The sequence below is a fragment of the Xenopus laevis genome, chromosome 5L, assembly GCF_017654675.1.
Source record: "Xenopus laevis strain J_2021 chromosome 5L, Xenopus_laevis_v10.1, whole genome shotgun sequence".
Lineage (NCBI taxonomy): Eukaryota > Metazoa > Chordata > Amphibia > Anura > Pipidae > Xenopus > Xenopus laevis.
The window spans coordinates 139,534,251-139,606,339 of record NC_054379.1 but is presented as its reverse complement, the minus strand read 5'-3'; the positions used below and the strand labels follow the sequence as shown (position 1 = coordinate 139,606,339).

The following is a 72,089-nucleotide window of genomic DNA, read 5'->3' as shown; positions in this document are numbered from 1 at the left end:
GACCCACACATCACTAGCAGAAGCCCTCTCCTGTTCCTCTACTCTTCTGGCTAGGCTTATACTACATTTTAGAACATTGTTGGTGGAATTTATTTCCATTCAGCTGCATTAGTGCATCAGCAAGAGCATTAGTGAGGCTGGGCACTGATGTTGGGGATCCAGAGTAATACTGTATGGTGGTGACATTACTCCAGCCAACACTGGCACTGGAGGTGGTAATGCCATAAGGTAAGGCATTCACAAGGTGACAAAGGTCTGAAAAGAGACCAATTTCCTGCAGCTACTATGTTATTTATATATATATATATATATATATATATATATATATATGTATTTTGTGGTCACAGCCTCATTGCACCCCCGCCTAATGGTTTTAAAAATTAGTGGTGAGCACAACTTTCCCTTGTTTGTTATATATATATATATATATATATATATATATATATATATATATATATATATATATATATATATATATATATATATATATATATATATATATATATATATATATATTATAGTACAAACACCTGCACTCTGTCCTCTTTTTTCTCCAAGCCGGGTGCTCGGTCAAAGTGTTTATATACGCATAGAATGGACCAGCACACCGTTTTCTTCAATCAAACGTGTTTATTCAATACACACTGTGCATCCAACGATAAAGGCCCGGATGCGGGCCGAAACGTTGGATGCACAGTGTGTATTGAATAAACACGTTTGATTGAAGAAAACGGTGTGCTGGTCCATTCTATGGCGTATATATATATATATATATATATATATACACACACATACACACCTATAGACCTATCTATACACTCACAAATATAAACTAATTACCAACACTTAGAGGCCCATTTACTATTGGTCGGCTCGATATTCGGCCGAAGTAAAATCCTTCGACTTCGAATATTGAAGGATTTACCACATATCCTTCGTTCGATCGTAGGAAAAATCCTATGTGGACCTTCCCCATAGGCTAACATTGGTGCTTGGTAGGTTTTAGGTGGCCAAGTAGGTGGTCGAAGTTTTTTTTTTAAAGAGACAGTACTTTGACTATCGAATGGTCGAATAGTCTAACGATTTTTAGTTTGAATCGTTCAATTCGAAGTCGTAGTCGAAGTAGCCAATTCGATGGTCGAAGGAGCCAAAAAAATACGAACAGTTTTTCCTTCTAATCCTTCACTAGAGCTAAGTAAATGTGCCCCTTACTGTACTAAGCTTGGGCTGTATGCACAAGATAAAGAGATCAGCCCTCTTGAATTAACTCTTTGATCCAGCATTTCAGGAAAACGGGTTCATAAAATGATTTTAGGGCAATCTTTTTTATGTAAGGTTTGTTTTCCTTTAGATAATTACATTGGATATCTTGCTTGTTCAAGAAATTATCCAAGCCCCTCTTAAAGGAGAAGGAAAGCTACTGAAGCAGTTTACTGCCAATATGTTAGCCACAACAGTGCAAACTATAATACTATATTCTACAGAATTCTTTACCGTGCTTTACAGCTCTAGAAGCTCTCTCTCTGTTTGTTTAGAATAGCAGCTGCCATATTAGCTTGGTGTGACATCACTTCCTGCCCAAGTCTCTCCCTGCTCACTCATAGCTCTGGGCTCAGATTACAGCAGGGAGGGGAGGAGGCGGGGGGGGGGGAAGGGAGAGAGAAGCAAACTGAGCATGCTCAAGTCCAAGCCCTGGAGGTTTAAGCTAAAAGAAGGAAGTCGGATACAGAAGCCCATGTGTACACAATAGAAGGAAAGAAATGCTGTGTTTCTATTGACAGAGGACTCAGAGCAGCATTACATTGAAGCTTTACTGGTGTATTTATATAGACCTTTCTATATAAGCTTACTTAGTTTTAACCTTTCCTTCTCCTTTAAAGGCATTTATAGAATCAGTTATCACAATATCATGCAGCAGGGCATTCCCCAACCTCACTGTAAAGAAAAACCAACAGTGCTTCAAATAAAAGATCAGGTCATCAAGTCTAAAGAAGTGGGCTTTAATTCTTTTCAATGGGAAAAAAGGTCCCCTACTATATGGCTAGAATGTACCCCAAACATGACAGTCTTTCCTCATAGTTTAGTTTTTCCATTCATGTCCCATAGTATACTGCATTAGGAGACCTAACATTTGAGCTGGTTTGGTTAAACTTTAGACCATTGTATAAACACAGAACTTAGTTTAGTTATTTTATTTATTTTTTCAATAAAACCTCCCTTATTCACTGGAACGTTCGCAGAAAAATTATCCAAACTCAATTTCCTCTTCTCTATTTGGCCTGTAATAACAGTTGTTGTTGGTTGATGACTAACATTTGTGGTTTAGCATTTGGTTTTGGAATGCTATCAGAACCCTTCCACATGAATGACCCATCAAAAGTGGGTAGATATCGCTCCATGACTACAGGCCTTTACTCCTAATAGGCTATAGGCACATGGGCTGAAGGCTCCACTGCTCTCAGTCTGTGTACTTTTGCAGGCTGTAGAGAAGCCGATCCGCTCCATGCCTTCGTTGATTTGCTTTCACTTTTGTGCATTCACATACAGCGGAGTTGAGCGGAGACCTGCCTGAAAACATCTGCCTTCACGCAGTTGGGCTGACCTCCGCTGCATTGCGAGTGCACAGAAGTGGAAGCAATAAAAATCAACAAAGATGGAGCACAGAGCAGATCTGCTTCTCCCAGCCTCCAAAAATTCGCAGTCCGAGAGAAGTGGAGCCTTCAATCTGTGTGCCCATAGCCTTAGGGTTTAGATTGCAAGTGGCTCTTTGTCCTTACTGCAGGGGTGTAACTACTAGGGATGCACCGAATCCAAGATTCGGTTCAGAATTTGGCCTTTTTCCGAAGGATTAGAAAAAAAATCTAATTTGCATAGAGTAGTACATTTAGTAGTACAAGGTAGTACATTTTCCCCCCACTTTTTCCTTTCCTGCCCCTAATTTGCATATGCATATCTGGCTCCGGATTCAGTTCGGTATTCGGCCAAATCTTTCACGAAGGATTTGTGGTCGGCCGAATCCCAAATAGTGGATTCAGTGCATTCCTAGTAACTACAGAAGAAGACCCTGTGGTTGCAGGTTGTATATTGTTTGGAGTATAGAGAAATCTATAAATATCAGAGGAAAATAAGAACATTTAAACCATAGCAAAAGGACAGAGGTACCTTAGTGCTCCATGCTCCCCGAGTTCCTCTCTTCTGGGTGTTTCATCATAGGAGGAGTGGTATCTCAGAGATTTTCCCTTTTTGTACTCACAAAAGCATTCAAATACTATATACAAATAATACATATTTTAATGACACATAAAATAGCAAAACCTTGCAACACAATCACCACATATGTGTATAGTAATGAAAAGTACAAAGTACTGTACAAAAGATGTATTTGAAAAAATAAATGAAAGTTTGGTGCAACTGCACCTGTATTTGCAACTTCAATCTGCCCGTGTAAAGCCACCTTAAGGGATTTTAATCATTTAAGGTAATGCCAAACGGGGCTGATCTCATCCAGTGTAAAAGTACAGGCCAAGAATTAGCCCCAACGCAGCCATTAGCTTTCTTCTTTACCTCCAGCCGGAACCATTGCATTGACCCAGGTTTAGGTACACCCACCCACATGGTTGGTTTTGGCACAGAAATACTCAAGTATGCGTTTTCATGCTAAAATCCACCAAGTGTGCCTGTACCTGGGCAAACAGACAATACCCCAGTATGTTGGTGAAAAAGGAGAAAGGGTTGTATACTGGCAATCTGATCACCTAACTGGCAAGATATAGATGTTCTGACAACCCAAATAAAATATTTGCCAATTAGAGGGCGTATGCACAAAAGTTGTGTGTAAAAGTTGCACCAGCAATCATCTATGGGAAGGTATCAGTCAGTTGCACCGACATTGCCGAGACGCTTTGTTTTATATACTGAATTTTGGAACAAGGCAATGGCAATTCAGCTTTAACGGAAGAAATGATATACCTACTACAGCTATGGGATATGTTATCAAGAAACCCGGTATCCAGAATGCTCCTAATTATGGAAAGACTGTCTCCCATAGACTCCTTTTTAATCAAATAATTCTGATTAATCAAAATGATTTCATTTTTCACTGTTTTAATACTTGACATTATACTTTACCCCAAATAAGATACAATTAATCCTTATTGGAAGCAAAACAAAAAAGCAAGCAAAAAATCCCACTGAGTTTATTTAATGTATAAATGATTTTTACTAGACTTAAGGAATAGAGATCCAAATTCCTTATCCGGAAAACTCCAGGTCCCGAGCGTTGTGGATAATAGGTCCTATACCTGTATGTGTTCCAGCTACAATGGGATGAAAATAATCGTCACAAATAAACGGCCACTACAACAGGTATAATGAAAAGGTTTTTGTTTTTATTGTGGTAGATCCAAATATTACAATTGACATTTTTACAAGATTTTATAAAAACCCAGCAGCTGTATTGAGGGGGGGGAAAAGGCAAGTTATATTCAGGTTTTGGTGCCTGTGTAGGTACAAAGAAATCCCCAAGAGGAGGGCTCTTCCACACCTAAACCAGGACAGAGCTAGCGGAAACAAAAGGGTTGTAGACATAATTCGGTGTCATACACAGCATAAGAATCAGATTCAAAGTATTATTTGTATAGATCTGTTTTCTTTTGCCTGATGCACTTGTCAGATGATTCTCAACCATAAAATCAACACCACATTGTGTTCAGGCAAGGATTGGCGTTTCTTTCAGAGGACTTTGAAGTGCTGAACACCTTATTTGTGAAGTCTAAAGGTGGACATAGATGTAGAGATCCGCTCCTCTGGAGATGTCACCAATCGAGCGGATCTCTCCCCGATATGCCCACATTGAAGTGGGCGATATCGGGTTGATTCGACCGTGGGCCCAACGATCGGATCAGAACAGTCGATTGGGTTTATTTAATGTTTTCATGATTTTCTAGTAGACAAGGTGTGAAGATCCAAATAACAGAAAGATCCGTTATCTGTAAAACCCGAGCATTCTGTATAACAGGTCCCATACCTGCATTACTATTGTTAAGCCAGTAAAATGCACTATAGATTCCACTTATTTTCTTGTATTCTATGTCAATAGCATCCTACTGGGTTGCACTCATATTTCCTTATGCTATTGGCTATTACGTGGATCTGATTTTCATGCCAAGGGTATCAGTCTAACTGGTCCGTACCATATTATAACTGCTGCATGACATGCACAACTTTCTAACAGCTCAGCATACGGACTTCCTTATTGAAGAAATAAGCCTAAAGGTGGAATGTAAAAAAGTATCATTGAAAAATGTCTTTCCTAGTTATTTAATGAATGTTGGATAAGGTGCAAAGGTAGATAGTTCAGTATTGTGTATTATTCAGTTGTACCATTCACTGCACCAGGAGACTGTAGAGATGGCTCCACTAGGGGGACATAAAGAAGTGCATGAGGAGCCAGACTAAACTACTAGGTAGGGGGTTTGTGTTTTTTTAATTTCTCTTGAAAAAGGCAATTAAATGGTTCCAAATGAAATCCGTGTTACAAATGCTTGTACAAGCACCTTGAGGCAACTGAAAGGAAATTGCGGCCCTGCCTTATTAAAATTTGTATAAAATATAGCATAGTCACTGTTACACCGACATTTGTCATCTATCTGTCATTCTGTTACAAGCCACGGGGGAAGTCGGGTTACCAAGGACTTCCAACATTTCTGCTTTATATGCTGAGAATAGAATTGATAAGAGAATTTTACACCCAAGTTTTTCCAAGCACTTCTGCATCCCCTTGTGCACCTACAAGACTGAACTAGCCTCAGAAGTGACAAAATTATGAGCATTTCTGAGACAAGAGCAGCCTTAAAATGTAAAGGCAAAGCAAAGTAAACTAAATAATCCTCACTGATGCTATAACAATGCTATTGGGATTATTTTTCAATTAAAGGAGAATTTAACCTGTAATAATAAACCCCCTCCCTACCCTGGGTAGACCCACCTCCTAGCCTACCTGCCCCCCCCTCCGCCCCCCGGGTAAATGCCCCTAATTTTTTACTCTCCCCACCGTGCAGATTGTGGCCTATGAGTTCACGGCAGCCATCTTCTTCGTGTATTGACAGCATTTTTCGGCGCATGCGCAGTTGGAGTAAATTTCTGGTCCCAAACCACTGCATATGCGCCATAAGTCATGAAAATTTCTGAAAAATGTTTGGAAATTTTCATGTCTTTCTACGCATGCACAGTGGTTCTGGTCCTGAAATTTAGTATAACTGTTTATGCGCAAAAACTTCCGATAAATACAGGAGAAAGAAGATGGAGGAGGGGTGAGTAAAAAATTAGGGGCATTTGCCCGGGGGGGGGGGTTGTATGCCTGTATAGCCATAACCCAGTTTTCTAGTTTCAGTTTCCACAAGCATTTAACAGGAGCCTATAGCAGTCATTATTTGGCAAATCGAATACAAAAAAAAAAGAAAAACAATAGTGCAGAGACCAAGCAAAGTATAAAAGTAACAGTGAAGTATTGTACAAGTTGAGCAGGCAACACACACTCCATATGGAATATCTCAACAACTGTCCTGATGAATGAGTGGTCACATATTCCCCACATACCATGGAGCAGACAAAACAAATCAGGGGCTAGGACTACACAACACTGCATGTGTTTCATGGGCTCCTCTAAGAAACCACAGCTGCAGCAAAGGGAGCTATAAGAAGGATGAGTTCCTTATTGCGGAGGGCTTGTGTATGCTTCAGTATTTGATCAGAGAGCCTCTTTAAATTAGAAGGAAAGCCATTTTATACTTGGGGGTGCCAAATGTATTTACTTACCCGACACCTTGGGCCGATGCTCCTATCAGGATAAAACTGCACCAGTCCTGGGTTATAACAGTGAGCACCATGGAGTGATCCTCTTCCTGCTTCTTCTTTCTTCTCGAGGCTGCGCATGTGCATATGAGTGAAAAACTGAACTCAAAGTCGCTTATTTCATACTACTGTGCATGCCCTGGGAAATTTGAAAAGAAGCAGGAAGACTGCTCCGTGGTGCTCGCTGGAATAACCCCAGGTCAGTGCAGTTTTCTGCTGATAGCAGCACCGGCCCGGGGTTTCAAGTAAGTAAATACAATCTTAACATTTGGCACCCCAAGTATAAAATGACTTTTAACCCTCATGATTTTCATGCCTTGTGAAACATAATCTTTGGATTCAGCTAAATACAAAATCCTCCACATACAATTTGGCTGAACCCAAGCCCTGATTTGCATATTCTGATTTGAAGAAGATTTGAAAAATGCCATTAATTTTTATGAAAAATATGTTGCAATCCAGAGTCACGCGACAAAGGGGTTCCGCTTTGGCTCAGCTGAAGATTTGGCCTTTTTGGATCTGAATCCCGCAAAAAAAGATCTAATTCCGAACCAAATCCTGCATTTATTACATTCTTACTTTCTGTATCGGCCAAAGAGAGCAAAAGTTATGTTCCAAAGACTATCTGGGCAACTCATGGAATCCAGTGAATGAACGAAAACTATTTTTTCTTCAGTCTATTAATTTTGCACATGTAAATGACTGATCTGCACCTAAACACACATGTCCAATCCAAAGCCTTGTACTGCAGCTTTTCACACTATCCTTTTCATAGAGACTTTAACAGCTAATGTTAAGCTGTGGGTTTTTGCAAAAAAATCTCCCTGGGAGAAGTCATTAGCACTCTGATTAACAGGTAAGCAGCCCAATGAAGTACTATTGACTGACCAAAATCTCTTGACGTACCTTGTAAAAAAATGAACAGGTAAATCCATTCCAGTGTGTCCAGGCTTTGCTATTTCCAGGGGATACAATATGCAGCATTTTAGTGAACCCCCAAACAAACTCACACATTGAATGGATAAAGAATTTTGTTGTTTAAGAACATTAAACAGCGCTTGCATTGAATTTGTGTTCTGCCATTATTCAGTCTTATATTCTATAGTTGCAACCTCTTCACCTGCAAATCAGTGAAAGGACAGATGATGAGCCCTCGAGGAATTGTGTGTGCCATTAGCTTTAAAGGAGATAAATCCCACTCCATGTATTTTTAGCCCACCACCCAGCCTCTTTCCAAATTGCAATAAAGGCACTTCAGAAAACAGTCCTGCTGCCCGGTGTATCTGATCTCCAAATGCAAACCTGCACAGTAGGGTTATAACATGGTGGTTGTGTTGCCTCCAGACCCGGAATTCCTGGCAGCGACCTCCATTTAGACATCAGCTATTATGGAGCAAGATATTTCCAGGAGTGACTTTGGTTTGGTTCAGGAGGGTGCCAGGGGGATCCATGGATAAATAAAATGGATGGGGTAGGTTAGTTTTCCCATAATGGGGCATTATACACATCTTTATTTCAATTAAAGGGGAACTATAACGAAAATTTAATATAAGCTTCATCATACTGAAATAAGGAACTTACTAAATACAGTACAATATTCTGCATCATTTCCGAAATAATCAAGTTTATCTTCACTATCCCTCTCTCAGCATCTGTTTCTCTTCATTCTGTCTTGCTATTCATTGGCAGTTACATCCAATATATCTTATAGGGGGCTTCCATTCCTAGCAGATGTATTAGAGCTCACTCAACTTGATTCCAGTACAAACAAAATAACTGCCTTTTGCACAAATCCTGCATGTAGAGAGACACAATGTCTGGTGATGTTAAGGAGCTCCAATACATCTTCTAGGCAAACAAAGCCCCGTATAAGATATATTGGATCTAACTGTCAATGATTATCTGACACCTTCATGAAGAGAGAATGAAGAGAAACATATGCTGAGAGAGGGAGTGAAGATAAACGTATTTATTTTAGAAACAGTGCATAATTCTTAATTGATTGTATTTAGAAAGTTTATTATTTCAGTATGCTGAAGCTTATATTAAATTTTCACGATAGATCCCCTTTAAGTTCAATAAATTGTGTTTTGCTTAACTGGGAACATGCCCCTATATAGTAGTAGAGATGTTTATTAATTTATAAGGGGCTTATAGTCATCATGAATCCACTCCGTCAGAAGTAACTATGTATGTGGGAAGGTGCCTGACTTGTCAAATCATTTCTCCATGCACAGAGGGAGGAATCAGGTATGCCCTATAAGTTTCTCATTCTATGCCCACGATAATGAATCCTTTAAAGGAACAGTAACACCAAAAAATGGAAGTGTTTAAATGAAAATATCATGTACTGTTGCCCTGTACCAAACTGATCTATTTGCTTCTGAACACCACTATAGTTCATATAAACAAGTTGCTGTGTAGCAATGGCGGAAATTCAAAAAAGTCTATATGGCACAGGTTAAATAGTGGATAACAGATAACATTATGGTCTACAGAGCTTATCTGCTACGTAACATGAGCCTTTTCTCCTTTGTATGGCTGCCCCAATTGCTACACAGCAACTTATTTATATAAACAATAGTAGTGTTTCTGAAGCAAACGCAGCAGTTTTACCAGTGCAGGGCAACACGTTGTTATATTTTTATTTCTTTAAAACATCAATTTTTTTGACGCTATTGTTCCTATAAGGTGACACAATGTATCTTTATGCAGAGCAATGTACCATATCTTTCACAGTTAAAGGGGAAGGAAACCTAGTTGTCGCAAAAACCCTCCCGTGTGTTGACCACTGTACCTCCTCCCCCCTGGCCTACCCGTCCCGCTGGGCAAATGCCCCTAACTTGTTACTTACCCTTCTGCGCAGGTCCAGTCCAGGGAGTTCACAGACGACATCTTCTTCCACACGATCTTCTTCCTGCTTTGAACGGCGTTTTGGTGCATGCGCAGTAGGAGCATTTCGCCGGTACGGATCTACTGCGCATGCGCCAAAAGTCACGAAGTTTTCCGATTTCATAACTTTTGGCTCATGCGCAGTAGATAGTACCGGTGAAATGCTCCTACTGCGCATGCGCCGGTCAAAGCAGGAAGAAGATCGCGTGGAAGAAGATGTCGTCTGTGAACTCCCTGGGCTGGACCTGCGCAGAAGGGTAAGTAACAAGTTAGGGGCATTTGCCCAGCGGGACGGGTAGGCCAGGGGGGAGGAGGGAGGGTGGGCAAGACACGGGAGGGGGGGGAGGGTTTTTGCGCCGACTAGGTTTCCTTCCCTTTAAAGAACATGTAGCAAAGAGGCAAAATGTAACTATTGTTCACTTGTACTGATTGAAGCAAAAACTAAAAATAAAGGATTTATAAAAGGGGCACACTTCTCCCTTACAGTACTTCAGATTGGGGAAGTCAACAGGCAGGGGACTGTCTGGGGTCATGGTCACTTGTAGAGTTCAAATGAACACAGGCATACTGGGGCCTGCACATATCACTGGGCCCTTGTGGTAAAGCATGTGTCATATGGCAAAACATGTCTATCTCTCATGTGTCCTGAAGCCAGATTATTGTATAGGTGTGTCCCAATGCATAAGAACACTGCAGCTGGAAATGGACCCAGGCAAAAACCTACCTGGTGGTGCCATTGCCAATGTTATATTAGACAGCAGGCTGTGTCAGCTAACAGCTCTGAGGTGGAAACAATTTGGGTGCCCTGAATATTTTAAATACATGCAGCTGCTGCATTTTTTTAACATATAAGTATATTGCCCTCTCAGTTGCGTCCTTGAGAGAAACTAGTGAACTTTCAGAGGAAACAATGATAGAATAATTACCATGCACATCAACATTCAGTCTTAGCATATTAATAATCTGGAAATTAACTGTTAATCACAGCACTAGGAGCGCATTTTTCAAAGGTCGAATTTCGAATTCATGTGAGTTTTTAAAAACTCCCCTAAACTCCCAAAAATTCGACCAAATCGAAATTTATTAATAGAATCAAATTTTTGTAAACTCGGATGAATTAAATAGACATGAAAACTCGAATCAAATGCGATTTGAACTTTAAAAAACTTGATTCAAGTTTTTTCCCCCAGAAAAAAACTCTGTCAGTATGGAGGGGTGTGTGTATAGTAAGGAGGGGTGTGTGTATGGGTACTGGGTTTTCATTTGGGAGGGGTTAACTTGATGGACTTTGTCTTTTTTCAACCCAATTTAACTATGTAACTAACTATGTAACTGTCAGAAAAGACTGCTAACGACTCCAAATTGGTCCCTGGACCTCTACCGTAGTCAAATTTGAGTTCTTAAAAGGCCAGAGTATAATAAATCTAATTCAAATTTTTTTTAAAAAAAAACTTGAATGGAATTTGAATAACTCCCTAGTCGAATTTGACAGTTTTGACCATTAAAAAATTAGAAAATTCTAATTCTCAATTCAACCCTTGATAAATCCGCCCCTTAGTGTTGATGCTTGAAACTTGATACTTAGACCAATTCACAGATTGTGTGAGAGTGCTCATACTAAATGGAGAAAGGATAAACGTTTCATAGCAAGCTTTACTTTAAAACACAGATTTTTTTCAACCAACCTCTCAATACAGGAGAGACTAATCCCAGAATGCTTGGCTACCAAGTGTTTTAAGAATATACAAAAAAAATATATTACCATATTGGTTCCAAAATAAGGGTAATAAATAACTTATAGTCACTCACAACTGCCATTACTGTTCTTGCCTTTCCACACTCTGGATATGCCTTAAACAGATCCAAAGATTCATCTGGAGCACCCTAAAAAAAAAAAGAGGTCAGAGCCTGGGTGTTGATTGAACAAGGAATGTGCTCTGAGTCCCCCTGGACTGATGGAGGAATACATGAAATGCTTTTATCCTGAGAAGGAGTTTTTCTCCCTCACAGTGCAATGATCTTGCCTCTCCTGAGTCACAGTGTTAATTACTCCTCTTTGTTCCCATAATGAGCAAGGAAGATGGGGGGATTTGTCATACCCACGCATGAACGAATGATGAGGGGAGAAAACAGACTGAGAGGCAGAATCTTATTAGAAGAGGCAGGAGACAGCAAGTGGGGTGATGACAGGGCATAGAAGATCCTAATTCCTTTCCTGCACAAAGACAGTTTCTTGTGGACACAAACCAGCTTCTTGTAACGTAACGTCATAGTCCAAGTGTGAAAGCTTGCGCCGGGGGAAGTTTGTGAGGAGCTCAAAACGTTCGTTGGGATAGCCTTTCAGTTGTACGTGTCGCACCAGCACCTAAACAGACAGAAAGTGAGCACAAAAAAACTATAATAACCAAAGACTAGGAAACTTGAGAGAATGAACAACTGTAAAAACAGAATATTTAAAACATTATATTTGGCTTCCTTTTTTGAGTTACCGTCGGGTATCAACAAACTACATTTAGATCATAAATTGATTACTTAAAGTGATACTGACACTAAAAAAATTATTATTCAAAATATTTATTTACATCAAAAGTTACCTATAGCTCATGTTTATCATTTTTCACTCATAGGGCTGCTTTTGGAAGTAATTGTTAGTTGAAGTTCCTAGACCTGACTGTCCCTTCTCAACATGTCAAAGTATCTAATGCAGGGGTGTCCAACCTGCGGCCCAGGATGGATATGAATGCGGCCCAGCGATCAGTTCCCGAGGAAACGTCATAATAATCCGTCTATTTAATATCAAGGTGTCCCATATTCCAGTGTATAGCTCCATCTGGTTATCTAACTGGTATTGTAGTTCTTTTCTGTGTATTTTCTTAACTTTTACAAATCAAAAGTGTTTGTGTATTTCATGTGTGGCCCCAGACAATTTTTCTTTTTCAAATGTGGCCCAGGGAAGCCAAAAGGTTAGATACCCCTGATCTAATGCTAACAGACTGCTGAAGCTCAAATATGGCAGCACCCACAGAGAGAAACATGGGTGGGGGATCAGATGGGTAATGTAAACGCATCTGTAAATACTTTTATGGCAAAATTATAGATCGCATGCGAAGACAATATTATGACAGATGTAAAGAAAAGGTTTAATTTCTAGTGTCAGTATCTCTTTAAGGAAAGTCAAAAACAGTGGGAGATAACAAATATAGCTCAGCAGTGCTAAACACTACTTGACCACACAGCAAAATGGTAAACATGAACGTTTTTATAAATAACATAACAGGCTGAATGGTTTAATCTATGACAAATATCTTCCAAAGTCTATTTGAAATCCTTATTTCTCTAGGCTGTAGATCTAGCTTTGTCAAGGTCTCTCTAACTTTAGATAAATCTCTGAGCATAAATCAATGGCGCATGGGACAATGGACCCGAACTGCTGTTGGCTACCATTGCCTAAAAATACACAGTTGAAGGTACGATTTTGCTGCACCAGTTAGGCCCTCTGCTCTCCCTTCACGGGATGCAGGCATGCCTATTGATGTCGGTATAAGGCTAGGGGATGACTCCGGTGGGAGTCCCGCGAAAGAGGTGTACCCCATCGGATACAGGTAGCCCCGCTCCTGGTACCACTTCAAATGGCAGTAACCTGACAAATTTCTTTAGATGATGATAGTCCATCCTCCTAGGAATAAGGACACTTAAAAACGGAATGTTTTGGTTTTTAGTGGGGTTAAGCCACAATACTAGCAAGCTCATTATTCTAAGTGTCTTGCCTCCTAGAGGGTGGAGCTTAACCCATCTGTCCCTGTGTCCCCCTTGAGACGCAAGAGAAAATCAAAAAATTTCCCCCCCACACACAAAATGTATAGGATTCAAATCACACAGATAAACAAAGAATAATCTTGCACAATAATCAAGTACAAGAAGGCAGATGGTACTGCAATTAAAAATGGTCTATCAAAGATTTATATGTAACAAACATAATATGCACGGGAAAAACTGTTTTTACTTTGGATTCTGCTGAAAATGGCAGAATACCGCACCAAATCCTGGATTTCGTTCATCCCTAACTGATACCATAGGAAATCTACATGTGGCACATAGGGTGCACTTTGACCAGCTCTGTAATAATTATTTTTATGTACAAAGTAAATCTCCATCTCAATCAAGCCTTTAGGTATGAAATACGCAAAGATCAACTAGGGGTGTTGGCCTGAAGCCACACAATCCGTGGGTTTAAGGCCAGCCCTCACACCACTAATAAAGCTTTGTAGCCTTTTGTGATCTTCTGCTACATGCACCACCTAATGACGGAATGAAAAATGTCTTAATATTTCTAAATTACAAGGCCATTTAAAAATATAAATGAATAAAATGTTGTAATTTCCAGATAATGCCATTATACTGATGCTGCATTAATGAAACAAATGGCATTTAATAATTATACTCAAAAAATGTTTCTTCTTTAAATTCTTATTTACTTACCATCAGCTTAGCTTGTTCAGGTAAGGCAATCTGTTCCTTCTTTCCATCAGGATAACGCAGCATCAACTTTGCTTTTGGTCCTAAAAATATACATTGACAATATTACACATACTGAAGACACTGGCTCAAGATTTTAAAATCTGAACTGAGCGCAATTTCAAAATAATAATGTTGCAATACAACCAAAGCAGTCCTATTTATTTATGAGTGGGTACAAAGACAATTCATAGTTACATAGTTGAAAAAAGACAAAGTCCATCAAGTCCAACCCTCCAAATGAAAACCCGGCATCCATACATACACCCCTCCCTACTTTACTTAAATTCTATATACCCATACCTATACTAACTATAGAGTTTAGTATCACAATAGCCTTTGATATTATGTCTGTCCAAAAAATCATCCAAGCCATTCTTAAAGGTATTAACTGAATCAGCATCACAACATCACCCGGCAGTGCATTCCACAACCTCACTGTCCTCACTGTCCTCACTGTAAAGAACCACCTACGTTGCTTCAAATGAAAGTTTTTTTCTTCTAGTCTGAAGGGGTGGCCTCTGGTATGGTGATCCACTTTATAGGTAAAAAGGTCCCCTGCTATTTGTCTATAATGTCCTCTAATGTACTTGTAAAGTGTAATCATGTCCCCTCACAAGCGCCTTTTTTCCAGAGAAAACAACCCCAACCTTGACAGTCTCCCCTCATAATTTAAGTCTTCCGTCCCTCTAACCAGTTTAGTTGCACTTAGTCTCTGCACTCTCTCCAGCTCATTTATATCCCTCTTAAGGACTGAAGTAATTAAAAAAAAAAATTCAAAAATCTAAATAAATGTGGTGTGGTAATATTTTTTTGAGACTTGTGAACTTGTCATACATATGACCCAAAGTGTAACCAATATGTTGCACGGGCTGAATTGCAGCTGGCCTGAAGAGAAGAGCTTAGAGTGATAATGAAGCCAGGAAAGCAAAATACAGAAACCACTGACCTGCCTGAACATAAGCACCACCAAATTATTATTACACGGGTTTCAGTGGTTCTAAAGCTATTCATACATTAAATTACAACCAAAGGTGCTCCAGGGCTCAAATGGATACACTGCGTGTAAAACCCCCCAATAAAGCTAACACTCACCCAAGGAAGTTCTCGGCGGTACCGGGTTGCATTCAGCCACCCTTGACTGGCATAACAATGTGCCAGGCGCAAGTATAGCCGGAGATCCAGTCGGGGCCTAGTGGCGCATGTGAAGCTGCGGCCTTGGGTACCTGCTGTCCCCTTTTGAGGCGACCGGAAGTGTGGTCTCCGCAATAAACACCTGCGGAGACCACACAGGGGACCCTGCAGAAGCCACCAAACTGCATAGAGGTACAAAGGGGTAGTGTGGTGAGCAAATTGGGAGCCCTGGGGGGCCTCTCCAACAGCCTGCTGAAAAAACAAGTGCAGCAGAACCAGCACCCTGAGCTGCAGAGTATTTAAAGGGATACTGTCATGGAAAAAAATCTGCACTGAAATCCATTTCTCAGAAGAGCAAACAGATGTTTTTATATTCAATTTTGAAATCTGACATGGGGCTAGACATATTGTCAATTTCCCAGCTGCCCCAAGTCATGTGACTTGTGCTCTGATAAACTTCAATCACTCTTTACTGCAAGTTGGGGTGATATCACCCCCACCCCCTTTCCCCCCCAGCAGCCAAACAAAAGAACAATGGGAAGGTAACCAGATACCAGCTCCCTGACACAAGATAACAGTTGCCTGGTAGATCTAAGAACAACACTCAATAGTAAAAGCCAAGTCCCACTGAGACTGAGATTCAGAGAGATAACAGCCTGCCAGAAAGTAGTTCCATCCTAAAGTGCAGGCACAAGTCACATGACCAGGGGCAGCTGGGAAATTGACAAAATGTTTAGCCCCATGTCAGATTTCTAAATTGAATATAAAAAAATCTGTTTGCTCTTTTGAGAAATGGATTTCAGTGCAGAATTCTGCTGGAGTAGCACTATTAACTGATGCGTTTTGAAAAAAACACGTTTTCCAATGACATTTAAAGCTGCTGGATATTTGATTACCCTGCTATTAAGGCTGATACATTTGAGATGCAACTCGTTACATTCCCAACTACACAGATGTAACATGGTATTTATAGAAGGGGTGCTGTGCCTGTGAACTTTTACCACCTGAACTATTGCACTAGGACACGGTTGGTCCAGGGTCCAAATTTCCTAACGTTAGCCACATCGCTATTCCGATAACTGCGACATTACCACATCTCACCCCCATTGAGCATCAATATGAAGAAGAACGCACATAAGCTCAAGGCAGACACCCGTAAAAATAGCCAAGAGACTTCTGGCTCTTCTTCTCCAACTCTAAATTCATCCCCTCCACTCCGGACAGGGAAGTAACCTCATGCGCTCCTAAAACTCCATCTCCTGCAGATCATATGTAAGCCATCCTGCAATGCCAATCCACGCGAACTTCAACTTTTACATCTAAGATTAAGGAATTGAAAGTGGACCTTTTTTTAATTAAAAATGACATGCAAAATATGCGGGAACGAACTAGTGCACTAGAGGAACGAGTGAGTGGGGTAGAGGACCGTACGGCTACTCTGCCACGAGACATAGGCCAAATCAACCTGCAGCTTCAAACTGTAACTGAACTTATAGATGACCTTGAAAACAGACAGCGTCGTTCAAATGTTCAAATCTTGGGTCTCCCTGAAAGAAGTGAAGGTTCCCAACCAGAAATATTCGCTGAAAAATGGCTTAAAGAGTTATTGGGTCAAGATATATTCTCCCAACAATTTGTAGTTGAACGTGCACATAGGGTGTGCCTCTGAGATCTCTCCCCCCTGGTGCACCACCACAAGCATTTCTAGTTAAACTACTTAACTATAGAGACAGGGACGCTGCCCTGAGAAAAGCCAGAAGAAAGGGTGAATTAAAGTATGAAGGCGCTCGGATCTTCCTGTACCCCGATAATTCAACTACAGTGCAAAAGAAAAGAAGCTCCTATATGGGAGTTAAATGTAAGCTTCGAGACCTCGGCTTGGAGTATGCCATGTTATACCCTGCTAAACTAAAGGTAACAGATGGCGGCAGGGCCCATTTTTTTTGACCAACCGGAGCAAGCTCTGGACTGGCTGGAACGGAGGCCGGTGGTTCCTGGGACAACGCTAACAAATAATTCCTGCAAAAGAAAAACTCGCTGAATCTGTGCAGTCATTAAAATTTTATTGACATACATTTCATGATCAGCAATCATATGCTTATAAGGCGCACATACTTCAATTTTACACTGGATTACAATAATCCAAAAAAAGTTCATCATCCTGGGTTTGGAAACTAGTCAAATTACACTCTCTTATATACCCCAGATAGGTGGTTGACCACTGGAATATGACTATGTCACTTTTAGCTCTGCAGAGAGAGGGCGGGAGAATCCTGCTCTTAGAGGATCCCTGGATGCTACTTCTTGTTCTATTTTGTGATATATCTTTTTTTTCTCCAGTTAATTTTGCAGATCCAGAGTTGGTGCAATAGACTTTGTACAGCACCCCTACATTACTGTTCTACTTTTGCTTGGTTCCCTTGCTATTCCCCTTTTGGGTTCAAATTGTTCTGGGAAAATGTGTCTCCAGATTATGTGGAGGATGCCGGGTGGGAAGGGTATTGTTGGGGTTCAACTGCCATGTGCTTTTGTATTTTCTCTTCTCCTTTCTTTCTCTGTCTCTTCTTTGGTGAGGCAAGGCCCTACGGCGCTCAGATGTTGGGTTGTTGAGATAACCCCCATGCCATATGTTGCACGGATAGGTAGGCTCAACTTGGCTTTAAATTGTTATCTTGGAATGTACGGGGAATGAATGACAAGGTCAAGAGATCTATGGTACTAGATGTTGCTAGGAAATCAGGGGCAGACCTCATTCAACTTCAGGAGACCCACTTAGTTGGGCAAAGAGTCTGGGCCCTCAAGCGTAATTGGGTAGCTTTTTCCTTCCATGCAGAATTTGCCACCTACTCCAGGGGTGTTGCTATACTAATTAGGAAATCCTTGAACTTTGAGACACTGATCACTGATAGAGGAGGGAGATATATAATTCTAAAAGGGCAAATTGCAGGTATTACCTATATTATTGTCAATGTTTACTTGCCTCCCCCTGCAAAAATTCCAATACTGAATGAGATACTACAGAAGGTTGATTTGCTATTCAGCAATGGATAGGCTGCACCCTTCCGCACATGACACTAAAATCTTCTTGAATTGGGTGGAGGCCACTGGGCTGAGATATTTGGAGGTGGAAGCACCATTTGACTAAACAATACTCTTGCTACTCTGAGGCTTCAGCCGCAATGTCACATATTGATCTGTGTCTGGGTTCAAGGGATATACTGACTCATGTGGATAACATAGAATACATCACTATTATGTGCTCGGACTATGCCCCCCTAGTACTGTCAATAGGCAATACTCCTGCAGGTCAATGGAGACTTCCTCCTAAATGGATAAATAACCCCAAAGTCGATGAGCATTTTTTCCCCAGTTAACACTATATTGGGAAATAAACCAGGGCACCTCTGATCCCTATATAGTATGGGATGCAGGAAAGGCCTGTCAGAGGTACTTATATCTCCTTAATCAAAGCAACCCTGCGGGAGAATAAGCAGGCTCTCTCTCTTTTGCACAGAATGTGCTTGCTAGGGCAGAGGCAGACCTAGTGCAAACACAATCTGATGAAACTAGGCAGGCCACGCAGATAGCACAGAGAGACATTGATTTGTTCCTAACAAAGAAATACACACAGTGTGAACTCTATAGGACGGCCGCCTGGCATGGCAAAGGGGACAAAAATGGGAAACTTTTGGCACTGCTAGCTCAGGGTGATGTGCCTAGAACTGTAATACATAGTGTTACGGATGGTAATAATTACTGACCCAACCCAGATTTTGGATCATTTTAAGCAATACTTCCAGTCGACATACCAGATACCCAAAGATGCAATGGATGGACTCACTGAGTATTTAAATAACATTGACTTTCCAGCAGTACCTCACGATTCAGCCATGTTGCTGGAAAATGATATCAGTCAACGAAGTTAAAGATGCAATTAATGCAGGTCCCCCGGGAAAAACACCCGGACCTGATGGGCTTCCCATAGAATGGTATAAGAAATATCTAGATTATTTAGCTCCTAGGTAGAGTTGTTTAATGGGTCTGGTGACATTGGTGCTTTACCTGATTCTTGCTATGATGCGTATGTTACATTGATTCTAAAAACAGGCAAGCCATCTGATCAAAGTGAGTTTTATCGTCCAATTTCCCTACTAAACTCGGATGTTAAAATCTTTGCTAAAATTCTTGCTAATAGACTTAAATTGGTGTTATCGGAGTTGATTCACCCAGACCAGACAGGCTTTATGCCCTCTAAGGCCACAGACATTAATATTAGGCGTTTATATACTAATATATCCACTCAGCATGATAACTCGGGATCTAGAATCGTGGTATCACTAGATACGGCAAAAGCTTTTGACACAGTTCAATGGCAGTGCCTTTGGGAAGTTTTAGCTCGGTATAAATTCGGCCCTAAATTTAGAAAGTGAGTACAGCTGCTTTACACTCGTCCTCGAGCTAAGATTATAGTGAATGGGAGGTTAACCGAAAGTGTATCCCTAGAGAGAGGCACGTGCCAAGGATGTCCACTTTCCCCAATGCTCTTCGCTCTGGCTATTGAACCATTGGCCATACATGTACAGGCAAATTAGGGGATACAGGGGTTGAGAATGGGGAATGTTACTGAAAAAAATATCGCTATATGTGGATGATATGCTGCTGTACTTGGCAAATCCACAACAGGCTCTGGAAAGTCTCCTTATAGCAGTGTCTGAATTTGGTCAATACTCAGTTCTTAAAATCAAACTTAAAATAAAATAATTAGGGGCTTCTTATGGGCAGGAAGCCATCCACGCTTAAAGACAAGAAAATATTACAAGCTTCTTTGTCTAATGGGGGACTAGGATTACCTAACCTCAAAGCTTTTTTTCTTGCAGCTCAACTAGTCTATGCCCATTGGTGGGTGGTCCCGGATTTGAATAATCCAGCCATTATATTAGAATCCTCCACAGTTGGCTCACTTGAAGCCCTATCCAAACTTCCATACCGAGGTGCCTCTTCTTACTGTACCACCACACCCTCTATGGTCACTGTAGTACATGCTTTTCAGAAAGCCCTGAAGGTGGTACAGGGCCCATCTGAAGTTTGGCCTCCTAGGACCCCAATATGGGCAATAATCATCTCCCTCACTTTCACGAGCTACAAGACATCAGGTCTCAGTTGGGAGTAAAAACCTTAAGAGACATTGTCAATGGTGGTGAATGTAAAACTTATGACTTACTGAGACAAGAGATATGTTTTTCAGGTATCTGCGGTTGCGTCATGCTTTTACCATGCAATTTCCTGCTAGACCCATAAGGGTAGCCGAAACCACCCTGGAGACCTCCATAGACAAGACCTGACTAAATCACTGTCTTGGTTCTATACTATTTTGTCGACTGCAGGCCCTTCACCCCTGGAAAAATCTAAGGCCAAATGGCAGAGAGACATTCCTGAGTTGGACGATGAGAAGAGGTCTGATGCTCTCAAAATGGTTCCAATTATTTCCATCTCAATGAGAGATACATTTTTAAACATGGCTCCGTACCGATTAGCAATATTGGCAAAAGTTGGTAAATGACACTCTTCCAAGTCAGAAATTGACATACTTAGCCAGAGGGTGCACAGAGAAATTTGATGCCATATGGGGTACCTGGTTGAATCTATAGTAGTCTGTGAAAATGATTGAAATCCTGTATAGCCGTAACGACTGCCCCTGCCTCCAGTCTTTTCTATCTATGCTTATTGTTGTTAAAACTGCAAAATAAAAACTTTAAAAAAATATTTGTTTAAGACCTTGGTTCTAGTTCTGGAGTTCACTAGTGCTAGACCTCCACTGGTTTACTGTCAGTGACTGAATGTTTCATAACAAAGTGCAAAATAAACTAATAAATAATCAAGGGCCTCTCAAAGATCTAAAGACACTGCTGTTACCCCACATTTGTGTGTTTGCTTGTAATATTCGCTTAAATAATATAATTTGTCTGCTGTGCAAGTCTACTATAATATGTAGGATTCACTTTGCAAAGCTTGTCTGCCTTCTGAAGGAGTTCAGATACAAAAGGCCAGAGAAAAGTCAGTTTGACTATATAAGGCAAGGACTGTTCGATGCAATTCAGTGAAGAGGAAGAGAAACACGCATTTGGTAAACAGTGTATGAAAACTAAAATCTATGGCATCCGCTGAAGGAGGTATGGTCAAAAACAGTCCAAAAACACATATCTAAGCACAAAGGAAAAGGATGCCATATACTTTAATCCATAAATCTGCACCTAAACTTCCCAGAGTTACTCATAAGTTATAATTAAAGGCAGTTAAATCATATACATATTTTCAACCATATTTTGACAGCATCAATAAAGATTTGCCACTATTACATCAGATACTATCAACGATGTTTGTTTGTAAGGAAAGGGGGGGGGGCGAGGTCGGCCTGAACAGCCCGCACATCACTAATGCGCAGACATGCAGGAGGCACCTAAAAGATAGAGAAGGGGTGCTGACTAAGTGGCTGAAAATTAAGCTCCATTGAGTTACATAGTACACCAATTCCTTAACACTAAAAAAACACTAAGGGGGGAATTCACAAAAAGAAGAGATAGCCCATTTTTGGAGTAAAAGTTGTGACTCACCATTATCAGATACATCTGATGAACACTCCGAGTCCCTGTGATGTTCTTCACTAGGTGCTGTATCTGCTGGTGAGCGATGGTTCGAAGTTTCCTCTACAACTATTGGATGTGTCCTGCCCACTTCTTCTTTCCTGTGACTTAGGTCTTTCACGGTGGACTTCTTGGACTTGCCGCAGGATTCTGGTTCAGCAGATGATTCTGGAGCTGGCCTCTCCTCGTCCTCCTCATGGTCAGAGCCACAAACTGAAATGAATTCTTCACTACCAGAATAGAGTTCTGATTCGGACTCCTCCTCACATCGAGGGGTTTGTTCGTTGACTGCAGAATCAAAATGAGTCTCCTGCAATGAGGCACGAATAGCAGCTTCTAGTTGGCTGTCCTCACTTGCATCTATAAGATTTTCCTAAAGAAAGTCAGACAATTCTTGTAAAATACTGAATACTATCAGTTAGTTAAGAGCAAATAATGTTTAGAGCAAATAATGTTTATTTGTGTTACATCTATGCCCCAAGATCCGAAATGTGTTGACTCCTGATCTTACCCAACTCCACAACCTTTCCTAATGAGCATGGGCCTCTTTACCTCCTGGTTCAATTAGTACATGTAAATTTGTGTATGGATGTATACACACTTGTATTGTCCAGTGCTGCAAAATATGTTGAGGAGTGGTTATTACTAACAAGTTTTCATACTTTTTATTCTAGATTCCACTGTACGTGGTTTCACAACTTCTATAAGCCCTTCTCCCCTTACTTTTTACAGTTTTGTCACCAGGCAACTCTTTTGCATACAATGTAATACACTAATATTAAATAGCATTCAGGGCTTTACTTACAGAGCGTAACCTTTTTTTAGGGGGACTAGATGAAAGGCCATCGAGCTGTCCATGTTCCCCAAGAAATCCCGTAACTTGTTCCACAAAGGAATTTGGATCCAGTTTGTGCCATTCTACTAACTTCTGACCTGTGTATAAGAAGCAAGAGGAGAAAATGAAATAAATCCAAGAGGTATGTGAACATTAAAGGGGAACTATCGGGAAAATGAAAATTTAATATAAGCTTCCTACTGAAATAAGAAACGTACTAAATACAATCAATTAAAAATCCTGCATTGTTTCAGTCTGTCTTCAAGCAGCAGTTGAGTGTCAGATGAATTATCCAATATATCTTTTAGGGGGGCCTCCTTTCCTAGCAGATGAATTAGAGCTCACTCAAATAACCAATTCCAGTACAAACAAAATCTAACAAAATAACTGCCTTTTACAAATTCTGCATGTAGAGACAGGATTTTTGGTGATTTTAATAGAGTGAGCTCTAGGTCTTCTAGGCAAAAGGAGCCCCCTATAAGATATAGTGGATCTTCATCTCACACCCAACTCCTGCATGAAGACGGAGTGAAAAGAAACAGATGACGAGAGAGGAATAATGAATATAAACTTGATTTTTTTCTGAAACAGTACAGAATTAATTGTATTTAGAAAGTTTCTTATTTCAGTATGCTGAAGCTTATATTACATTTTCGCAAAGGTTCCCCTTTAAGTAGTTTTTTTCCACCATGCAGGTGATCCAAAAAGCACTAGTTCCTGTTCCACAAGATGCATTGTATACTAATTTTGGCAAGGCCCTCTTTATCACATGTATGTTGTTGGCTGCTTTGTATATAAATCTTTAGGTTCAATATATACAACCATTTATTCATGGGATCCCCAACCTTTTGAACCCGTGAGCAATATTCAGAAGTAAAAGAAGTTGGGGAGCAACACTAGCATGAAAATATTTTTGAAAAAAGCAGTAAGATAAATCAGGATAATAAAAATCAAAATAGCCATTAGGTCACTAGGTTTGTTCCTTATTAGCATATAATATCTATCAATTAGGAATAGGTATAGGTAGATGTTGCATCCTTAGGAATGCTGAGTTATGTACGTCATGGTATGCTAACCAAGCAGAAAGCAGGCTAGCCTTCAAAGAAAAAGACAATGAATGAATGATACCTCATTATTACCTGTACGAGGGTCAAGGATCGATACATATGGGAATTCTGGCAATTTGTAGAATTGAATATATCTTTGACCTTCTTCGCTGTCATGATAAACCTGTGATGCAATAATAGATAACAGGAAAATAATATTTTCTTTTAATGGAAACATCACTGCTTAAAGGAAAACTATACCTCCAATATGAATACTTGAGCAACGGTTTATATCAAATTAAGTGAGATATTAAAGAATCTGATCAAACTAGTACAAATATATTTAAGTAAATCTTGCCCTTACATCTCTTGCCTTGAACCACCATTTCGTGATGGTCTGTGTGTTGCCTCAGAGATCTCCTGACCAGAAATACAACTCTGACTATAACAGGAAGAAGTGTGGAAGCAACAGAACTCTGTCTGTTAATTGGCTCATGTGACCTAACGTATGGTTTGTTTGTGTGCAACGTGAATCCTAGAATCCCAGGGGGGCTGCCCTTACTTTTTTAAAATGGCAGTTTTCCATTTATGATTACCCAATGGCACATACTACTAAAAAAGTATATTATTATGAATATGGTTTATTTACACAAAGCAGGGTTTTACATACGAGCTGTTATATACACACTATCTTTTTATAGAGACCTACATTGTTTGAGGTGTATAGTTTTCCTTTAAGAGCCAATCATCTTTCACGGTCACAGTGGGGGTGAAAAAGGCACAAATTAGTCATGTTCATCCTTACACACATCACTCACCCACAGAAAATGAGGAACTAAAGTCTCCTCAAGATATACTAGGCAATACAACTACTTCACAGAGATCTGGTTAAGTATTTAGAAATTGGGAAATTGGAAATCAGGGAGAACCAGAAATCTTTTGATGCCTTTAAAGGAGAAGGAAAGTAATTTGGCACTTGGGGGTGCCAAATGTTAGGCAACACCAAATGATTGTATTTAATTACCGGACACCCCAGGCTGGTGCTCCAATCAGCAGAAAACTGCACTGGTCCAGGGTTCTACCAGTGAGCACCATGGAGCTCTCCTCTTCCTGCTTCTTTCTTCTCATGGCTGTGCATGCACAGTAGAGTGAAAAGCTGAACTTTAAAGAAAAAGCTAGTTATTTCATTCTACTGCACGTGTCTGCCTCGGGAAATTTTGAAGAGTGAAGAAGCAGGAAGAGGATTGCTCCGTGGTGCTCGCTGGAATAACCCCAGGCTGGTGTCGTTTTCTGCGAATAGGAGCCCGGAGTGCCAGGTAAGTGCCAAACGACTTTCCTTCTCCTTTAACATTCCAAAATATTTGTTGCTCTATGTAAAGCTCTAAGCAGGGCATGACATGTAAAATGAGGAATGCTGCAAGGAGAGAATCAGCCGGATACTAGGGCACAGTAACCGTGTTGACCATTTTCCACTAAAAACATTTTGATGTACAAGATGAAGAGGCAGATTATAACCTGCTACTGGCAAATGAAGTAGATGTGTAATAAGCACAAAAGCCTCCACTTCTCTAAATCAACACTTCATAAATCTAAGGGATTACAAGGATAACATTCAATGTAAAAAAGAAAAGTAAGATATTATTTTATACTACCAGCCATTACCTATTCAGGGCAATGTGTTATAATGAAGTTATAGCTTCAGTGGTAAAGAGGAGACCCTGATGCAATATGTTTACATAAACAAAACCCATACATTGTTAAAATCTGGGTACAGGTACAACGATGAGCTCATCAGTTTTTTTTATATAACTAGATCAATGGGTGTTTAAAAGGGTTAAGGATATGCATGTCCTTTTGCAGCAGGAATGTGTATCAGAATAAAGACTGATCATCAATGATATATCTTTTTATGTCTGTCACACTAACAGTGACAAATTTACAGGGAATTGTCTGGAGAAAATTTCTCAGACTGCTAATAACTGGCTTTTGACTGGCTTTTTGAGTCAGTGATCCTAGGGTGAACAAAATATGGGAACTGCATATACTGTTAGGAGTCACTGACCTTCAAAGAGCTGTTAAGTGGAAAGCCTTATATTAGCAGTATAAAACTGTTAATATCTTAGAAATCACTAAAAAATTCATGTAAACTGCAAGGGCTCAGAGGGCCACTTTGAGTATGTTTTCATCAATTCATTGTTGGGGGGGGGTTATATCCCTTTTTTATTCTAGGTGGTAGCCATATGCAATTATTTTTTTGCTTTGTTTGCGATATGTACAGGAAATTAGTTGATCAGTAAAAAGCACTGGTTTAAATCACGAGTGTATCATAAATACTGCTTTTTACCCACATGTATTCAGGTTACAAGTAAGGGAATAGTGATAAAAAATAAAAAAAGAGAAAAGGAACAGAAGCACAAACATGAGTGCTACATTTGTTCAAGGTCTTGCCTGCCAGAAGATGAAATGCTCCCGTATAAGTGTCTTTACTGTGTCATTGCTCCAAATGTCTCTGTTCAAGCACTGACATGAAAAATCTTGCACATTCTGAATGTTGATCATCAGCCACTTGTTGTGCAACTGCCCACACTGCTTGGCCTACAAAACAAAAATCCCACACGATCAAATTAAAAGGTGAGCAGCGCAGGAAAAGCAATCGATAACTTTCTTTGGTTATGAATATAGGATCTGTACTTTGACAAACATATTATAATATAATACACAAGATCAATGAATATGCTGTAAATGATATCCTTATAAATGGTGCTTAGTGATGTCATCGGTTATAATGGAAGCTTAGTGATGTAATTTCTGTCACATGTCTTACTGAAAATTGTGTATTTCAATAAATCACCTTGGAGTTCCATGGCCTGTATAAAAACACTCCTCGGTAACTTCTAATATCCTTACATTTTACAAGAGGGAGTACTTTATCCACTATATAAAGAATACTCAGGAATATGAATTTATACTGTAAGCAATACAATCCTAATGGATTTATTTCATATTTAAAGCCCTTTTAGCAGACTTAAGGTAAGGTTATTTTCCATGGCAGTAGATTATGAAGGCACAGAGAATACTCTGCTGTTAGCATGTTGAATACCCAGCCTCCATTTAGTGACACATAGACAAAACAGTGGGAGCTAAACTAGAACTTTCCTAGTGCTTAGTCATAGATACGCAACAAAGAGCCAGTAGGTTTGAAACGTGTTGTGTGGACAATAAGGGGCACATTTACAAAGCTCGAGTGAAGGATTCGAATGAAAAAAACTTCGAATTTCGAAGTGTTTTTTTGGCTACTTCGACCATCGAATGGGCTACTTCGACCACTACTTCGACTCGAACGATTCGAACTAAAAATCGTTCGACTATTCGACCATTCGATAATCGAAGTACTGTCTCTTTAAGAAAAACTTCGACCCCCTACTTCGGCAGCTAAAAGCTACCGAAGTCAATGTTAGCCTATGGGGAAGGTCCCCATAGGCTTGCCTGCGTTTTTTTGATCGAAGGATATTCCTTCGATCGTTGTATTAAAATCCTTCGAATCGTTCGATCGTAGGATTAGCGCTAAATCGTTCGATTTTAGTTCCTAGTCGAATATCAAAGGTTAATTAACCCTCGATATTCGACCCTTAGTAAATCTGCCCCTAAATTCTTAGAGAGCAGTTGTTCTGCCTCAAAGCCCAATTCATGTTACCCTATTTTTTTTCCCCATTAGTGCTCAGTCATCCCAGTGTTGGCCAAAATTTGTGTAGGCCGCTCACCTCATCGCATGGTTACAGAAAAATATAAACTTGACTGCAACTGTAACCTTGTAAGTTCCAAAGATACCCAAAACAGTAAAAATATAATTCATCCCAATCGACCTTAAAGGGGAACCATCGCGAAAATTAAAATTTAATATGAGCTTCAACATACTAAAATAAGAAACTTTCTAAATACAAAAAGAAAATGTTGTACCGTTTCTGAAATAATCAAATTTATCTTCACTATCCCTCTCTTAGCATCTGTTTCTCTTCATTCTGTCTTCATGCAGGAGTTGGGTGTCAGATAGTCATTGACAGTTAGATCCAATATTATTTAGGGGGGCTCCTTTCCTAGAAGGTGAATTAGCACACTCAAATAACAGATTCCAGTAGAAAACTATAAATTTAACAAAATAACTGCCTTTTACACAAATTCTGCATGTAGAGAGATGTCTGGTGATTTTAATAGAGTGAGCTCTATTTTTTTCTAGGCAAAAGGAGCCCCCCTATAAGATATATTGGATCGAACTGTCAAAGACTATCTGACACCCAACTCCTGCATGAAGACAGAATGAAGAGAAACAGATGCTGAGAGATGGATAGTGAAGATAAACTTGATTATTTCAGAAACAATACAGAATTATTAATTGATTGGATTTGGAAAGATTCTTATTTCAGTACACTGAAGCTTATATTAAAATGTTCATTTTTGCAATAGTTCTCCTTTAAGTACAGGCCCAAGCAAGGGTTTCTGGGTATCCTGTGGAACTCTGCCAACCATTGTGTTTACTGGCAAAATGTAGCATTGCCAAATCAAAAGCTACTTTCACTAAAAAGGGTTTAAATTAAAAGAGGGCTTGGTGACATAATGGTGCTCAATTATTTTGCTAAGGATAATTTAGTCATGAAGCAGTGCTGCCTATGGTGTAGCATGAAAGGGTGCAAAATGGTTGACCTTTACAGTTCATTCAACTCTCGAGCCCATGCCATTTGATGATGCTACTAAAAATCCAACACTAGGCACATATTTAAGAGGTGACAGGTGCAGGGAGTCCCATAAAGGGCATTAGGTGTACTCAGAGCTGGCAGGGTACTGTGCGGTCATTAAACATGGCTTTCTCCAAATGGTTTTTTTTTTTTCAACTTCAGACCTTGACACCTCTTAGTAAAAATGAAAATTGCTTCTGCCATTTGCAGTGATTTTCTGGAAATAGCTTGTGATTACAAAATACCTCTGTGCTTACTGAACATGTCAATGAATAAGCAAGCACAATTTTAGCTCTTGTTTTGGAACATCCAGAGGAAATGACCTCTTCCTCATTTGTACTTGCATAATTACTCGATTGGCAATTAAATGATCACATACGTTCCCTTTCCCCCCATTTGGTTGAGTCTTTATAAAATATTGTCAGTGATTCATTCCCCCTCCCCATAAAAAGAGCTTAGACTGGTTTGTATGATAACAAAGGTTTTAAACAAATGAAATCAATACTATTTTAAAGGATACGTAAACCTTAAAACATTTTAAAAACTGTAAAATAGCTAAGGATGCTTTTCTAAGCACTTTTGCAAGTTCCTTTTTTTTCGAGTTTCAGAGCAATTCAAGACACACAGAAAAACACAAAGTATAACAGAGCCTTGTATTTAACATCTGCACTGAACAAGAGCTAGAAATCACCTGGCGCTCCTGTTTGCACTTACCAACAGCCACCCCTATATTTATCAGTGATTACTGGGGCAGGTCTAGTTCTCTTGTATGCTTTTAAAATTTCCCAAATCAATACGCCATTTAAATTATCTAACTGTCTTCACAAAATGGAATTGAAACAGTGATCTAGAATTTTTACCAATTTTTTTTGTGAGGGGTAGAATTCATGTGCACTATTTACATTTCAGGATCTCTAGGCTATACACATTGGTACAACACGCTGCATATAAATTGTTCATAAGACAGCTAGCATTCATATTTATAAAGTTGTTTGTATGTACCTATAGATATGATTGGAAATATGATGCTATAAACTATGAATATGAAGCATGATTTTGAAACAATAACCGTTTCTGACAAAATTATGTTCAATGATAAGCTGGTATTTGCCTTTTTTTTTTTGCACCTTGTGAACTCCTATTCTAAATATTAATTGGATTCCTTCCTCTTTGAATAATGCAAACTGGTTTTTTTTGCCCTTAATAAATTATTACATTCTGAAATGGAAATAAAAAAAATTGGCAATAGTAGAAGAAATGTTTTTCTTTGTACAATTATAAGGCTTTAGGGTAAGATGCTCAACAGACTAGTCATCTTATTTTCCTTATCTTGTTTAGTAAACTTACTAGAAACTCTATAGGTTCAGAAACTCTATAACAGCAATGATCCACAGCAGCTTCCCATCTTTGATCTTGTTAGGCTACCATTTAGAGTGACCGTAGCAATGAACATGTTCTCAGTGTCCTGGGAAGCTGATGAAAAGCTAAGTTTAGGGACTACACTCGATAAATTTGGGCGATTTAAATTCCTTCCCTCAGAAAAATCGATTAATTTGAGTTTTGTGGTTGTTAACCCCCGAACTTGCTGATTCAAGTTTTCTCATTCAAATTTTCTCTTAAATTAGGAACCATTTGAGTTGTGAGCTCATTCAAGGTATAGAACACCCTAAAATTCGACCTTTGATAAATAACTCCCATAATGTAAAGTCTAACTGAGAAAAGTCCGACTCACAAGTTCAGGGTTTTCACAATACAGTTTCTTCAAGCTCATTCTGTATGTACTGCTGATCCAGACACAGGATTTAGTGGGATTTCAGGATATCTTCCTTTAGAAATAGAACTCCTTTTTAGATGCTCTGAAATTAGAGAAAAACATGGGTAATAGCAAAACTACCTATGCTATTATCCTGTTTTATTCTAATTCAGCAATCTAAAAAAGGAAAAAAGTACAAGAGCTCCCTATTTTTAATAGTATTGCTGCCTGTATGTTTAAACTCCTCTGTTTACATAAGTTATTTCTGTTTACATAAGTTATTTTCCCTAAAAAATGAAGCTATTTGGACTAAAAATGCATCAGCAAGATGAAGTGTGTGTTACAAAATAAATGCACTTAACAAAAATATAATTGATATGCCAAATACAGTAAACTCAATGAAGATGCAAACATGCAAAACAGATCCAACTTCTTTGGCCATAAAATGTAGAGAAGTATTAAATGAACCACCTGAAACTCGAAGATACTCTTAGGACTTTATGAAGATATGTGCTAACTTGCATAAGTGCAGTTGCCAATAGCAACAAACGAGGTCTAAAATTTTCTAACTTATAGTAGTCTATTCAAAACAAATGGGTGATTGGTTTCTATCGGCAACTGCAGTATTGCAAACACAGACGCTATATTGCAAATCTATCTCAGCAATTTCTCCCAAGATACAGTATATTTTTTATAAGTAATATTGTATTTTTCTGGTGATATTTTTTCAAATAAAGAATTTGCAGTAACAACAAATTATGGGGCAACACTGGGAAGCACTGCTTCACCAAAGCCCTTGGTGGTGATGTAGTTTAGTAGATGACAACTATATGAGGCCTGGTGCAGTTGAAGATCTTGGGGGTTCTATGTGCACTTTAATGCGTTAAATGTAAAATTAAAGGGGAACTATTGTGAAAATAAAAATGTAATATAATTGTCAGCATACTGAATGAAGAAACTTTCTAAATACAATCAATTAAAAATTCTGCATCCTTTCTGAAATAATCAAGTTTATGTTCACTATCCATCTCTCAGCATCTGTTTCTCTTCATTTTGTCTTCATGCAGCAGTTGGGTGTCAGATATTCATTCACAATAGATCCAATATATCTTATATGGGGGGGGGGGGCTTTCTTTCCTAGCAGAAGAATTAAAGCTCACTCAAATAACCGATTCCATTACAAACAAAATCTAATAAAATAACTGCCTTTTGCACAAATCCTGCATCTAGAGAGACATGATGTCTGCTGATTTTAATAGAGTTAGCTCTAATACATCTTCTAGGCATAATGAGTCCCCCTATAAGATATATTGGGTCGAATTGTCAATGTATATCAGACAGTAAACTACTGCATGAAGAGAGAATGAAGAGAAACAGAGGCCGAGAGAGGGATAGTGAAGATAAATTTTATTATTTCAGAAACTATGCGGAATATTTAATGGATTGCATTTACAAAGTCTTATTTCAGTATGCTGAAACTTATATGAAATTTTCATTTTCACGATAATTCCCGTTAATATAGAAGCCTTAAAATAAATTTTTCAGATACACTGTTCCGTGTACTTACCGTCTCAAAACTGCCTTTATGCATAAGGTCAATAGGGGGCCTAAAAAGGTCAGCCAATGTGGTGAGCTTCTTATCCACTGCCCCTCCATTTATCAGCTCCTGCTCTTGACGAACTACAGTGCCAGAGGGGATGGGGAAAAAAACAGCATAATCAGACAGACATAGATTATAAGATACTATAAAGTAAACTATTATGGTGGTTTGTATGTTTCAATAAAGATGGCCAGCAAATCTGTCTAAAAGCCTGAATAAATGATTAAAAACTGAACTGTAATGGTTTTCTATGGCTTGCGATGTAATGATGCAAACCCCTCCCTTCAGTGGATATGTCTGCCTGGAAAACACTGACAAATCAGATTAATACTAAAGGCATGCTATCATGAATCAAATAGAAAGTGCATCACTCGAGTTGTGTTTTCCCTTTCAAGCACTGTTAAGGTCTAAGAAAAAACAGGTAAATTGTGTCAGATAAATGAAATAAGACACAGGTAAAAACTTTATTTTTACTAACCTGACTTTATTACAAGAGATTCTGCACTAATCTCTGCATTTAAGGAAACAATAATTTGCATTATTACACCCTGATCCCATTAAATAGGTCATTAAAATGACTTCTATAGTCTTGAAAACACATTAGTGCCCAAATACTCCTGTGTAATGGAAAGACAATAATAAAATTTAGTATGAAAATCTATGTTCTATTTAAATATCAGAAGTATTTCAGATATGGTTACGTGTGTGTAACAAGCAATTTGAGAAGTCTTACAAGGCCTTGACTGTCCCTTTAAAAGAGCAACTGAGATGTTATAATGTAGTCAGTGTTAGCAGCATTTTGTATAACGCATTAAATCAACCTCCAAACCCAGAGCTGTTCTAAAATGGAATACAGATACTTACTGGTCTCAGTCTGGAAATCTCTAAAGCCATCAAATATAGAACGAGCAGGTCTTCGTCTTTTAGGAGCTAAAAGGGAAAAAGAAATTTAATTTTCCCTTTAAGCGGCTTAATTCTGAGGCTGTGTGGTCATACATAACCTTACTGATCATATCTTAAAGCCCATAGAAGAAGCCAGATGATGGCACCACCTATTGCCTAAGTGCCCATGGTATAACAACCAATGATGGAATGGGCATGAACAGCTCTCTCAAAGTTTGCCAATATCCTGTACAAAGATACTACAAGTCAAATTGATACACCACTCCTTCATCTTCAAGCTTTCCTTCAAATTTTAACTCACCACCAAATATTTCTGGCTCCACGAGGATTTCTTGTTTCTGCGGTATTGGCGCTCGAACATCATCACTTAAACTGAAAAAAAAAATGCAATTAGCAACTCATAAATAAAGCAAAATTATGGGCTCTGAATATGTGATCTATTTTACATAGATATAGAAGCACTTACTCTGGAGCAGGTCGGGCTGTAGATGATGAAGCAGAGCTTGTGCTAGGCTCATCGGCTATACCACCCCCATCTAAAAACATGGTGACTGCCATCTCTAAGTTGTGATTACATGCCTCCAGCATGTGCTTTCCCACACTTTCACTGGCACCTGTAGATACAATTAATAATAGACAAACATTATCTAATACAGTTAGCTTCTGGAACCTGAAACTGTGTTTTGGTTTTGTTAATGTAAACATATGAAACGTACCATAGATTTAGAACAGGTTTTAGAACACTTCCACTTTACAGTTTCCTACCAAAACTGCACTAGCAGGTAATCAGGAAAATATCATCAGTACATTTACCTTGGAGCATCCCCTCCCTACAAGATGTTATTTCAAAGTCACGATAAAACTACACTTACTTTTGGTGCCCTAAAATAGATACATATCCAATGTGCATTCCATCAATTCCTTTGGAAATTATTTGAGGAAAACAGGTGTAAACGTTCAGATAATACAATTTAGTCTAGAATGCAGGTGGCCAAATTGTGCAACCCTCAGGCAGCCTTAACCAACAAGTGAATCTTAAAGGGGACCTGTCACCCAGACACAAAAAGCTATACAATAAAGGTACTTTTCAAATTAAGAATGAACCCCAATTTTTTTTTTTTTATTAAAAAATTCATACCCATTATAAACTCAGTTAAGAATCTCACCTGACATTCATATTTTGCCTGCCCCTCCTCTATGCCAGCATAGAGGCGGAGCAGGCAATTACTTTCACTTTCAATTCTGCCTGGATATCACTGCACTCCTCACATTCCTCCTCCCCATCTAATTGTGTAGCCAGTGTATGGGTATCAGGTGCACCATTCTGGTGCCTAAGCAAAATTTTTGCATGATGAAAATCTTGCCTTAATAAAAATGTCGAAAAATTGGCACCTGTCTGCTTCATGTGATATTGAATTCCAAGGCTAACAAATCATTTATAAAGTATAAGTGCAATTTATTTAGCTTGACTAACATCATAAAATAGGATTTGGAATTATTTCTTAGGGTGACGGGTCCCCTTTAAAAAGTGTATGGCCGGCTTTATTTCTCTGTTGAAATAAACCATCACAAACTGTGGGTGCTGGCCCTCCTCTGTATGAAGGATATAGTCTCATGGCCAGACATGAAAATCTGAACTCTTAGTTGTGATCCTAGATATTTTAAAAAATATTGCTCAATGGCTGATACAGCAATGTTGACATATGCCTCTAGCTTTATGAGTGGGCCATTAGAAAAATGTTGGACAAAGAGGGTGTGAACTAAAAATAAAAGCCCCAAAGTAACTGGCATAAGGATTATTGCTAGGGATGAACTGAATAAGAATTCAGATTTATCACAGCAATATTTGCAGGATTAAATCAAATACAGCCATTAAATTCAAGTGATTTTAAAGCTCTCGACAATTGCAAGTTTATTGTTCAGCAATTATGCTAACTTTTAATGCTACGTTTTTTCATCTTGAGGTTGAGTATTTGGCTGAATCTTGTTAAAGGAGAACTAAAGCTTAACTAAAAAAGTAGATAAAAATGTTAAACATTATGTTTTGGATTTCTGTACCAGCCCAAGGCAACCACAGCCCTTTAGCTAAAGATTTGTGTCTCCAAAGATGCCCCAGTAGCTCCCCATCTTCTTTTCTGCGGATTCATTGCACATGCTCTTTGCATACTGAGCTTAGGGACTCAAAATATACAGTACATATAGAATAGAATGTCACAATATAAGGCTGATTAGTAATTAACACAGATAATTACTACATGGCTAATGTGATAAAATTGGATTTTAAATAATTTTTTGGGCCCCTCTTTAAACATTCTTTTACATTCAACATACAAAATGATGTTTAGAAATCACTTAAGGTGAATGAGATAGATGTTGTGACTACAGAAATAAAAAAGAGCACTCCGGCATCCTTCCAGACCTGAACATACAATGAGGTTTAGGACAGTCCTGGGTACATTCTAAATTAATACAGTATGACAAGTTTCTAGCAACCAATTGCAATCTAAAGTTACGGCAGCCCAATCTTTAGATTGTAAGCACTACAGAACTCTACGGACATCAATACTTTTGACTCCTTGACACTTAGCTCTGGGTAATCTTTAATGCAACTGAACGTATGTATTTGTATTAAAGGAAAACTATACCCCTCAAACAATATAGGTCTCTATAAAGATATTGCATAAAACAGCTCATATGTAAAACCCTGCTTCATGTAAATAAACCATTTCATAATAAAATACTTTAGTAGTTTGTGCCATAAATAGAAAACTGTGACACTCACAAGCTCAGTGGGCTCTGAGCAGCTTTTGAGAAGCTAAGCTTAGGGGTCATCACAAATTTACAAGCAGTAAATGAGGTTTGTCTGTAATATAAATTGATGCTACAAAGCAGATTATTAATTTCTGATGCTAGTTGCCCTGGTTTCTGCGCTGCCATGTAAAAATTTATCGGTATTAATTGATAATCAGTCTTATATTGTAACATTTATATTCTATGGGGCACATTTACAAATGGTCGAATATAGAGGGTTAATTAACCCTCGATATTCGACCGTCTAAGTAAAATTCTTCGACTTCGAATATCGAAGTCGAAGGATTTACCGCATTTAATACGATCGAAGGATTTTAATCCATCGATTGAACTATTTTCCTTCAATCAGAAATTAGTAAGGAAGGGGACCTTCCCCATAGGCTAACATTGATGTTCAGTAGGTTTTAGGTGGCGAAGTAGTAGCCAATTCGATGGTCGAAGTGGCCAAAAAAAAACATTCAAAATTTGAAGTATTTTTTCTTCTATTCCTTCACTCAATCTAAGTAAATGTGCCCCTATGTGTACTGTATATTGTGAGTGGCTCAATAAGTGACAGCAGCACAGAGCATGTGCAGTGTATCAGCACAAAATAAGATGGGGAGCTACTGGGGCATCTTTGGAACCAAAGATCTTCCCTGCTAAAGAGCCGTGGTTGCCTTGGGTTGGTACAGAAGCCCAAAACATAATCTACAACATTTCCACTTTACTTAGGCTTTAGTTCTCCTTTAAAGAAGAAGGAAAGCTATTGCCAATAGATTAGCCATAATAGTGCAAGCTATAACACTATTTATTCTGCAGAATGCTTTACCACACCTGAGTAAAAGCTCTAGAAGCTCTCTCTGATTGTTTAAGATAGCAGCTGCCATAGTAGCTTGGTGTGACATCACTTCCTGCTTGAATTTTTTCTTGAAGTACAGCAACACAAATTTTCTTTAAATAAAAATGTCTTTATTAGGAACACAGGCAGGACCTGGATAAGTGATGATTAAGGCTACACATTGCCTTTTTTCAAGCTTACTAAACAATACAGCTTTTTATAGAGAAACATAAAAAGGTATTGGCGTTCAATATCGGTCCAGACAATCTGGCGAAGCAAGAGATCCGTTTACCATTTCAGTGTCGATGTTCTGGCAGACAGCCGAAATTGGACTGAACACGCAGTCACTGTGATAGCAACTACTGCAGAAGTGTCGGCGGTGGTAATGTATGCAATATGCAGCGGTTCATTGAAAGTCTGAATGCAGACTGAATATAAATGCAGACTAAGTCATACTGATTAGAGACAGAGCGTGGTCTCTCCCACAAAGGATAGTGCCGATTCAAAAGTAAGGCTCTAGGATACATTGTTGCCAGATTATACTGCATTCCATTAATAACCTTGAACCAATCGGAAACGGACGGACATATGTAATATCAGTAATTCAAAAAACGGATGGACATAATTTACTCTTTAAGGTATAAATCTTCCAACAAAGAAGATGTTCTTAAAAGCAATCAATTCTGGAATGAAATTATTGACTGTGATTTCACATTAACTTTTTAAAAAAAAATAATACATGAAATTGACCAATTTATATACATGACATGATTATTGAGAAATATAGGATTGTAAATCTCAAATGAAATCCACTAATTAATAATTAAATTATTATTTTGAAGTAATTTACTGAGTGCGATAAAGACACTTTTTATCAATTTCCAATTAATTAATTTTTACCTCACACACCACCCACAAGGACTTAGGTAATGTAAACTTCATATAAAAAAAAAGAAGTGTGTGCTGCCAACATCGAATTAATATAAGACTACCCACTTACCATATTTGGCCGATTCCAAATATGTAACAGACCAAAATTGTCCTAGAATATATAGTGGTAGGCTGGAGAATCTGTGCTTTCTTAAAGGAATTGTTCAGTGTAAAAATTAAAACTGGGTAAATAGATAGGATGTGCAAAATAAAAAATATTTCTAATATAGTTAGTTAGCCAAAAATGTAATGTATAAAGGCTGGAGTGACTGGATGTCTCACATAATAGCCACTACTTCCTGCTTTTCAGCTCTCTTGGTTTACACTGACTGGCTACCAGGCAGTAACCAATCAGAGACTTGACGGGGGCCACAAGGGTCATATCTGTTGCTTTGAATCTGAGCTGAATGCTGAAGATCAATTGAACCTCACTGAACAGATATGTACGATGTGGCCCCTCTTCAAGTCACTGACTAACTCAGAGTTATAGAGCTGAAAAGCAGGAAGTTGGATTCTGGCTATTATGTTACACATCCAGTCACTCCAGCCTTTATACATTACATTTTTGGCCAACTAACTATATTAGAAATATTTTTTATTTTGCACATATCTATTTACCTAGTTTGTCTTGTCACACTGAACTGTTCCTTTAAAGGAACAGTTAGTAGAATTATAATACACTAACGGTTTGTAGAAAATACTTGGGAAAACGTCTATGTTAGCACTGTCTGCTCCCAGTCATGTGACTCGACATGAACACTATCCAGGACAAAAAAAAAAAAAAGGAGAAGACGCGTTCCAATATTTGCTGCGGTGTACCAAACGTACCTCCAAAAAGTTTATTTTGTGCGGCGTACAAGAATCAAATGTTTCAGGAGCCTGCTGCTCCTTTCGTCAGTGATAATGCACACATGTTGGTTAGCAAAATGAAAACAGACGCTGTTATACATGAAGACGGGACATTCTCTGCTACTGATTGACAAAGCGGCGACTAATAGGTATCATCACGAGGCCGATGTTGAGATCCGCACTTTCTAAAAGGGGTCCCGGACCAAAAAATTGATATTTTGCATAATGACAAAAAATGTAATTGTAAGCAACTAAACTAGGCAGTGTGTGTTTATCCCATTCTGTTGTAGGATACTTAAAAGGAAATGGAGAGCCTTTCAATATAGTCTGAATTTCTTTTTTGAAGCACTACATGTTTCGGACCACAACTGTCCTTCCTCGGGTGCAAGGTAACATGCACCCGAGGAAGGACCGTTGTGGTCCGAAACATGTAGTGCTTCAATAAAGAAATTCAGACTACATCTAAAGGCTCTCCAGTCCCTATTTTCGTCTATGATACTAAGTGGAGGTAGCTGCTCCAGCAACTGTCGATGAGCCCTAAAGACTTAAAGAATTTCTAAACAAGGAAATCATTGCTTACTTAAAGGAAATGTAACACTAATTTTTTTAAGTAAAACAATCTATTCTACCCTGCACTAAGATAAGCTCTTTCCTGCACTAAGTTTACCACTTGTAATGCTTTATTTAAAAAAAAAACATGATTTAACTCTGCTTCCAATCTTATGCATAAAGGCGATGGGGCGACATTCCCTCTGCAAGATCAAACATGCAGCACTCAACATCTCCTCCTAGCCTGAACTCTGCTCAAAGCGGACTTCAAAAAAAAACAAAAAAAACACTGAGAATTTTTCATCTGCCCTGTTTCGTACGTCAGACCGATTTATCTCTGAAGCACACAGGTCGGCGCAGTCTTTGCAGAAAGAAAAACACTGCCCACACGCACCATCTCCCAGTACCTGAATTAAATGAAGACGGAGATATATTACTAAGCAGCTGAATAAATCCTCCGTGCAGCAGTAACATTGAACTTCCGGTTTGGGCAGAAGTCGGCTAGGAGGAGATGTTGAGTGCTGCATGTCTGATCTTACAGAGGGAATGTCGCCCCATCGCCTTTATGCAAAAGATCGGAAGCAGAGTTATATCATGGTTTTTTTTTAATAAAGCATAACAAGTGGTAAACTTTGTGCAGGACAGAGCTTATCTAAGTGCAGGGTAGAATAGATTTTTTACTAAATAATTTAGTGTTGCATTTCCTTTAAAGGGATCCTGTCATGGGAAAACATGTTTTTTTCAAAACGCATCAGTTAATAGTGCTACTCTAGCAGAATTCTGCACTGAAACCCATTTCTCAAAAGAGCAAACAGATTTTTTTATATTCAATTTTGAAATCGGACATGGGGCTAGACATATTGTCAATTTCCCAGCTGCCCCTGGTCATGTGCCTGCACTTTAGGAGAGATGTGCTTTCTGGCAGGCTGCTGTTTTTCCTTCTCATTGTAACTGAATGTGTCTCAGTGGGACATGGGTTTTTGCTATTGAGTGTTGTTCTTAGATCTACCAGGCAGCTGTTATCTTGTGTTAGGGAGCTGTTATCTGGTTACCTTCGCATTGTTCTTTTGTTTGGCTGCTGGGGGGAAAAAGGGAGGGGGTGATCTCACTCTAAAGGTGGCCATACACGGATAGATCCGCTCGTTTGGCGATGTCGCCAAACGAGCGGATCTCCCTCCGATATGCCCACCTTGAGGTGGGCAATATCGGGCTGATCCGATCGTGGGCCCTAGGGCCCAACGATCGGATCCTAGCGTTCGCCAAACGGGCGGTCGGATCGCGGGACCGCATCAACGAACAGATGCGGCCGCGATCCGACGGGATTTTTAATCCCATCCGATCGAGATCTGGCCGACTTTCGGCCAGATCTCGATCGGGGAAGCCCGTCGGGGGCCCCCATACACGGGCCAATAAGCTGCCGACACGGTCTGTCGGCAGCTTTTATCGGCCCGTGTATGGCCACCTTAACTTGCAGTAAAGAGTGATTGAAGTTTATCAGAGCACAAGTCACATGACTTGGGGCAGCTGTGAAATTGACAATATGTCTAGCCCCATGTCAGATTTCAAAATTGAATATAAAAAAAATCAGTTTGCTCTTTTGAGAAATGGATTTCAGCGCAGAATTCTGCTTAAGTAGCTGGAGCAGCACTATTAACTATTGACATTTTGAACATTTTTTTTCCCCATGACAGTATCCCTTTAAAAGGAACATTAACACCAAAAATGAAAGTGTTTTAAAGTAATGAAAAATGAATGTTCTGTTGCGCTGCCCTGGTTAAACTGGTGTGTTTGCTTCAGAAACACTACTATAGTTCATATAAACAAGCCGTGGGGGCAGCCATTCAAGCACAGGATTCACAGCAGATAACCGATAAGCTCTGTAGTACACAATGGGATTCTTCAAAAAGTATCTGTTATCTGCTGTGAATCCTGTGCTTGACTGGCCGCCCCCATGGCTTGTTTATATGAACTTTAGTAGTGTTTCTGATGAAAGCACATTCATTTTACAAGTGGACGGCAACAGTACAAGGTGCATTTCCCTATATCTGTTGTCTGACATTTTTAAACCATGCGGGTCCCACCACGTGACTAAGAGCCAGGATAGTGTCGCCACTCGGAGAGCACATTTCAGGCTTGAGCAGGACCCCTCTGTAACCGAGCCATGTAACCTCAGGAATATGGTTTAGGAACTCCAGTTTCAGCTTAGTTATAGAACTCAATGATGAAAAGCATGATCAACTGTGAGGCACAAGCCCCTGTTGAAGCCCAGGTGGAACACGCTTTCCTTTACTCCACAACATTTACTCCTCTTAGACAGTCTATGAAACCGGAAGCGCTGTGTACGTCGCATGTAGCGGCACAGCCCCTTATAGTATGTGGGAAGTCGCGTGCGCAGGCTATGACTCACAGTCAGCCAAATGTACACCAACCCTCACATTTCTTACCGGTTATTGCTGTGAACTCCCTTAGGAGTTGCTGGGAGACTCCACCATCCGTCTCCATCTTTCCCCGCGCCGAAACAACAACAATCGCTGACGTACCTGTGCGCGAAGCAAGGCGCATGCGCTACCCGAAGGAACCGTAGCCATGGACTATGAACTGTCCAGCGCTAGCCTCTCCGTCACTTCCGGCTTTCTTAGAATAACTTTATTTAACACATTCCATGTAGACAATTAGCAACTAGGGACGCTGGTTAGGGAAGGGGTTTACGCCAGCGTTATTTACATCTTGGTCTTCAAATGGTTTCCAAGCTGGTCCTGATGCCTCATCACTCCCCCCCTCATGTGAATAAATGTAAACTGCCTTCCTATTACAGACAATACTAATTTAAAGGGGAACTTCACACAAAAAGCGATTGTTCACCTTCCAGTTAACTTTTAGTATGATGTAGAAAGTGATATTCTGAGACAATTTGTAATTGGTCATCAAGCTTTATTATTTGTGGTTTTTGAGTTCTTTAGCTTTTTATTCGGCAGCTCTCCCGTTTGCAAGTTTGGCAATCTGGTTGCTAGGGTGCAAATCACCCTAGCAACCATGCACTGATCTGAGTAAAAACTGGAATATGAATAGGAGAGGGCCTGAATAGAAAGACGAGTAATAAAAAGTAGCAATAAAAATACATTTGTATCTTTACAGAGCATTTTTTTTAGAATGGGGTCAGTGACCCCCACCCATTCAAAAGCTGGAAAGGATCAGCAGAAGACAGTAAATAATTCAAAAACTATACGAAATAAATAATGAAGACTAATTGAAAAGCTGCCAGGGATTGGTCATTCTATAAAAAATTAAAAGTTAGTTCAAAGGTGTAACACCCCTTTAAGCTTTTTGAAAAGTAAACATAATTTCAAGCAATTTAATCATTTAACAAATATGCAGACTTTTCATGATTTTTAATGGTTTCTGGCAGTTCCCTAAGCCTAGCCCCCTGCTCTCCTGCTGATCTGTCTTGACTACTTTGCTGAGCTGTCTGACTACTGTTACTTTGTATCAACAGCCATCTGTTCTCAGCCTGCATCCTCCAATCCCCACAATTCCCTGCACAAGTGATTTCCATAAGGAAAGGAACATCACAGTGCAATGCATTGTGGGTTATGTAGTTCCTGCATGCTGTCTGTAAGCTGTGGGGAAGTTGTTACAATTTGTAACATCAGTGTTTAGTCCCTCCTTCCCTGCTAGGATTTCAAATGATGCAGAAAAAGAACTGTTAAACAGCTGGATTTCAGCATAGAAAATGGCATTTATTCATACTTTTTGAAGAAACAGGTAACTGTGATGGGTATATTAGGGGTTTCTGTGTTATGTGGCCTCTTTATCAGATTTTGCTGCCATTATCCAAGACCAAAAAAAAATGGACGCCTAACGAATTATGGGGACACCACTTAATCATAGTCTATGATTATGTAGAAAAGATGCATAAGCACTATGTGAACTTCCAGAAATATATATATATATATATATATATATATATATATATATATATATAGTCAAACACAAGAGTCCTCTGCACTCAACCCATTATCAATATATTTAAGACAGCGACATTTTGTGCATACTGCTACTAAAAAATGCCTTACCCTTTAAACAAAACAGGGATTGTTTGTCCATATGGGAAAGTTGTGCTCAGGTAAAACCTATTCCCTTGTTTGTTATAGTTTATACAGGAGCAGTGACCAGCTCCATGTTGTAGCTCCCACCCTTCCCAGCTATAGTCAGGTGATCCCACTGGTGTCTAATAAAAGGGCAGCCAAGTTTGGGAGTTTTACTTTGAAAGCAGCTAGTAAGTTGCAGGTAAAACCTAGTCCCTTTGTAAAATGTATAATGAAGCAATAGAATTCTTAATGAATCAGATGAAAATTAAGCGTAGGACTGGCCAGATATGGGATGACTTTGACGTAGTTGGCCAGCTTAAATATATTGCAATATATGGACAAACAATCCCTGTTTTGTTTAAAGGGTAAGGCATTTTTTAGTAGCAGTATGCACAAAATGTCGCTGTCTTAAATATATTGATAATGGGTTGAGTGCAGAGGACTCTTGTGTTTGACTATATGTATTTTGTGGTCACAGCCTCATTGCACCCCCGCCTAATGGTTTTAAAAAATAGTGGTGAGCACAACTTTCCCATATATATATATATATATATATATATATATATATATATATATATATATATATATATATATATATATATATATATATATATATAAAGATAAAAAAGACCAGCAACACCAGGTTTTTTTGCAAGTAGAAAAAGTGTTATTGCATATGTAACCGACGTTACTTTTCGGTCCCTTTTGGGACCTTTCTCAAGGTTTTTTTTTTTTTTTTTTTTCACCTTGAGAAAGGTCCCAAAAGGGACCGAAACGTAACGTCGGTTACATATGCAATAACACTTTTTCTACTTGCAAAAAAACCTGGTGTTGCTGGTCTTTTTTATCTTTATATACTGGTCTTACAGAGCACCCAGGCAAAGGACTTGGAACGGAGTGCTGTCCACTACTATAAGATATATATATATATATATTTCACAGACATAACTTTATTTCAAGAGTTAAGTCAAGAATTAAGTCAAGAGTTAGTTCATTGTCATTTCATCCATATACGTTTGTACAGTACACAGTGAAACAAAACAACGTTCCTCTAGGACCATGGTGCTACAAACAACATAGATGTACTGGAGAACAAAAAAAAGTGCAAGTGCAAAAATATGCAACTCCTGCAAGACAGGACAGCACAGTGCAGGGACAAGACAGTGCGCACTCAGCAGATGTAATATGTTAAGTAAATAATGCTAAACGTCAGACATGATGGGTGTATCATTGTGATATGAACATGATAAAGAACATGATAAAGTACAGATGTGCTCATAGAGAACAATTGTATCCAACGGCTATTTATTTATACAATGGCGTACAGTGGCTGTGTAACGTTGTGGTATATAGTAAGGTCAGATGGAGTGTGTGTGAGAGAGATCTGTCCGGTCCCTGAGTATTCAGGAGCCTTATGGCTTGGGGGAAGAAACTGTTACAGTGAGGGCCCTAATGCTTCGGTACCTTTTTTCAGATGACAGGAGTGTGAACAGTGAGTGTGAGGGGTGTGTTGGATAAGCCACAATGCTGGTGGCTTTACGGATGCCGCGAGTGGTGTAAATTCACAAGTTGAAATAAAACCATGATACTCTGTTTCCTGGAACAAGTTTTAGTCCCCTCCATCACCAAATTCCATCGTGAAAGTGATGGATTCTGGAACTTAAAGTCCTATTGTTTTCCAGAGAATTAGTGCAGCACCCATTATAGAAAGCAGAGCAACTTTAAAGGAACAGTAATATAAAAAAAAAAAATGGAAGTGTAAAACTTGTGTGTTTGCTTCAGAAAGACTAATATAGTTTATATAAATAAGCTGCTGTGTAGCCATTGGATCAGTCATTCAAGCTGGAGAAAAGGCACAGGTTACACAGCACATACTAGATAAGCTCTGTCCAATACAATAGCATTTTATAGGTTATCTGCTATGTAACCGGAGCCTTTTTTTCCAGCTTGATTGGTTGCCCCCTTCGCTACAGAGCAGCTTGTTTATATAAACTATAGTACATTTCTGAAGCAAACACACGGCTTTTACCAGTGTAGAGCAACAGTACATTATTTTTTTATTACTTTGATACACTTTCAGTGTTTGGTGTTACTTTTCCTTTAAGTCCCAGACTGCTCTCACTTCACATTGGAACAAGATGTGGGAGGAGGTTCCATTACACTGTGGGCACGAGGGATGTTGGGACATGGTTAGTATCATGGCTTCCTTTCAATGTGTTGGATTCAAGGAGCATGGTATAGGGTATGATGATGACTTCCAGTAGCTCGTGAGTAACAAGTTGCTCTCCAACCCCTTGGATGTTGCTCCCAGTGGCTTCAAAGCAGGAGCTTATTTTTTCAATTCCTGGCTTGGAGGCAAGTTTTATTGCATTAAAAACCAGGTGTACTGCCAAACAGAGCCTTAATGTAGGTTGACAATCCACATAGGGGCTACTAAATTTGCCAACCACAGCCCTTATTTGGCACCCAGGAACATTTTTCATGCTAGTGTTGCTCCCCAACTCGTTTCACTTCTGAATGTTGCTCACAGGTTGTAACGGTTAGGGATCCCTGCTCTAGGCACTTATTTACCTTCTCAATTTTGTAAGCAGTTTAATAGAATGCTATGAGAACTAGCACTGCCATGCTTTGGAGCTTTTCCTGATAATGAGTTTCTCTTAGAGTTTTGTGGCTCACACCTACAGTGGTCATTGGCATACAGTGTTTCAATCTATGCAGTCACTGAAAGTATCTTATTGACCCCTTCCCCTGTGATTTCAAATAACATGCATCTTTTTTTTAGTCAGATATGTTACTTAAATTGATATGGGAGTCTGCATAAATTACTGGGAAATTAGTAATCAGTTCCCACATAGCCATGCGGCACACACAGCTTAAAGGAAAACTATATCCCTCAAACAATGTAGGTCTCTATAAAAAGATATTGCATACCACAGCTCATATGTAAAACCCCGCTTCATATTAATAAACCATTTTCATAATAATATCATAAATAGAAAACTGCCATTTAAAAAAAAAAAAAATAAGGGCCACCCCTTGGGATTGTATGATTCACAGTGCACACAAACATACCAAACAAACTATATGTCACATGAGCCAATTAACAGAGTTCTGTCTTTTGCTCCCATACTTCTTACTGTTCCAGTTAGAGTTGTAATATTTCTGGTCAGGTGATCTCTAAGGCAGCACACAGCCCATCACAAAATGGTGGTTCAAGGCAAGAGATGTAAAAGGGCAATTTTTACTGTACATCAATATATAAAGCCGTTTCCTGTTCCTTCCACATGGCAGTGGGCACACTATGGGTTAATCCCCCCTGCCACGTGATTGGACAGGTTTTCCTCTTTAAAAAACGTACAGATGTCCAGCAGACTGCCTCTCTTCTGCTGATGCTCCCGAGCCGAGACCTAACTCCTTGTGTGAGCTCTTGGTGGGCTTATGGCCAAAGTCTGGCTCCGGGGGGGGGGGTTCAGTCGCAATGCCGTGTAGGCGGCGCATGCGCAATAAGACACCGATACTTCCACTTCCAACATGGCGATGGCCGCCGGCGTGTTTTGTCACGGTCGCAAATACGCATTGACACAGGCGCATCTACGCTGACGCACGTTCCGAATTGTCGCTGAGGCGCCAGAATAGGCGGAAGTGACACATGGAGGTGGATTGGTGTGAAAAATTTAAAACTGTAGCACCTTCTCCCCCCAAAGCTGCCAAACTGGTAAGATAAACTGTTTGCCTGGAGTGCCTTTGTAGGGTTCAGAGGGTACAACTGTAAGTACACCTCTGTTTGTTACGTTAACCCACTATGAATGAGTGGACACCCTGGATACATATGTTCCTCTCCTTCCAGGGTCAGCATAATAGGAATTTTGCATTTCCATCCATGAGTTCCAGACGCTCTCATTCGGGCTCAAGGGGGTGAGTTATTATGAGGAAATTATTGGAAATAATTATCACATAACTAAAACAGAGTTAACTATTTATCCTTTCTTTGGCAGGAGTTGTCCGGGAGGCCAGAGAAAAAAATCAAGCAGGAAAGCATGTGCATCCTGCAATGACCCAGCCTTACCAGACAGTAACTCCTGCGCCAGATGCCTACAGGATCTAGCAGACAACCCTGCTCAATTCAAGGAATTCATGACATGGATGAAAGATTCATTCAACAAATCCATGACTGACATGGTTACACAAGTTACAGATAACGTACTTAAAAATATTAATCCTCATCTAAGGGGAATAGATCAACCGACACCAGTGGCTATACCTCATTCCACTCCAGAGTTACTAGGTGACAGCCTAGAGTCAGACGGGGAACTATCTTCTAACTGCTCCACCATAGAAGATTCCGCTTTCAATACAGACCTTGTAGAACCTTTAATTAAAGCCTTGGATCTGGAAGAAAAACCAGTCCCCAACTAAAAAAGACAAGATGTTTAAGTCTGTAGCGAAGAAGAATCATCTGTTTCCATGAATTTATTAAGAAAACGGTTGACTGAGTGGGATAGTCCAGACAAGAAATTTATGATCTCTAGAAAATTCAGGAAAATGTTCCCATTTTCCAGCAGACCGGTCTAAGACGAAGACAGAGGCAGACTCGCCAACATACTACAAGACATTAAGGTGGCCAATGATTTTGTAGCCGAAGCCTCTATGGACATTGTCAAATTGGAAGAGAAATCCATGAGCCTATCAGTGACTGCGAGGAGGGGTCTATGGCTAAGACACTGGAAAGCCGACCCACAATCTAAACACAACCTATGCTCTCTACCTTTCAAGGGTAATCTCCTATGTGGACCTGAACTGGATCAAATCATATCCAAAGTGTCAGCTGGGAAATCACTCTCCCTCAAGAAAGAATAGATGGGACATCGGTCAGAGGCAGAGCATACACCTCTAGACCCACGTTCAAAGATGCAAAGCAATACAAACCAGGCAGACCTTTTTCCAGGCAGTGAAAACCAAAGGACCAGTCCTTTCCCAGGAAGGGAGTTCAAAAACAGGAGAAAAGAGCATGAAGGTTGTGGAGCCCCTCCGTCCATTGTAGGAGGCAGACTCTCTCTGTTTCAGACAGAGTGGGCTCGAGAAATAAAAGACACATGGGTGATGGACATCGTGTCAAATGGATACAAACTGGAATTAAAAAATTCCCCACCTACGAATTTTATTTCCTCAGACAGACATGTCCCCAGAGGGGAAAAAGTCCTAACCTGCATCATACGAGATTTGTTAAAGAAAAAGATCATATCAACAGTTCCCAGGGACTGAAAGGTACCAAGGCTTATATTCCCATCTTTTTCTTCAGAGGAAAACAAACGGAGATTTCAGAGAGATCTTGAACTTACAGAATCTTAACTACAACCTTCATGTCCCCTCCTTCAGAATGGAGACCCTGAAGTCAATCTCTCAATGCATAGAACAAGGGGATTGGCTAGTGAAACTAGACTTGAAAGATGCTTACCTGCACATCTCAGTAAAAAAAGCTTCACAGGAAGTACCTAAGGTTCAACATACTAAGTCAACACTTCCAATACCGTGCCCTACCCTTTGGACTCGCCACGGCTCCAAGAATATTCTCCAAGACTCTGGCACCTGTGGTTGCCAAACAGACTAGCAGATATACAGATTTTCACATACCTCGACGATCTCCTGATCATGGGCCCCAACAAAGAACTTCTGACGTTGCATCTTCTATCAACGACTTCGTACCTACAAAACCTGGGCTGGTTGATCAACTGGGAAAAAAGCCACACTCAACCAACTCAAGAGTTAGAATTCTTGGGAGTCCTGATAAACACTCGGACTCTATCCCTAAGCCTCCAGGCAAGGAAGATTCCAGATATCAGAGGGGGAGCTCTATCTCTCACTCGGTTTCCCATGACAACAGCACGAATATGCCAACAAGTCCTGGGGAAACTAGGATCCACATCAGAATGTGTCAAGTGGGCCCGAACTCACACTAGAGCCCTCCAGAGGGAGTTTCTCTCAAAACGGGACCACAACCATGCGAATCCCAATCAGCTCATTTGTCTAAGCTCAGACACCCTGACATCCCTCAAGTGGTGGTTACAGGAAGACAAATCTACTCCAACCTTTATGTCTTCTCCCAAAAAGTTGGATGACCATTACAACAGACGCCAGCAAGAAAGGCTGGGGGGCTCACCTAGAGAATCTCAGGATACAGGGGAACTGGAAGGAGGAAGAATTACTCAAATCTTCCAACTGGAAGGAATTGAAGGCCATACATCTGAGTGTTTTCAAATTCCAACACATAGTCTAGGGAAAGGCTGTATGGATCAGGTCCGACAACATGACTGCAGTGACATACATCAACAAGCAAGGTGGAACAAGATCCAAAGAGCTATTAGCCTTGACCACTCTTATGTATTAGTGGGTGGAACATCACCTGACAGATCTGAAGGCAGTACATGTTCCCGGCAGTCTGAACTCTCTTGCAGACAAGCTGAGTCGCTCCCATTCAGTTCCAGGGGAATGGGAACTACATCAGAAAGCATTCCTCCTCATCCAGTCAAAATGGGGTCCCTTTTCCCTAGATCTGATGGCGACGAACAAGAACGCGAAATTGGCAACCTTTGTGTTGGAACTTCCACAGACCTTACCTCTTCCCTCCGCCCCCCCTGATTCCTCGAATATTGAACAAAATCAAAGAAGACCAAGCGGAAGTGGTACTGGTAGCCCCACTTTGGCCAAGGAGACCTTGGTTCCCTCTTCTCCTACGACTATCAGTCAAACAACCTCTCAGTTTTCCGATCCTCGTGGATCTCCTCAGCCAGGGAGTAATACTCCACCCTCATCCAGAAAGACTACACCTGGCGGCATGGCTCTTGAAAGGAGGAACTTAAGATCTTCATGGTTTTTTGCCAACTCCATTTCCACCTTATTGGCAGCTAGTAAAACTTCTACAATGCAGAAGTATTTTGTAGTATGGGAGAAATTTCTTGACTGGGGAAAGTCTAACAACATGAACCATCAAAACATCTCAGAAGTCAAACTAAGAATTTCTTCAGCAAGGGGTGGATAAAGCCCTCAGCTACTCGACCTTAAAAGGTCAGGTTTCGGCAATTTCCCATTTTTCCAAAACCCCTTGGGCTCAACAGATTTTTTCAAGGACTGAGGAGACAGACCTAGAGTCCGTTCACATGTCCCCCCGTGGGACCTTAACCTAGTTCTTAACTCCTTAACAAAGGAACCTTTTGAACCTTTGGATCAAGTACCCCTTAAGTTCCTGATACTCAAGATGTGTTTCCTGCTAGCTATTACATCAGCTAGCAGAGTATGCGAGCTACAAGCCCTATCAATACAAGAAGGTAAACTTTCTTTCCTCCAAGACAGAGTCATCTTAAAAACAGCAGACGATTTTCGTCCTAAGAGACTCTCCTATTTTCATACATAACAAGAGATCGTATTGTCATCCTTCCTCAAAGACCCCAAGTCTGAGCAGGAAAACCGGATAAAAACTCGATGTAATTAGATGCTTGTCTATCTATTTAGATAGGGTCAAGTCCTTCAGAAAGACAGACTCCCTCCTGGTGATCCCCTCTGGGAACAAAGCAGGAACTCAGCCTTCCAAGTCGACAATAGCCTATTGGATCAAGTAGTGTATACATTTGGCTTATAACTCCCAACATAATGTACCACGAGGGCATTGGCTGTGTCCTGGGCTTTCCATTCCAGGGCTTCAGCAGAAGACATCTGCAAGGCAGCAATCTGGTCCTCTCTTCACACCATTGCTAAACACTACCAATTTGAAGTCTTTATGAAAAAATGTTCTGCGTTTGGCTCAGCGGTTCTGCAGTCTGCTTTACTTGACAATTAAATATTCCCTCCCAGCAATTTGTGTTGATCTTTTGTACATCCCATAGTGTGCCTACTGCCATGTGGAAGGAACAGTAAACTAAAAATCAATTCATACTTAACGAGATTTTCTTTTCCTGGACTGCAACATGGCAGTGTGCACAGCTTCCCACCCTGTTTGGGGGTTGACTCCAGTAGGTCAAAGATGGCGGACAGGGGCGGAAGTAAATTTTCTATAGAGGGAAACCTGTCCAATCACCTGGCAGGGGGGATTAACCCATAGTGTGCCCACTGCCATGTTACAGTCCAGGAAAAGAAAATCTCGGTGAGTATGAATTGATTTTCTCGTTTGACAAGATTCTTTAATATTACTTGATTTGATATAAACTGTTGCTTAAGTATTCATTTTGGGGGGTATAGTTTTCCTTTAAAGGCTTCCTCCTCATGTTCTCAAACCATGCATCCTCCTTTCTTACCCATATTGGCCAATAAAACTTTTCCCAGTAATTTTCCTATACAGTACTATGAGCTTGAGGGGCAGGGCAAGACCAGTGCCCCAATATATAGGGAGAAGGGGCTCTAAACAGATATACTAATTTTAGACAATTGGTTCCAGGTATCTTAAAGTTAGTTTCCTGTCCTCCATCTTCTTATTCTGTTTTATTGACAAAGAAATATTACATTTAGATGGCAAGGCCGAATATGTTGGGGTGTTTAAATGTACAGTATTGGAATTTGCTCAAGTAAATGGAAACTGGTGTTGAATATAGTGAGCAAGGCATGTGCTGCTTCTGGCCAATTGTGTTACAGAGCCTACCTAAATAAAAAACAAAAGTGTAACACAATGTGTATTATTTTTTTTATTTAAGACATTACCAAGGAATGTCTGTTTTTAGAATATATGTCCAACCAATATTTAAGAACAATATGGGAAGCAAACGATAGGGTACGTCTTTCAATACAGTTGCCGTTTCCACTGTGTACGACAAGTCAGATGCATCAGAGGTTGAGTACAGACTGAATGGCAGAAAGCCCGTTGTAACCCTAAACCGTAGCATGTATTTTCACTGGTATAGTCAAAGTGAAAAGCAATTTAAAAATTCAGTTATATTCAAAGCTTACTTATTCAAAAGAGTCAGACATACTTCAAGGTCTGGGTGTGGATTTGATCGAGCATCAAGATTACAGGCAAAAGAGCAATGCATATTGACATTTTACAGTTGATAAAAACCAGAGATATGAATACATTTTTATAGTGTCATATTTTTGCATTCATTTCCCTTCCCACCACAGCTGTAGGGTGGCAAGGTGACAGGCCTATTATACCTGCTGGATGGCAAATAGTATTCAGCACATAAATGTTGTATTTGTGTTAAAACTACATTCAGTAATTAGAAACAAAACAGTGTATTCTCAAATCCACTTTGCTTTGAATACCTCAGGGCTTGAAGGCAGGATTTCATTTCAAGTGAGATCTGCAGTCTAAAATAACTGAACTGAAAAACCATATACGAAAAAAAAGCCTGTGTTATGATTACCCCCTGTGTAATTATTAACAAAAATAATACTAAACTTTGGTACATCACAGTAGCGAGCAAGTTAATGGAAATACTTTTTTTAAAATTTGTTTTCCCACCAGATCAGCTCTGAGCTTACAAGGTGCACTGGTAAATTGTGAAGAAATACCAGCATTGTAGTCGGTTCCTAAATTAGAAAAGATCAGTATTGAATGTGTAACGGTAAAACAGTAGAACCTAAACCATCATTTGAAAACAAAACCATAACCGGTAACATCACAAATGTAATTTATTCCTTTGAGGGGACATACCATTGTTTTAATCCTAAATATGCTTTCCTTGTTTGTTTTTTTTTTACTACGTTTGCTATCAGCTCTGCTGGGCTCAGCCATATCAAATTTCTAAATAAAGCTCAGCCTATTCTACAGTGTTCCTTAAAGCCATAGGCTTATGCCACATACAATGCATTCAGGGCCTATTTGCTACACTGGCACTATTCCTAAGGATAGCAGCAAGCAGTTGCATCAAATCTGTATATGTTTTTAATCCTACGACCTGCCAGTGCTTACAGCTAAATGCAACAGCAGAGCTAAGGGCTAACCTTTTACTATGAACATGTGCACATAACTGCCTTGTGTGGATGCCATTGACTAAGATGGGAAACATGACAGTTTTTTCTCTTGAAAACACATTTTTGGTTGAAAAAAAAGTTAGTTACAAGCACACCTAGCTATGTCCTGCTCTGACTAATCAGCCCTTGAGCTTAACAGACACATAGCATACAAGGGTTCAGGCATGATATGGCCACCTTTTTTTATTGTTCTCGTCACTGACAGCACAAACTATCAGAACAGCAAAAAGTGAAAAAAGCTACAGCTTCCCTTTATTTCCTTAGCTGCCAATGCATCATACACTAGCAGACATGTTCGATCAGCAGATGAGATTTCAAACAGCTCCAATTGCTTAACTGGCTGGTACACAGAATACATGGATTTCAGACCGTATCAGCAGGCTGGCATACCTGTACCAAAAATTATACAAAATGATTTTATAGGTATGTACCACAACAGTCTATAGAGAACTTTATTTTCCAGCGGACCTTTGAAATAGGTCCAGTATAGTTGGCTGCTTGTTAATTGGCTTCAAAACATTAATCCCATCAGAGGACCCCTCAGTATTGGCTACTGCCCTGCTTTGCCTGACTCTAGCAGATCTGACGCTATTTTTTCTGGAAGGCTTCTTGTTTTCATCTGGACTATATTCACTTTGTGTATTCCTACTATTATCTTGCACAGGGATTTCTTTACGAAGAGGCAACGGTGAATCCTGGCACTCTTGTAGTTTTAGGCACTCTTGTAGTTTTAGGCCCCTTTTAGTTCTCAGCTGATACTCATCTGGAGAACCCTTCCCTCGGTTTACTTGTTTCAGTTCTTGGTCCAACTCTCTTTGCAGCTGGAGGGCTAATAGCCTATCTTGTTCCTCCTGTCTCCTCCGCTCATACAGATTCTCTTCCAATTCAATTAATTTCCCTGCATGAACACTGGGTACAGGACAGTCCTCAGTCAGAGACAGCTTTTTCTTTTTTACATTTCGACAGCTCCCTGCTTTTTCTTCTAAATCAATAGAACAGTCTTCACATTTTCTTTTAAGAGTTCCTGTCATACCAAGATGCTTAGGTGTACTGCAGTTCATTGTATTACTCTCCATTCCGTTCTCTGGAGAATGGTAACCCCTTTCAGGGAATAATCCTGCCGTGGTACTTTGTTTTTTTATTGCCATGCTCTCTTCCATATCTATACTGTCCGAGCAAGAAGAATAAGTCCCATTGCAAACCTGACTCCTTTCAGAACAGCGATCCTGCTGGCTGGTTGTGTTAGACTCCACTTTATAGCAGTCAGACAAATATGGCATTATTAGCTCAACACCTCTCTCTTGTATTAAGCTGGTGGAAGGACATTGAGGTGAGAGTTCTGGCATTTCATCTTCACCCTCATCAAACACGATAAAACACTCCTTAAGGGGGGGGGAAAAAAAGCAAAATTCTCTTAGGTACATAAATTAGAAGATTTTCAGTATGATCATCAGTCCTGCCAATCCTGTTGAATCGCTGAAAGACACTAAGTTGTAAGACTCCAGACGCTTACTTCCTACCTCTGCCCGACCTCTTCTTCAAGACGGGTACTTTTGCTGTGCCCACTGCCATTTCAAGTCGTGTCCCAGGCATCCCCTGCACCTACTGAAACTGACCACATGCACAACACAGAAGTGCTGTACTGTGCATGCGCTCGCCAATAGTGTACAGGGGATGTCTGGGACAAATGAACAATATGGCAGCTTCGCACTTGTAGGAAAAATACTCGAGTCCAGTGAATTTTTCTTGAAGAGGAGCAAATACCCTGGTCTTTAAAGGAATTGTAGAGTGTGCAAAATAAATGTTTTGATTATAGTTAGTTAGCCAAAAATGTAACCTGTAAAGTCTGGAGTGACTGGATGTGTAACATAATAGCCAGAACACCACTTTACTACTCTCTTGGTTTCCACTGATAGGTTAACGATCAGTAACCAGAGACTTGAGGGGGGACCCACATGGGTAATAACTATTTGTTTCTGAATCTGAGCTGAATGCTCAATTGCAAATTCACTGAACAGTTATGTCCCATGTGGCCCCCCTTAAAGTCGATGACTAACTCAGAGTTAGAAAGCTGAAAAGCAGGAAGTAGTGTTCTGTGAGTCATCCAGTCACTCCAGCCTTTATACATTACATTTTCGGCTAACTAACTATATTAGAAACATTTTTTATTTTGCACAGCCTATCTATTTACCCACTTTTTATTTTTACACCGAACTGTTCCTTTAAGCAAAAATCTCTACACCTGCCTTTGTAAGATATTCAATATCTTCTAAAAATTATGCACTGAGAATTGTAACTCTATGGGAAATGCAGAAGAAATAAGGGTGGAGGAAAAAGTAACAGCATGCAATACTCAGGTAGACATATTCCCACTTTAAAGTGGTAGTTTACTTTTTTTTTTGGTAACTACCCCCATGTTGTTCCTAAAGGCAAAATAGCCATTTTAAATGTTTGCATTTCTAAAAATTCGAATTAGTATGATAACTTAGGTTTACTTAAATAATTTATACAATATGTTTATTTGATGCAGACAGAAACTGAAAAATACCACTCCGTGAGGAAGGTTCCTCATATGCCATAACTATTGGAAAATATAGCATCTTTTGCATTATTACCCAGCTAGTGTCTTAGCTGCCACTTATTTGGCTGCACCCACACGGTATAGTACAGAACATAAACAAAGATTCAATGCTAAACAATTTTCCATAAATACACTTTAACTTTATAGAGTTCTCCTAGGGCAACATTTAGTTTACCTTTTGTTTTTTTAGGACAACCTACATTTTCTAAGGGTCAGGGCACACGGCAGATTCAGGGAGATTAGTCGCCAGGCGACAAATCTCCTCTTCTTTGGGGCGGCTAATCTCCCCGATCTGCCTTACGCCGGCTAAAATGAAAATCGCCTTAAAGCAGGCGCTCTGAGTGATTCATTTTCCGGAGTTTCCTTGTGAGGCAATTACAGGTGACTTCAGAAAACAAACGCTCCGAGTGTATTTAAAAAAAAAATTTATTTTTAAATATAAGGATTTTTCTTTTTTAAATATGAGAGTCTGTGGTTTAAGATTGTAAATCAATCAAACAGCAGTCTTTATAATGACCAAAATGTGCCCCAGGATATATTCCTGCACTTCCCATATATCCCTTGTGTTTCTGAGGATGGGCATATGTGTGGTACAAAATATTCTTTGCTGTACTGTGCATGTGTCCAACTTAAATCAGCACAAGGTATACCAGGCTTTCCTCTGCCTTAAAAATAAAGCATTTAACAGATTGATAGTTTTAAACTACATATACAACATTTAGGTAGTTACCGAGCTGTCAGAATTCATGGATTCGTCAATTCCAACAACAGCCACGGCTCTTGGAGTAAGAAACCTATTCAGAAAAAAAAAAAAACTGCATTCAAAGAAAATACATTGTAAAAAGATATTAAAAAATAAAACACTTTTTTGTTTGTATGTTTCTACCCCTTCCCTTGAAAATAAAAAAAATAAAACATTTTGACAGAGCTTGACTTCCACTCAGCAGACAAATACTTGTCCCACTGTTCATGACAGTTTTTATAACACTGACAAAAAAGGGCCACATTTCACCAATCTGTATCCACCGTAGGAGCAAAACTTTATGGCCAGGACAAGTGCAGTCAGTGTCTTTCTGTGTACATAGTTCTTCCTAATAAAGGGTGACTAAATAATTTTTATTTTCTATTTCTTTAATGGATATTTCAATTCTTCATTGTTTACCATAGCTTCTATAAAGGGGTTACTAACTCACACTGCATCATTAGAGACATGGCCAGTCAAACATAAATGAGGGACTATATAGCAAAGAGAATTACCGTAGTAGTTTTATTTGCACCGTGTACAGACGATACTATACAACAGTGACGGTATAAGCATTACATTAGCGGCCCTGTTTTATCATATAGCAAATTGTTTCCCAAAGGCTTCAAATGAATAGAGACCCAATCTAGAATTAGTTTCTAGATGTTTGAAATGCAACAAATAAAGCACCCAACTCAAAATGGTACATGTCTGTAATAAAAACCCATTTGCATTTGCTACCTTACCTTTCTATATCTCCAGATACTCTCTGCTTGTTTTTCACATTTTTGCTGGACTTAGAGACCACCACTTTCTTTGAAGTCACAGATGACACTGAAGAACAGGAGGCATTTGACACATCCTTTATGAACAGAATACGAAAATAATAGTTTAGTTGGAATGTCAGTTTTTTTCTGCATTTTACTACTGCATTTTGCACCCGGTGTGATTAAATTTTTCCCATCTAAGCAGCTGTATGCATCTGCCAGATGTGAATAATAAAAACAAAATACATACATTTTGGGGAATAAACGTATCTGAAAACAGACACGCCTGTGTCTCATATACTGTTCTGAAAATGGCTTCCTTTTCATTTCAACTGGACAGGAGCCAATGATATGCGCTTGTTTACATTTATCACTGCTTGGAGGGGTTTTCACCATCTTAGTTTTTATGTACCCTTTTCCAGAATAGTGCACAATTTGAAAGGGCTTGCAAGATTTGTTTAAGAATGAGCATAATTGCAATTTTTATTAAAATGTTTTAAAGAGTGAAATGCTGGTGTAGGAGTGCAGCCAAATCCAGAACTGGGGTCACCAGATAGACCTGACGAGATAACATGAGAGTACATCAGTTAAGAAAGAGTAGACTGATGCAACAAAGGATTCCTGTGAAAAGGGACGTTGGCAAATGATGAATAGGAAGAGGGGGCACAGACAAAAGAGTGACAATCTGACAGAGAAGTGTATGGGGAGAAGGTAGTGTTACACAAAATGCATTGATTGGGGGAAGGACTTTTCATAAGACGTGGTGGGGAAGTGTTGGTACAGTGTTGGTAATTATATAATTACAGGCAGATGTAACAAATGGGCAGTGGGCAACAAGCGTGACTACAAACTTGCTAAAAGTAAAAGATCCACTCGATATCCCAATTCTAAGTATATCTTTTCAATTGGGTTCTGAATTGTGTGTGTGTGTAAGTATGAGTCATAATTTAAAGGACCAGTAACATCAAAAAATTTTATTTAAAGGGATACTGTCATGGGAAAAACATTTTTTTTCAAAATGAATCAGTTAATAGTGCTGCTCCAGCAGAATTCTGCACTGAAATCCATTTCTCAAAAGAGCAAACTGATTATTTTATATTCAATTCTGAAATCTGACATGGGGCTAGACATTTTGTCAATTTCCCAGCTGCCCCAAGTCATGTGACTTGTGCTCTGATAAACTTTAATCACTCTTTACTGCAAGTTAGAGTGATATCACCCCCTCCCTTCCCCCCCCCTTCCCCCCCCAGCAGCCAAACAAAAGAACAATGGGAAGGTAACCAGATAACAGCTCCCTAACACAAGATAACAGCTGCCTGGTAGATCTAAGAACAACACTCAATAGTAAAAACCCATGTCCCACTGAGACACATTGACAGTATCGCGTTAAGAAATCCATCGCCGCACAGGCACAGCATGGGAGGGAGAGAGAGAGAGAGAGAGAGAGAGAGAGAGAGAGAGAGAGAGAGAGAGAGAGAGAGAGGGAGAGGGAGAGGGAGAGGGAGAGGGAGAGGGGGAGGGGGAGGGGGAGAGAGAGAGAGAGAGAGAGAGAGAGAGAGAGAGAGAGAGAGAGAGAGAGAGAGAGAGAGAGAGAGAGAGAGAGAGAGAGAGAGAGAGAGAGAGAGAGAGAGAGAGAGAGAGAGAGAGAGAGAGAGAGAGATATATATATATATGCAGGGGGAGGCAGGCAATCTACATGAACGGCTGGGTAAAGTAGCAGGGAGAGAGAGAAATGCAAGGGGAAGCCGGGAATCGAACAGAACAGCAACAAAAGATAGAAATGCTGGGGGAAAGAGAGGAAACCAATGAGGGCTGTGTGGAGTACAACACTGGGGGCTAAAGACTGTCACAAAACCGGAAGTGACATCTCAAACCAGGAAGTCGGGTGCGAGCACGTAAGGGAGAAGAAGGAGAACAAGCAAGGAGATGGCGGAGACCCTGCCGGTTTTCGTTTTTTCTGATGTCTTACCCAAACAGGAAAGATCAGCATATTGGAGGTAAGTAATGTATATGCATTTTTTTTTTCTAAAAATAAAAAATGGTGTTACTGGTCCTTTAATGATTGGCTGTTAAAGGAAAACTATACCCCCCAAACAATGTAGGTCACTAGAAAAAGATATTGCATAAAATAGCTCATATGTAAAACCCTGCTTCATGTAAATAAACCATTTTCATAATAATATGCGTTTCTAGTAGTATGTGCCATTGAGTAATCAGACATAGAAAATTGCCATTTTAAAAAATAAGGGCCGCCCCCTGGGATCATACGATTCACTGCGCACACAAACATACTAACAAAGCATACTTGTTAGGTCACATAAGCCAATTAACAGACAGAGTTCTGTCTTTTGCTTCAACACTTCTTCCTGTTACAGTTAGAGTTGTAGTATTTCTGGTCAGGTGATCTCTGAGACAGCACACAGACCATCACTAAATGGTGGTTCAAGGCAAGAGATGTAAAAGGGCAAGATTTACTTAAATATATAGACTAGTTTGGTAAGATTCTTTAATATGCTATTTAATATGATGTAAACTGTTGCTTAAGTATTCATTTTGGGGGTATAGTTTTCCTTTAAGTATAGGAACATAATTGTGTGCGTTCAGAGTCCTCCAATTACCAAATCTACACTGAGTGTCCGAGCCAATTCCTCATCTATTTTCAGCTGCTCCTCCATCTCCCTCTGCACGGCTTCTGAATGAAGACGATCTTGAGCTGCTTCTTCTGCTAAAAGCTTTTGGATGTAATCCTCACTTGCCTTTCTCTCTGCCTCTTCTTGAGCCAAGCGTTCAGCTTCTATCTGAAAAGATCAAGAATTGTTGCCAAGATATTGTTAAGCTGGCCATAGACGTGTAGATTTACTTTCATATCGGACGAACGATCGTTTGGTGCCCTCTCCCAACCTGCCACTAACCATTCAGATCATATAAAGTAGTAAAAGAACAGATCAGACGATGTTCTGCCCTGACAGCAAAGTTATGTCCGACAAAAGCTGGTGACAGTCTCCCACTGATATCGGCAATAGATGCAGAGATATTATCGGTAGCAGACAAATTTTCTAACCTGTCCGAATTACTGAACGACCGATCACCATGGCACGAAAAATGTTGGGACACTACACACGGACCGAAAATCGTACTAAAAGATTCGTACAATCAAATCTTTGCATCTATGGCCAGTTTTAGACCTCTTTTAATGCCTTCAGTATAATTCACTGGGCATGCTCATTACAGTGAAGGCCGAAATTAGGACACAAAAAGACTCCTTTTTCACTTTACTTTGCATGCCTGTAGTCTTGAACTGCTACAGTGATTTATCTTTAGTTAACTCAGACAATATACTTGAGTATGCTGGAAGCTGTAATCAAGCAAAATCTGGCTGCAGCAATACCACTACAAAGCATACCCATATGTAAATTCATCTTCCAAAGGGCCTATTTATTTCTACCGATTAGGAGATAAAAGCCCCAGTATGCTCACCCGCATCAGTCTTTCTGCAGCAGAAGATAATAGGGAGCAACTTCATAAAGAAAAAAAGATGCATTTACACTGGAAAGTAAGTACACTTTAGGGATTGACTTTACATTTCCTTTTTACAGAACGGTGAAGAACTCTCCTTACCTTGCTAACCTCAGCTTCATATTCCTGTCTGATTTCTCCTGGTTGACATAAAAGTGGAGCTGGACAAGATGCTAGCTCTGCATCAAAAACAAAGTAGAGAAATGTAACTGCTGTTCTGCAAACCTGATAATTGCTATTTGCAAAGTTCTACCATTAAAAGTAGGGTTATATTGTCAATAGCCGTTTATAAATAATGTTAAATCAAGCAGTGTAGTTTGTGGTGAGATTTGAGGCCGTATTCACTTATCAGTTTTAAACATGTTATCCAAAATATGAATACAATGCATAAGGAGCACAATAAAGACATATATTGCATGCATTTGTTTATAAATGCAACAGGTATTTCTATTTTATCGATTCAAAATATAAAGTCCCAAACCAAGTGTAATCCCCAGTTCAGTAACGTGTAGGTTCTCTTCGACCTCTAAGAAAATCAGTTGTTTCAAAAGGTTTTACTGATCATACCTCGAAAAAAAGGAAATGGAGAAAAAAACAATATATATATATATATATATATATATTAGCTTTCTTTGTATTACACTTCAGTGTAATTGCACACATTTACCAGTGTTATTTTTCCATTACTTATTTTACTTATTGCTCTCTTTGTGACCAGGAACGAAGAGGGTAACGGAGGACTGAGGAATGCCCGAGAATATTTGGTTTTAAAGTGGAACATTTTAAGTGCAATATATTTTTATTAAAGAGTCATAAAACGTTTCCGCACATGTTACTCTTTATTATACAAAGGAGGAGTTCCGGGAACAACTATACTTTTGATGAGTGAAACATAACCTATGCGATTCTGAGTATAATCGACCACCAGAAATATCGCTATTTGGCATGTGGGCATTAACCTACTCTACTGTTCCCTTCCTAAAAACATGGTTCACTATAACTGATGGTGTATGTTTGAAATTTAATTCACTTGCACATTAAGGTCAAAGTGGCAAATAGAACACTGATAAGCGTGAATGCAATTAAACGGAGGTGTGGATTTTACAAAGAACGCTACACTATATATTTTTTCTTGTTTTTTTTTTAAGGTACGATCAGTAACACCTTTCGGAACAATTGAATTTATATTTTATTGCATGATCAGTCTCAAAAAAAAATATAATAATCTAAACTCACACGAGTACAAACAGGCAAAGTATAGTGGAAGAAATGAGTGCAGGACCTGGGATTTCAAGTACAAAGTAGCCCAAACATAAATAGTAATAAATAGTGACTACCTATGATATCTTACAGCGGCCCCCCCCCCTGGCATTTGCCTTCACCCAGTCCAGGCCTGAGTTGATGCATTTAGATGCGCTCAAACCTATGTCTAATATGCTTGTCAAACTCACAAAACCCACTGATGCTCAAAAGTCCTAAAATGGCCAGACCCTGGCTGACATTAGTTGCCAACTGCAGCAATTCAAGATCAAGTTGGCAGCTTCTTGGCCCACGTATGCATTCCAAAATGAGGGCCTGCCAGACAGATACAGTATTTGGCTGGGAATCAACCAGATATCAATTAGGTAGTTTTGAAAATCACAATGGCTGATGACCAAATACAGTGGAACCTCAATTTTACATCCCCCGTTTTTAAGTTTTCCCTCATTTTACATTGTTGTTTTATGGTCCCACCTATATATTATGCATAATACATTTCCCTGATTTTACACCATTTGTTCTGGTCCCCTGAAAAAATTTAAAATGGGGGTTCTACTGTAGGACCACTGTCATGGGCGTCTCCTGGTGGGGTCTGCATAAACCGCTACTGCTAACCAATCCGAAGTTCAAAGTTCAAACCAGGCAATTTGCCCATCACCTGGGTTGTGTGTATGGCCAACTTACATTTGCATGCCTCCAAAAAAACAGGGATATATCTGTGCACACTGAGGTATTTACCTGTAAATACTACAATGAGGAACAACATTTTGAAATATATTCATCATGATATTTATACCACAGCTCTATTGACGAAGACAGGGCTGTGCAATCCAGTGTCTTATATATCAGACATGCACAGGAATTTGCCTGTGGTCTGGTAGGGATACTAGTAGCTCATAGACAGTTCATATTTTAGGTTCAGGTCAAAACATATGGCATCAGACTATTTTTGCCCGATAGTTAGCAATGTACATTCTATATTTGACTTCCTCCAGCAGAAAAAAAATGCAATAGGGTGAGCACCGCCTGGAGTTTTATAAAGTTACAATCTTGTCAATCATTTTCTGTGACCTGTTTAGAGACTGCCCTGCGTTGTCTTATTTTAAAGGGATACATTTCAAATACAAAAAAAAGGGGGTTGTGGTGCACTCCTAAGGCTAAGTTGAATTGTTTTTAAGTATAATGGAAGTGCTACTGATTTGGCCAATTAATCAATGCACATTCCTTGGTCCCCTGTCTAAGTAATTCTGTATATATGCAAGTGCGTGTGTTTACAAAAACAGAGTTTTTTGTTACAGCGTTATGATCATAAAGTTGATAAGCCACTAATACATAAACTTTACTTTGCCTTCACTATGGTTTTTCCATTATTTCATTGTTTTTTAAAAAATGGACGTTGGTTTGGGCAGTCTCTCTTAAAATCTGCAAGCTAGTGGCAGGGGAGAATCTAGCCCTCAGACTGAAACCAAGGTTCAAGAGATAGTTTACTCCAAGTAATGCTACTATGCAGAGAGGTACAAGACCTTTTATACTATGACCAGAGGTAAACAAGTTAGGGACCACCGTGTTGGGTTTACCTCAACGTGCTATGGTGGCTTACCAACTTAATAATCATAACTTTGTAAACAAAAATTACTTAGACAGGGGACCAGGGACTGTGCATTGATTAATTGGCAAAGTCAGTAGCACTTCCATTGTACTTAAACATATTTTGACTTAGCCTTAGGAATGCATGCACAACCCCCCCCCCCCTTTTCTATTATTTTAAAGGGACCTGTGTTGGACAGATACTGCTTATGAACACTTAGAGGCCCATTTATCAAAGTCTGAATTTATATAATTATTTTCTTTAAAATACTTAGACCAAATCCGCACGGGTTTCCCTCCCTTATTTATAAATACATTTTCCCGAGAATTTTATGTACAGGAAAAAACCCCAAAAAGATAAATCGGATTTTATAGTCAAAAAAAACCCACAAACTTTTCAGGTTTTTGGCATTCGGAGTATAATAAATAACCCCTTACCGTCTGCAAGATCATCAGATTCTTGCCCACTGGCACGACGCTGACATTCTTTTGGGTACTGCTTTTGTATTCTCTCCCACAACTCTGTGTTAACCAAAGTCCGAGTGCGGGAATGGAGGCGAGCCCAAGTTGATACCCGCTTGCGGCAAAATGGACAGCACAGGCTGGCTTTTTCCACAGTCATCTGGAAGCAAGGGTTGCACAGCGTGTGTTTGCAGGGTAAGGTCACAGGTTCCAAAAGGATCTCCTGGCATATTGGACATATACACTCTGACCGGGGCAAAGGAAGAGTCTTCTCTTTTGTCATCCTGGATCTATAAAAATGTAAACACCGGTTAAAAAAAAGCAAAATTATACCAAGCATTAAGCTATTCAAATCCTGATAAAATATTTTGTTACATATATGCTGACGGACAGTAATGACTCGTATAATTGTTCTGTGGATATTGGTTGGTTGGTTCTTTAGTTGGCCACGTTTGAAAATTTTATCAATAAAAATATTTAGCAATATATGTTTAGAGGTGCAGAAAACCTACAGTTACCCCTACATAGAGTAGCCAAACTCTCGCTAGATCATATATCAGGTTTGTACACTCAGAAAAAAAAATTTTGTCTTAGACTCAGGTGGTATCACAAAAAATCTTTTTACTGTTTAAAATGATCAATCTGGCAATTACAACAATGTTTACATAAAAATCCAGCATACATAACGGTGATATACATACCACCCAACGGTATATACAAGGCAGAAGGAAAGCAACAAGCAGCGGATACACCTGCCAAAATATGAATGACCCCGATGTTTAGTCACAGCGGCCTTTGTCAAGGGCCGAAAGGTTGGGGTCACTCATTTTGTACACACCGTTGGGTGGTATGTATATCACGGTTATATATGCTGGACTTTTCTGTAAACGTTGTAAGACAAACGTTTTTTTTCTGAGTGTGCAAACCTGATATATGATATAACGAACAACAGATGTCTGTCCATACAAATAAGACAATACACAGTGGTTAGTACCGCTGCCTTTCTGAGTACAATTCTGATGCAGGAACTATCTACAAGGAGTTTGTATGTTCTCTGCGTCTATGTGGGTTTACTCCACACTTCAAATACACTCATACATACTGACCCTAGTGAAGGTGTGTGATATAATATGGGACCTTAGAGTGTTAGCTCCACTAGGAGAGACTGATGCGAATAACAGGAGATATCTAGAATCTGCTAAATAAATGCATCATCACAATATAAAAATAAAAGATGCTAAGAGGACAGCCAATTTTTATATAAAAACCTCACATTTAAAAAGGTAAAGTAATTTCCTAAATATAAATCTTAGCTTAAGTTATCTCGAAGAGTGTGGCCTGGTGTGTTACTTGTCAAGGTCCTCTATGGCAGTTCCCAGGCTGAAGACATCAGATGAGACAATCATTTATTTATAAGTGAGGTTTCCTCTTGGAGATTTTGCAACGGAAACATATAATGCAACACTGACCATTTTTAGAAAGAAATGTATAAATTTAAAGGAACAGTTCAGTGCAAAAATAAAAACTGGGCAAAATAAAAAATGTTTCTAATATATTTAATTAGCCAGGACTGTAATCTATAAAGATTGGAGTGACTGGATGTCTAACATAAAATAGCTTTTCAGGTCTCTAACTGTGAGTCAGTGACTTTATGGGGAGCAACATGAAACATAACTGTTCAGTGGGTTTACAATTGATCCTCAGCATTCAGCTCAGATTCAGATGCCAAAAGTTATGACCCATATGCCCCCACCCCTCAAGTCTCTGATTGGTTACTGCCTGGTAACCAATTAGTGCAAAGCAAGAGAGCTGAAAAGCAGGAAGTAGTATTCTGGCTATTATGTTACACATCCAGTCACTCCAGCCTTTATACATTACATTTTTGGCTAACTATATAATTATTTTGCAGTCTATTTACCCAGTTTTTATTTTTATACTGAACAATTCCTTTAAGTGCTTTGGCACCGTGGGTTGTTTAGCAGACAGACAGCTCATCGCCTGATATAGAATATATGAAAAAATATGTATTTTAGGCTAAAACTACAGGAGAATTTGATCAGATTTTTGTGGCGCAGATTTTATCTGATCTTATCATTCAACTGCACACAACACCATGCAACAGCACAAGATTTGTATTATCCTATAAAATCTCATCCCACTTCAGTGAGAAAGTAAAGTCGGATGGCGTTGTTTGTTCATACATCTGCATGTGACAACTTAAATCAATTGCGAAAAAAAAAGGGGGGGTCAAACACCATCAATGTTCTCTCGTTGGATGAAGAAACAGCATGACAGTGTTCCTATCCGACGGTCAGATTGTATCAGATTGGAAAACTTCACATGTAGTTTACACATAAGATTATTATATCAGTCCAATTATATTTTGACCCACGTGACTACATCTGACGATCCAACACCATCTTACAAAATCTCCAGTGGATTTAAGCACATAGCAGTGTCAGGGAGCCATCTGTGCATAAAACAATTGCATTAGTTACTTTGTATGGAGGTGTACAGTCACTGGCCTGTGCATTTAGTACGGCACTTTTCATTCATTCCTTCCAAGAGCCCTGTTACTTAAGATGGCCATAGACTCAAAGATCTCATTGTACGAATCGAGGATTCGTACGATTTTTGGAACGTGTGTGGAGAGTCCCGACATTTTTCGTCCTGCAGAGATAGATCGTTTGGTCGATCGGACAGGTTAGAAAATTTCTGAAGGCTGCGGGGCCTATCGTACGATTTTCAGTGGGAGACTGTCACTAGCTTTGTCTATCGTACGATTGCTGTCAGGGGCAGAACATCGGCTGATTTGTTCTTTAACTACTTTATTTGGTCAGAATGGTAAGACTTTGATCTGAATGGTTAGTGGCAGGTCGGGAGATGGGAAAGGCCGATCGTACATTGATTCGTACGATTGGAACTTTGCGTCTGTGGTCAGCTTTGCCTCTGCCAGATAGAGTTGCCAGCTGGACAGTATTTTACTGGCCTGGCAGGTAAAATGGTTGATCCCAATGTTATTACAGGTATAGGATCCCTTATCCGGAAACCCGATATCCAGAAAGCTCCGAATTACAGAATGGCTGTCTCCCATAGACTCCATTTTATCCAAATAATCCAAATTTTTAAAAATGATTTCCTTTTTCTCTGTAATAATAAAACAGTACCTTGTACTTGATCCCAACTAAGATATAATTAATCCTTATTGGAAGCAAAACCAGCTTATTGGGTTTATTTAATGTTTAAATTAATTTCTAGTAGACTTAAGACATGAAGACCCAAATTACAGAAAGATCCATTATCCGGAAAACCCCAGGTCCCGAGCATTCTGGATAACAGGTCCCATACCTGTATTAGGGAAAAATTAAAAATATATGGGAAGGCCGGTATTTTTTTCAAGAAAACTTGGCAACCCTACTGCCAGATTGTCACCCCCCCCCCAACTATTGGTCTAATCCTGCAGACACACAGTTAAGTTTGGGACCAATGCATCTGGTATTTTAACTGGAGTATTTGTTGTATAGGAAAGACTGGAGGCATCGCTCAGGCGTGTGAGGGGATGAAATAAACCAGGAATGTCCAACCTGCAGCACCTCCATCATGTATGATGAACTATACCTTCCAAACCATCAGACACAGTCGACCGGTTCCAGGTTGGAGCTAGACCATGCTTTGCTATTGGCCGCTGATCATTTGAGAACATGTAAGAACATGTCAGCCCAGGCCCAGCAATCTGTAGAGTTCTCCGGAAGTAGAAGCACTTACCCCGGACGTTCGGCCATTCATGCTCTAGCAGTACAGTCTCTCGGGGGGAACTTCGGTCTCCCAGATTCCTGAGCCACCGTATAAAATACTACCCCCACAAACACTAGTACGGCCCCTGCCTGACGGACACAGCGCGCCAATTCCCTGCGCGCCTCCAGCAGCTATCAGCCAATGAGCGCAGAGACAGGCTGCAGACTCCCGGACGTGGAGGCGGCCAATAAAAACATGAGAGACGCTGATTGGCTGGCTGTGCGTTGCCGCCAATATTTATTTGCTCTCAGAGTTCAGAAGCCAAGAAAGTTTGTTCTGCTTTAGTTTAGCAAGTCAGAACTTGTTTGTGGGGAGAGGAGAACGGAAACGACATTTGCACAATAATCAGGATCCTTCACTGGAGAAAATATATAGATAGAGCTTATTCTCTTCTCTTAGGGGCATATTTATCAAGGGTCGAATATGAAAAACTTTGAAATTTCCAAATCAAAAAGACCAACCGAAATATAGTCGTTTTTTTCTTTTTTGGCCTAAAAGGTCCGTTTTCGACCGAATAGGTCCGTATTCGGCCTAATTCGAATCATACCAATTAATAGCGCATTCGACCGAATTCAATTCAAAGTTTTTACCAAAAAAAATTAGAATTTTATTGAACTCTAGGAGGCTAAAACAACAATTCAGCAGGTTTTAGATGGCGAATGGTCGAAGTACATGATAAATTCGATGTTCTAATTTTCAAATTTTTTCCCAATTCGAATAGAATTTGGACTATTCACTAGTCAAGATACACAAAAATAGCTCGAAATTCAAATGTTTTTTAATTTGAAAATTCACCTCCACCTTTGATAAATCTGCCCCTTAGTCTCTTCATTATGTTATAATAACCAAAAAAACACATCGTATTAGATTATAGTACTTCAATTAATTACTAAAGTTTTAAGGGTAAAGATTTAACCTAAATCAAACATGATCTATGAATTAAAATATTTATAAATATATATAAAATATACTTAGGAGCAGTGCAATGCCAAGCAGACTGGGTTCCCTAGGCAACACTGTAAGCTATCTCACTAGGGTTGCAACCTAAATCTGGACAGGTAGGCATGGATTTGTGGCGAGGCCACAAAGGCCCGTGCTTATGGCACCAAAATTTTATGCTGCCCAGCCGCATCCTATGGAGCTCTGGGGACTCAAAATCGCCAGTGCTCTGGTGCTTGAGAGTGCATGGGTAGGGTGCGTGTGCTAAGAAGCCGGAGCTAGGGCCATGTGTCCTCGAGGGGGGCGTACTCAAGTGAACTGGCCAGAGCTGGGACAATGTGGCCTTGGAGCTCCGCTTTGAGAAATCCAGCCCTGTGGACCAGGACCGGACGGGCAATCTGTGGGTTCTGGAAAATGCCAGAGGGGCTTCTGTAAGATGCCATAGACAGTCACTATTTATTGGGCCTGTGGGTGCTATTTGGGCCTCTGTGTACCTGAAATGCCAGGGCCTAGTTTAATTCTCAGTCCGGACCTGCTGTGGACGGGAAGGAGTGATGACATGGGGAAGGTCCGTAACACTTGAGGTGCAGACCAGTGTAATCCAGGGGTGTGTACAAAGGGCTATATGTTATATACTAGTATAGAACATATAAAACATTGTTAATGCTTTCCAACTGAATTGAAGACTTAATGAGTGATACAAACGTTACTTAAACCTTGAGCCATGTTGTTTTCACTGACTCTGAGGAAGTGCCGAGCATTACGGCAAGAAGCGCGTAAGTCCAGTGCACCCACCGCACAAATATTATACCACTGTCTGTGTGTGCAATATTAAAGCCGCTTTTCAAAGATAAAGACTGTGTCCCCTCGTGGATTTCCAGGACAGCGCCCAATAATGCAGGAGTCTTAAGAGTCAAGAAGTGTACCGGCGCGGAGTAGCCGGTGTCTCGCGAGGGCAGCGTCTGGACAGATAGAGGAACCGGGTGAGCTCCGATGCAGTCCGCATTGCATTTATCCCTTTATAAAAAATGTGTGTACAAAGGGGCCTGCCCCCTCAGCAGATTTATTTATTTTCAATAAAAAAAGAGTGTAAAAAAAAGCAGTATAAAATCACAGATACCCACACATTAATCTTATCCAAGTGCATATGTCAACATTCCCTATGTTTGGTCAGTTGCAGTTTTATCATTGTATACGTGATGCCGAAGCAGAAAGAAGATAGCACTGACAGTATTTTTTTTATAGAAAGTGGCAACAATGGTACTAGGATAAACACACCAGCATGCGTTTAAATGGGCACATGACAAAGATCTAATTGGTGGGACCCCTTTGGTCTGAAATATGAGACAAAACGTACCTATACTATAGCAGGTGTACTTGAATATAATAAAGGCAGGCAATAGAGAGATGTGCTGTGCTTACTGAATAACACGTGAGGTCCAGGTGCACAATCCTGGACCATGAGCCATGAAACCAATAACTATAAAAAGAAGACATCTCTACAAAATATATCAGGTTTTTATTAAAATGATCCCTTAGGGACATATGTTTCAATAGAAATTGAAGTGGAAAAAAAAATTAATTAAAACAGTTATGTTGTAGAGCTTCTCCAGTTGGTTGATATTTAGGGTCTGCCATTTCCGGGCTGTGCATTTTAATGGAGCAGGTCAGGCTTTGGGGGCAAATTAATGCAGTGGTAGAAAGACTTGTCACAGCAAGTGACCAGGAGATAAGGCCTTGAATCAATGAGACTCCTGGCAAATTCAGGGGAGTTGTCATGTGTACAAATGCCCATTTTCTTCATTAATTTAAGGAAATGTAGACCTTTCATACACATAAATGCAAGGTTATGCACTTTGGCAAAAATAATATAAATGCAAGTTATGCACTAAATGGCAGTGTGTTGGGAGTTTCCTTAAATGAGAAGGATCTAGGGGTCTTTGTAGATAACACGTTGTCTATAACTCTGGGCAATGTCATTCTGTGGCTACTAAAGCAAATAAAGTTCTGTCTTGCATAAAAAAGGGCATTAACCTCTTTATAGGTCCCTGGTGAGGCCTCATCTGGAGTATGCAGTGCAGTTTTGGACTCCAGTCCTTAAGAGGGATATAAATGAGCTGGAGAGAGTGCAGAGACTAAGTGCAACTAAATTGGTTAGAGGGATGGAAGACTTAAATTATGAGGGTAGACTGTCAAGGTTGGGGTTGTTTTCTCTGGAAAAAAGGTGCTTGCGAGGGCACATGATTACACTTTACAAGTACATTAGAGGACATTATAGACAAATAGCAGGGGACCTTTTTACCCATAAAGAGGATCACCGTAACCAGAGGCCACCTCTTTAGACTAGAACAGGGGTAGGCAACCCGCGGCTCCGGAGCCTCATGCGGCTCTTCATCCGGCTTGCTGCGGCTCAGTATGCGGCTTTGCCTATCACGTCATCTATACAGCCCTCACACCTGCTGGTGGCTTCTTGAGTGTGTGACCGCGGAAAGCTAACGGCTAGCTTACCGCGGTTGCACACTCAGGAAGCCGCCAGCAGGTGCGAGGGCTGTATAGATGTCCCAGGAGTGACAGGCAAGACCGAGCCGCAGCAAGATGATTCATCATGGTCCTTACCGCGGTCACACACTCAAGACGAGAGGGAAGATCAGCAGAAGTCACATTAAACAGATGAGAACACTAGCATTTAATAAGGCTATTCAGTGTTTAATTTATTTCAAAGTAGGCCTACACATACACACTGCACTTCTGTTTGTTGTATTCTGTTGTTGTAACAATTAAAATTAAAAAAGGTTAAAACTTTTAAAAGTTTATAAGCTGTGTTGTATGTTTTGCGGCTCCAGACTATTTTTCTTTAGTGGAAAAGGGGCAAAATGGCTCATTTGATAGTAAAGGTTGCTGACCCCTGCACTAGAAGAAAAGAACTTTCATTTGAAGCAACGTAGGGGGTTCTTCACAGTCAGGACAGTGAGGTTGTGGAATGCACTGCCGGGTGATGTTGTGATGCTGATTCAGTTAATGACTTTAAGAATGGCTTGGATAATTTTTTGTACAGACATAATATCAAAGGCTATTGTGATACTAAACTCTATAGTTAATATAGATATGGGTATATAGAATTTGTATGAAAGTAGGGAGGGGTATGTGTATGGATACTGGGTTTTCATTTGGAGGGGTTGGACTTGATGGACTTTGTCTTTTTTCAACCCGATTTAACTATGTAACTATGTAAAATTGATCAGAGTGCTATTCTAAGCACTTTTGCCATTTCTTTTTTGAAGATCCAAGAGAAGAATGGCATTGAACTGCTCAGAAATGACATGAGAAAAGGTATTTTATTTTTCCTAAAGAGAGCAACATTAGAACAGCTAATTTACTTTCACTGCTGTCACTTTCTTCATTAACAGATCACAGTGAGAAAACTGACCAGCATTTGACACTGTTGTTACATGGTTTATTATTTAAGCAGTATTATCCATGAGTAATCAGGTGCAAAGTAACAAGGCACATACAAAAGGGAGCTCGGGAATTAAAACAG

The 72,089-nt window shown here is 39.7% G+C and overlaps 2 protein-coding genes across 4 annotated transcripts; both read right to left on the bottom strand.

Moving 5' to 3' along the window:
* Positions 1–11,379: 11,379 nt before the first annotated feature.
* ubxn7.L (UBX domain protein 7 L homeolog) lies at positions 11,380–41,504 on the bottom strand. Of its 2 annotated transcripts, XM_041563488.1 has the most exons (12): positions 41,302–41,504; positions 39,265–39,418; positions 33,368–33,515; positions 33,203–33,273; positions 32,863–32,928; positions 31,966–32,078; positions 26,364–26,510; positions 24,009–24,099; positions 22,840–22,967; positions 22,005–22,407; positions 14,224–14,303; positions 11,380–12,109 (listed from the first exon to the last, which is right to left on the bottom strand). In XM_041563488.1, exons 2-12 carry the CDS (start codon positions 39,329–39,331, stop codon positions 11,948–11,950), a joined length of 1,476 nt encoding a protein of 491 aa, XP_041419422.1. In that variant the 5' UTR covers positions 39,332–39,418; positions 41,302–41,504; the 3' UTR covers positions 11,380–11,947. The 2 variants fall into 2 exon arrangements, with proteins under 2 accessions (XP_041419422.1, XP_018119444.1); XM_018263955.2 differs by lacking the exon at positions 39,265–39,418 and having other exon boundaries at positions 41,302–41,502.
* Positions 41,505–51,618: 10,114 nt separating this feature from the next.
* rnf168.L (ring finger protein 168, E3 ubiquitin protein ligase L homeolog) lies at positions 51,619–67,753 on the bottom strand. Of its 2 annotated transcripts, none has more exons than XM_018261840.2 (7): positions 67,436–67,576; positions 63,794–64,107; positions 60,611–60,687; positions 59,611–59,790; positions 56,972–57,087; positions 56,214–56,277; positions 51,619–54,284 (listed from the first exon to the last, which is right to left on the bottom strand). In XM_018261840.2, exons 2-7 carry the CDS (start codon positions 64,098–64,100, stop codon positions 53,355–53,357), a joined length of 1,674 nt encoding a protein of 557 aa, XP_018117329.1. In that variant the 5' UTR covers positions 64,101–64,107; positions 67,436–67,576; the 3' UTR covers positions 51,619–53,354.
* Between the last annotated feature and the right edge of the window lie 4,336 nt (positions 67,754–72,089).

Bases quoted from the DNA above. Each gene is read 5' to 3' on its own strand.
- rnf168.L (XM_018261840.2), bottom strand. From the start codon at position 64,100: ATGACAAAAGAGAAGACTCTTCCTTTGCCCCGGTCAGAGTGTATATGT. The intron at 59,791-60,610 runs GTAAGGAGAGTT...TGATCTTTTCAG, and splicing joins ATGAAGCTGAGGTTAGCAAG to ATAGAAGCTGAACGCTTGGC. The intron at 56,278-56,971 runs GTAAGGTAGCAA...TTTTCTGAATAG, and splicing joins GTATCTGGAGATATAGAAAG to GTTTCTTACTCCAAGAGCCG.
- ubxn7.L (XM_018263955.2), bottom strand. From the start codon at position 41,419: ATGCGCCTTGCTTCGCGCACAGGTACGTCAGCGATTGTTGTTGTTTCG. The intron at 33,516-41,301 runs GTAAGAAATGTG...TTGTATCTACAG, and splicing joins GGAGTTCACAGCAATAACCG to GTGCCAGTGAAAGTGTGGGA. The intron at 14,304-22,004 runs GTGAGTCACAAC...GTATATTTTTAG, and splicing joins ATCAGATGTATCTGATAATG to GACCAAAAGCAAAGTTGATG.